The sequence below is a fragment of the Hordeum vulgare genome, chromosome 2H (assembly GCF_904849725.1).
Source record: "Hordeum vulgare subsp. vulgare chromosome 2H, MorexV3_pseudomolecules_assembly, whole genome shotgun sequence".
Classification (NCBI taxonomy): domain Eukaryota; kingdom Viridiplantae; phylum Streptophyta; class Magnoliopsida; order Poales; family Poaceae; genus Hordeum; species Hordeum vulgare.
Window position 1 is genome coordinate 570,428,051 of NC_058519.1, and position 71,602 is coordinate 570,499,652.

General features: G+C 45.3%; 3 protein-coding genes across 5 annotated transcripts; 1 reads left to right on the top strand and 2 right to left on the bottom strand.

Annotated features, from left to right (window-relative positions):
• Window positions 1–20,093: 20,093 nt before the first annotated feature.
• Window positions 20,094–25,934, bottom strand: LOC123427371 (kinesin-like protein KIN-7F). Of its 3 annotated transcripts, none has more exons than XM_045111396.1 (14): window positions 25,633–25,934; window positions 24,757–25,045; window positions 24,121–24,210; window positions 23,931–24,031; window positions 23,731–23,844; window positions 23,565–23,646; window positions 23,414–23,481; window positions 23,252–23,317; window positions 23,038–23,162; window positions 22,601–22,928; window positions 22,141–22,248; window positions 21,198–22,049; window positions 20,771–21,087; window positions 20,094–20,687 (listed from the first exon to the last, which is right to left on the bottom strand). In XM_045111396.1, exons 2-14 carry the CDS (start codon window positions 24,989–24,991, stop codon window positions 20,363–20,365), a joined length of 2,811 nt encoding a protein of 936 aa, XP_044967331.1. In that variant the 5' UTR covers window positions 24,992–25,045; window positions 25,633–25,934; the 3' UTR covers window positions 20,094–20,362. The 3 variants fall into 3 exon arrangements, with proteins under 3 accessions (XP_044967331.1, XP_044967330.1, XP_044967329.1); XM_045111395.1 differs by lacking the exon at window positions 25,633–25,934 and adding an exon at window positions 25,164–25,411; XM_045111394.1 differs by lacking the exon at window positions 25,633–25,934 and adding an exon at window positions 25,128–25,410.
• A 929-nt stretch (window positions 25,935–26,863) lies between these two features.
• On the bottom strand, window positions 26,864–32,274 carry LOC123427370 (BRCT domain-containing protein At4g02110-like). Its single transcript, XM_045111393.1, has 10 exons — window positions 32,128–32,274; window positions 31,947–32,036; window positions 31,757–31,861; window positions 31,534–31,638; window positions 30,966–31,050; window positions 30,424–30,490; window positions 30,290–30,337; window positions 27,981–30,026; window positions 27,625–27,841; window positions 26,864–27,517 (listed from the first exon to the last, which is right to left on the bottom strand). Exons 1-10 carry the CDS (start codon window positions 32,188–32,190, stop codon window positions 27,089–27,091), a joined length of 3,255 nt encoding a protein of 1,084 aa, XP_044967328.1. The 5' UTR covers window positions 32,191–32,274; the 3' UTR covers window positions 26,864–27,088.
• Window positions 32,275–69,145: 36,871 nt separating this feature from the next.
• LOC123430587 (metallothiol transferase FosB-like) lies at window positions 69,146–70,140 on the top strand. The gene is made up of 3 exons (XM_045114444.1): window positions 69,146–69,396; window positions 69,475–69,583; window positions 69,673–70,140. The coding sequence occupies exons 1-3, from the start codon at window positions 69,218–69,220 to the stop codon at window positions 69,892–69,894; spliced, it is 510 nt and encodes a 169-aa protein (XP_044970379.1). The 5' UTR covers window positions 69,146–69,217; the 3' UTR covers window positions 69,895–70,140.
• The last annotated feature ends 1,462 nt before the right edge of the window (window positions 70,141–71,602 follow it).

Here is a 71,602-nt window from a genome sequence, read left to right on the forward strand (position 1 = left end):
TATGGATCAAGACTGGGATTTGTCACTCCGTGTGAACGGAGAGGTATCTCGGGGCCCACTCGGTAATACAACATCACACACAAGCCTTGCAAGCAATGTAACTTAGTGTAAGTTGCGGGATCTTGTATTACGGAACGAGTAAAGAGACTTGCCGATAAACGAGATTGAAATAGGTATACGGATACTGACGATCGAATCTCGGGCAAGTAACATACCGAAGGACAAAGGGAATGACATACGGGATTATATGAATCCTTGGCACTGAGGTTCAAACGATAAGATCTTCGTAGAATATGTAGGATCCAATATGGGCATCCAGGTCCCGCTATTGGATATTGACCGACGAGTCTCTCGGGTCATGTCTACATAGTTCTCGAACCCGCAGGGTCTGCACACTTAAGGTTCGATGTTGTTTTATGCGTATTTGAGTTATATGGTTGGTTACCGAATGTTGTTCGGAGTCCCGGATGAGATCACGGACGTCACGAGGGTTTCCGGAATAGTCCGGAAACGAAGATTGATATATAGGATGACCTCATTTGATTACCGGAAGGTTTTCGGAGTTACCGGGAATGTACCGGGAATGACGAATGGGTTCCGAGAGTTCACCGGGGGGGGCAACCCACCCCGGGGAAGCCCATAGGCCTTGAGGGTGGCACACCAGCCCTTAGTGGGCTGGTGGGACAGCCCAAAAGGGCTCTATGCGCCAAGAAGAGAAAATCAAGAGAAAAGAAAAAAAAGGAGGAGGTGGGAAGGAAGGGGGACTCCCTCCCACCAAACCAAGTCCAACTCGGTTTGGGGGGGAGTCCGCCCCCCTTGGACTCGGCCGACCCCCTTGGGGCAAGGTCCCCTCCCTCCCACCTATATATACGGAGGTTTTAGGGCTGATTTGAGACGACTTTTCCACGGCAGCCCGACCACATACCTCCAGGGTTTTTCCTCTAGATCGCGTTTTTGCGGAGCTCGGGCGGAGCCCTGCTGAGACAAGGTCATCACCAACCTCCAGAGCGCCGTCACGCTGCCGGAGAACTCTTCTACCTCTCCGTCTCTCTTGCTGGATCAAGAAGGCCGAGATCATCATCGAGCTGTACGTGTGCTGAACGCGGAGGTGCCGTCCGTTCGGTACTAGATCGTGGGACTGATCGCGGGATTGTTCGCGGGGCGGATCGAGGGACGTGAGGACGTTCCACTACATCAACCGCGTTCACTAACGCTTCTGCTATACGATTTACAAGGGTACGTAGATCACTCATCCCCTCTCGTAGATGGACATCACCATGATAGGTCTTCGTGCGCGTAGGAAATTTTTTGTTTCCCATGCGACGTTCCCCAACAACTAGTCCGTCTCACGTGATGATCGGACACGGGTTAGTCAACATGGATCATGTATCACTTAGATGACTAGAGGGATGTCGATTTAAGTGGGAGTTCATACTTAATTTGATTAAATGAATTTAATTGTCATGAACTTAGTCTAAAAGTTGTCTTTACAAATATTGTAGATGTCCAACGTCAACCTCAACTTCAACGCATTCCTAGAGAAAAACAAGCTGAAAGATGATGGTAGCAACTATGCGGACTGGGTTCGCAACCTGAAGCTCATCCTTGAAGCAAGTAAAAAGGCTTATGTCCTTAATGCGCCGCTAGGTGACCCTCCCGCTCCCGCAACAGCCCAGGACATTCTAAACGTCTGGCAAGCGCGGAGTGATGACTACTCTCTGGTCAGGTGTGGCATGTTTACCAGTCTAGAAACGGGGCTCCAAAGACGTTTTGAGCAACACGAGGCATATGAGATGTTCCAAGAGCTGAAGCTAGTTTTTCAAGCTCATGCCCGTGTCGAGAGATATGAAGTCTCCGACAAGTTCTTCAGCTGTAAGATGGAGGAGAACAGTTCTGTCAGTGAGCACATACTCAAAATGTCTGGGTTATACGGTCGTCTGACTTCACTTGGAGTCGAACTTCCAGATGATGCTATCATTGACAGAATCCTCCAGTCTCTCCCACCAAGCTACAAAGGCTTTGTGCTTAACTACAACATGCAAGGGATGGAGAAAACCATTCCCGAGTTGTACTCGATGCTCAAGTCTGCAGAAGTAGAAATCAAGAAGGAGCATCAAGTGTTGATGGTCAACAAGACCACTAGTTTCAAGAAAGGCAGGGGTAAGAAGAACTTCAAGAAAGACGGCAAAGCTGTTGCCGTGCCCGGTAAGCCAGATGCCGGGAAGAAGAAAAAGAACGGACCCAAGCCTGAGACTGAGTGCTTCTATTGCAAGGGAAAGGGTCACTGGAAGCGGAACTGCCCCAAATACTTAGCGGACAAGAAGGCCGGCAACGTTAAAGGTATATGTGATATACATGTTATTGATGTGTACCTTACCAGCGCTCGTAGTAGCTCCTGGGTATTTGATACCGGTGCTGTTGCTCACATTTGCAACTCAAAGCAGGAAGTGCAGAATAAGCGGAGACTGGCCAAGGACGAGGTGACGATGCGCGTCGGGAATGGTTCAAAGGTCGATGTGATCGTCGTCGGCACGTACCTCTACATCTACCGTCGGGATTAGTTTTAAACCTTAATAATTGTTATTTAGTACCAGCTTTAAGCATGAACATTGTATCAGGGTCTTGCTTAATGCGTGACGGCTACTCATTTAAGTCAGAGAATAATGGTTGTTCTATTTATATGAGTGATATGTTTTATGGTCATGCTCCACTGGTGAATGGTTTATTCTTGATGAATCTCGATCGTGATGTTACACATATTCATAGCGTGAGTACCAAAAGATGCAAAGTTGATAATGATAGTCCCACATACTTGTGGCACTGCCGCCTTGGTCATATCGACGTTAAACGCATGAAGAAGCTCCATACTGATGGACTATTGGAGTCTCTTGACTTTGAATCATTTGACACATGCGAACCGTGCCTCATGGGCAAGATGACTAAGACTCCATTCTCAGGAATAATGGAGAGAGCAACCGACTTATTGGAAATAATACATACTGATGTGTGTGGTCCAATGAACGTTGAAGCTCGCGGTGGTTATCGTTATGTTCTCACTCTCACCGATGATTTGAGTAGGTATGGGTATATCTACTTGATGAAGCACAAATCTGAGACGTTTGAAAAGTTCAAGGAGTTTCAGAGTGAGGTTGAGAATCAACGTGACAGAAAAATTAAATGTCTACGATCCGATCGTGGAGGAGAATATTTGAGTCACGAGTTTGGCACACACCTAAGGAAGTGTGGAATCGTTTCACAACTGACGCCGCCTGGCACACCGCAGCGCAACGGAGTGTCTGAACGTCGTAATCGCACTTTATTAGATATGGTACGATCTATGATGTCTCTCACCGACTTACCGCTATCATTTTGGGGATACGCATTAGAAACTGCAGCATTCACTTTAAATAGGGCACCGTCTAAATCCGTTGAGACGACACCGTATGAACTATGGTTTGGCAAGAAACCTAAGTTGTCGTTTCTTAAAGTTTGGGGCTGCGATGCTTATGTGAAGAAACTTCAACCAGAAAAGCTCGAACCCAAAGCGGAGAAATGCGTATTCATAGGATACCCTAAGGAAACTATTGGGTATACCTTCTATCTTAGATCCGAAGGTAAAACCTTTGTTGCCAAGAACGGATCCTTTCTAGAGAAAGAGTTTCTCTCGAAAGAAGTAAGTGGGAGGAAGGTAGAACTTCATGAGGTAATTGCACCCCCTCTCGAACAGGAAAGTAGCGCAGCGCGGGAAGTTGTTCCTGTGGCGCCTACACCGACTGAAGAGGAAGTTAATGATGATCATCATGAAGCTTCGGATCAAGTTACTACTGAACCGCGAAGGTCCACAAGGGTACGCTCCGCACCAGAGTGGTACGGCAACCCTGTGATGGAAATCATGTTGTTAGACAATGGTGAACCTTCGAACTATGAAGAAGCGATGGCGGGCCCGGATTCCAACAAATGGCTTGAGGCCATGAAATCCGAGATAGGATCCATGTATGAGAACAAAGTATGGACTTTGGTGGACTTGCCCGATGACCGGTGAGCCATAGAAAATAAATGGATCTTCAAGAAGAAGACTGATGCAAACGGTAATGTAACCGTTTACAAAGCTTGACTTGTCGCAAAGGGTTTTCGACAAATTCAAGGAGTTGACTACGAAGAGACTTTCTCTCCCGTAGCGAAGCTGAAATCAGTCCGAATCATGTTAGCAATTGCCGCCTTTTATGATTATGAAATTTGGCAAATGGACGTCAAAACGGCGTTCCTTAACGGGAACCTTAAGGAAGAGTTGTATATGATGCAACCAGAAGGTTTTGTCGACCCTAAGGGTGCTAACAAAGTATGCAAGCTCCAACGCTCCATCTATGGGCTGGTGCAAGCATCTCGGAGTTGGAACATTCGCTTTAATGACGTGATTAAAGCGTTTGGGTTCATACAGGTTTACGGAGAAGCCTGTCTATACAAGAAAGTGAGTGGGAGCTCTGTAGCTTTCCTCGTACTGTATGTGGATGACATATTATTGATGGGGAATGATATAGAGATGTTGGAGAGCATAAAGGCCTATTTGAACAAGAGTTTTTCAATGAAGGACCTTGGAGAAGTTGCATACATATTAGGCATCAAGATCTATAGAGATAGATCGAGACGCCTCATAGTTCTTTCGCAAAGTACATACCTTGACAAGATATTGAAGAAATTCAATATGGAAAACTCAAAGAAAGGGTTCTTGGCAGTTTTGCAAGGTACGAGATTGAGTAAGACTCAGTCGCCGACCACGGCAGCAGATAGAGAGAAGATGAGTTCTGTCCCCTACGCTTCAGCCGTGGGCTCTCTAATGTATGCCATGCTGTGTACTAGACCTGATATAAACCTTGACATAAGCTTGGTAGGGAGGTACCAAAGTAATCCCGGTACGGAACACTGGACAGCGGTCAAGAATATCCTTAAGTACCTGAAAAGGACTAAGGAAATGTTTCTCATTTATGGAGGTGACGAAGAGCTCGTCGTAAAGGGTTACGTCGACGCTAGCTTCGACACAGATCCGGATGACTCTAAGTCACAAACCGGATACGTATATGTGTTGAATGGTGGGGCAGTGAGCTGGTGCAGCAGCAAGCAAGAAGTCGTGGCAGCATCTACATGTGAAGCGGAGTACATAGCTGCTTCAGAAGCGGCTCATGAAGGAATTTGGATGAAGGAGCTCATCACCGACCTTGGAGTGGTTCCAAGCGCGTCGAGTCCTATGACACTCTTCTGTGATAACACTGGAGCCATTGCCATAGCCAAGGAGCCCAGGTTTCACCAGAAGACGAAGCACATCAAGCGCCGCTACAACTCCATCCAGGACCATGTCCAGAGTGGAGTGATAGATATTTGTAAAGTACACACGGATCTGAATATTGCAGACCCGTTGACTAAACCTCTTCCACGAGCAAAACATGATCAACACCGTAATGCTATGGGTGTTCGATACATCACAATGTAACTAGATTATTGACTCTAGTGCAAGTGGGAGACTGTTGGAAATATGCCCTAGAGGCAATAATAAAATGGTTATTATCATATTTCCTTGTTCATGATAATCGTCTATCGTTCATGCTATAATTGTATTAACAGGAAACAGTAATACATGTGTGAATGAATAGATCACAATGTGTCCCTAGCAAGCCTCTAGTTGGCTAGCTCGTTAGTCAATAGATGATCATGGTTTCCTGATCATGGGCATTAGATGTCATTGATAACGGGATCACATCATTGGGAGAATGATGTGATGGACAGACCCAATCCTAAGCCTAGCACTAGATCGTATTGTTCGTATGCTAATGCTTTTCTAATGTCAAGTATATTTTCCTTCGACCGTGAGATTGTGCAACTCCCGGATACCGTAGGAGTGCTTTGGGTGTATCAAACGTCACAACGTAACTGGGTGACTATAAAGGTGCACTACGGGTACCTCCGAAAGTGTCTGTTGGATTGGTACGAATCGAGATCGGGATTTGTCACTCCGTGTGACGGAGAGGTATCTCTGGGCCCACTCGGTAGAACATCATCATGAGCTCAATGTGACTAAGGAGTTAGTCACACGATGACGTGCTACGGAACGAGTAAAGAGACTTACCGGTAATGAGATTGAACAAGGTATAGGTATACCGACGATCGAATCTCGGGCAAGTTCTATACCGACAGACAAAGGGAATCGTATACGGGATTGATTGAATCCTTGACATCGTGGTTCATCCGATGAGATCATCGTGGAGCTAGTGGGAGCCAGCATGGGTATCCAGACCCCGCTGATGGTTATTGGCCAGAGAGGTGTCTCGGTCATGTCTGCCTGTCTCCCGAACCCGTAGGGTCTACACACTTAAGGTTCGATGACGCTAGGGTTATAGGGAATTGTTGTACGAGGTTACCGAAAGTTGTTCGGAGTCCCGGATGAGATCCCGGACGTCACGAGGAGCTCCGGAATGGTCCGGAGGTAAAGATTGATATATAGGACGGATGGTTTTGGACAACGGAAGTGTTTCGGGCGTCACCAGTAACGTACCGGGACCACCGGGACCACCGGAGTGTTGGAGAACGTCGCATGGGAAACAAAAATTTTCCTACGCGCACGAAGACCTATCATGGTGATGTCCATCTACGAGAGGGGATGAGTGATCTACGTACCCTTGTAGATCGTACAGCAGAAGCGTTAGTGAACGCGGTTGATGTAGTGGAACGTCCTCACGTCCCTCGATCCGCCCCGCGAACAATCCCGCGATCAGTCCCACGATCTAGTACCGAACGGACGGCACCTCCGCGTTCAGCACACGTACAGCTCGACGATGATCTCAGCCTTCTTGATCCAGCAAGAGAGACGGAGAGGTAGAAGAGTTCTCCGGCAGCGTGACGGCGCTCCGGAGGTTGGTGATGACCTTGTCTCAGCAGGGCTCCGCCCGAGCTCCGAAGAAACGCGATCTAGAGGAAAAACCGTGGAGGTATGTGGTCGGGCTGCCGTGGAAAAGTCGTCTCAAATCAGCCCTAAAACCTCCATATATATAGGTGGGAGGGAGGGGACCTTGCCTTGGGGCTCAAGGAGCCCCAAGGGGGTCGGCCGAGTCCAAGCGGGGAGGACTCCCCCCCAAACCGAGTTGGACTTGGTTTGGTGGGAGGGAGTCCCCCTTCCTTCCCACCTCCTCCTTTTTTTTTCCTCTTGATTTTCTTCTTCTTGGCGCATAGAGCCCTTTTGGGCTGTCCCACCAGCCCACTAAGGGCTGGTGTGCCACCCTCAAGGCCTATGGGCTTCCCCGGGGTGGGTTGCCCTCCCCCGGTGAACTCCCGAAACCCATTCGTCATTCCCGATACATTCCCGGTAACTCCGAAAACCTTCCGGTAATCAAATGAGGTCATCCTATATATCAATCTTCATTTCCGGACTATTCTGGAAACCCTCGTGACGTCCGTGATCTCATCCGGGACTCCGAACAACATTCGGTAACCAACCATATAACTCAAATACGCATAAAACAACGTCGAACCTTAAGTGTGCAGACCCTGCGGGTTCGAGAACTATGTAGACATGACCCGAGAGACTCGTCGGTCAATATCCAATAGCGGGACCTGGATGCCCATATTGGATCCTACATATTCTACGAAGATCTTATCGTTTGAACCTCAGTGCCAAGGATTCATATAATCCCGTATGTCATTCCCTTTGTCCTTCGGTATGTTACTTGCCCGAGATTCGATCGTCAGTATCCGCATACCTATTTCAATCTCGTTTACTGGCAAGTCTCTTTACTCGTTCCGTAATACAAGATCCCGCAACTTACACTAAGTTACATTGCTTGCAAGGCTTATGTGTGATGTTGCATTACCGAGTGGGCCCCGAGATACCTCTCCGTCACACGGAGTGACAAATCCTAGTCTCGATCCATACTAACTCAACTAACACCTCCGGAGATACCTGTAGAGCATCTTTATAGTCACCCAGTTACGTTGCAACGTTTGATACACAAAAAGCATTCCTCCGGTGTCAGTGAGTTATATGATCTCATGGTCATAGGAATAAATACTTGACACGCAGAAAACAGTAGCAACAAAATGACACGATCAACATGCTACGTCTATTAGTTTGGGTCTAGTCCATCACGTGATTTCTCCTATATTAGTTTGGGTCTATTAGTTTGAGTCTTCATTCAATACAATTATAGCATGGATAATAAATGATTATCTTGATACAGGAATTATAATAATAACTATATTTATTATTGCCTCTAGGGCATAATTCCAACAGTCTCCCACTTGCACTAGAGTCAATAATCTAGCCCTCACATCACCATGTGAATTACATTGTAATAAATCTAACACCCATACAGTTCTGGTGTTGATCATGTTTTGGCCGTGGAAGAGGTTTAGTCAGCGGGTCCGCTACATTCAGATCCGTGTGCACTTTGCATATATTCACGTCCTCTCCCTCGACGTAGTCGCGGATGAGGTTGAAGCGTCGTTTGATGTGTCTGGTCTTCTTGTGAAACTGTGGTTCCTTTGCTAAGGCAATGGCACCAGTGTTGTCACAGAACAAGGTTATTGGATTCAGTGCGCTTGGCACCACTCCAAGATCCGTCATGAACTGCTTCATCCAGACACCCTCCTTAGCCGCCTCCGAGGCAGCCATGTACTCCGCTTCACATGTAGAATCTGCTATGACGCTTTGCTTGGAACTGCACCAGCTTACTGCACCCCCATTAAGAATAAATACTTATCCGGTTTGCGACTTAGAGTCGTCCGGATCTGTGTCAAAGCTTGCATCGACGTAACCTTTTACGGCGAGCTCTTCGTCACCTCCATACACGAGAAACATCTCCTAGTCCTTTTCAGGTACTTCAGGATATTCTTGACCGCTGTCCAGTGATCCACTCCTGGATTACTCTGGAACCTACCTGCCATGGTTATGGCCAGGCTAACATCCGGTCTAGTGCACAGCATCGCATACATGATAGAACCTATGGCTGAAGCATAGGGGACGGAGCGCATATGCTCTCTATCTTCATCAGTTGCTGGGCACTGAGTCTTACTCAATCTCGTACCTTGTAGAACTGGCAAGAACCCTTTCTTGGACTGTTCCATTTTGAACCTCTTCAAAACTTTATCAAGGTATGTGCTTTGTGAAAGTCCTATCAGGCGTTTTGATCTATCCCTATAGATCTTAATGCCTAGAATGTAAGCAGCTTCTCCTAGGTCCTTCATAGAGAAACTTTTATTCAAGTAATCCTTTATGCTCTCTAAAAACTCTACGTTGTTTCCAATCAGTAATATGTCATCCACATATAATATTAGAAACGCCACAGAGCTCCCACTCACTTTCTTGTAAATACAAGATTCTCCAACCACTTGTATAAACCCAAATGCTTTGATCACCTCATCAAAGCGTTTGTTCCAACTCCGAGATGCTTGCACCAGTCCATAAATGGATCGCTGGAGCTTGCACACCTTGTTAGCATTCTTATGATCGACAAAACCTTCGGGTTGTATCATATACAACTCTTCCTTAAGGAAACCGTTAAGGAACGCCGTTTTGACATCCATGTGCCAGATTTCATAACCGAAAAATGCAGCTATTGCTAACATGATTCTCACGGACTTAAGCATCGCTACGGGTGAGAAAGTCTCATCGTAGTCAACTCCTTGAACTTGTGAAAAACCCTTTGCCACAAGTCGAGCTTTATAAACGGTCACATTACCGTCAGCGTCCGTCTTCCTCTTAAAGATCCATTTGTTCTGAATGGCCTTGCGGCCCTGAGCCAGTACCTCCAAAGTCCACACTTTGTTCTCATACATGGATCCTATCTCGGACTTCATGGCTTCCAGCCATTTGTTGGAATCTAGGCCCACCATTGCTTCTTCATAATTCACAGGTTCATTGTTGTCTAACAACATGATTGATAAGACGGGATTACTGTACCACTCTGGAGCAGCACGTGGTGTCGTCGACCTGCGTGGTTGGACAGAAACTTGAACTGGAGTTTCATGATCATCATCATTAACTTCCTCCTCAACCGGCGTTGCAATGACAGAGGTTTCCCCTTGCCCTGCGCCACCATGCAGAGGGATGAGAGGTTCTACAACCTCGTCAAGTTTTATCTTCCTCCCACTCAATTCTCTCGAGAGAAACTCCTTCTCGAGAAAAGCTCCGTTTTTAGCAACAAACACTTTGCCCTCGGATTTGAGATAGAAGGTGTACCCAACCGTCTCTTTTGGGTAACCTATGAAGACGCACCTTTCCGCTTTGGGTTCCAGCTTTTCAGGCTGAAGCTTTTTGACATAAGCATCACATCCCCAAACTTTAAGAAACGACAACTTTGGCCTTTTGCCATACCACAGTTCGTATGGTGTCGTCTCAACGGATTTTGATGGTGCCCTATTTAAAGTGAATGCAGCTGTTTCTAATGCATAGCCCCAAAATGATAACGGCAAATCAGTAAGAGACATCATAGATCGCACCATCTCTAATAGAGTACGATTACGACGTTCGGACACACCATTACGCAGTGGTGTTCCAGGCGGTGTTAACTGTGAAACAATTCCACATTGTCTTAAGTGAGCACCAAACTCGAAACTCAGATATTCACCGCCACGATCACACCGCAGGAACTTGATCTTCTTATTACGATGATTTTCCACTTCACTCTGAAATTGCTTGAACTTTTCAAATGTTTCAGACTTGTGCTTCATCAAGTAGACATAACCATATCTACTTAAATCGTCAGTGAAGGTGAGAAAATAACGATATCCGCTGCGTGCCTCCACGCTCATCGGACCACACACATCGGTATGTATGATTTCCAACAAGTCACTTGCACGCTCCATTGTTCCTGAGAACGGGGTCTTAGTTATCTTGCCCATGAGGCATGGTTCGCACGTGTCAAGTGAATCAAAGTCAAGTGACTCCAAAAGTCCATCAGCATGGAGTTTCTTCATGCGCTTTACACCAATATGACCTAAGCGTCAGTGCCACAAAAATATGGCGCTATCATTGTTAACTCTAACTTTTTTGGTCTCAATGTTATGTATATGCGTATTGTTATCAAGATTCAATATGAACAATCCTCTCATATTCGGTGCATGACCATAAAAGATGTTACTCATAGAAATAAAACAACCATTATTCTCTGACTTAAAAGAGTAACCATCTCGCAATAAACAAGATCCAGATATAATGTTCATGCTCAACGTAGGCACTAAATAACAATGATTTAAGTTCATCACTAATCCTGACGGTAACTGAAGTGACACTGTGCCGACGGCGATTGCATCAACCTTGGAACCATTTCCTACGCGCATCGTCACTTCATCTTTCTCCAGCCTTCGCCTATTCCGCAGTTCCTGTTTCGAGTTGCAAATATGAGCAACAGAACAGGTATCGAATACCCAGGCACTACTACGAGAGCCGTCTAAGTACACATGAAAAACATGTATATCAAATATACCTGATTTTTCTTTGCCCGCCTTCTTATCTGCCAGATACTTGGGGCAATTGCGCTTCCAGTGACCCATACCCTTGCAATAGTAACACTCCGTTTCCGGCTTAGGTCCAGCTTTGGGTTTCTTCGTCGGATTGGCAACAGGCTTGCCGCTCTTCTTCGAATTTCCCTTCTTGCCTTTGCCGTTTCTCTTGAAACTAGTGGTCTTATTCACCATCAACACTTGATGCTCTTTACGGAGTTCAGACTCTGCGACTTTCAGCATCGCAAACAACTCGCCGGGAGACTTGTTCATCCCTTGCATGTTGTAGTTCAACACAAAGCCTTTATAGCTTGGCGGCAGTGATTGAAGGATTCTGTCAGTGATAGCTTCTTGCGGGAGTTAAATCCCCAGCTCAGCTAGACGGTTTGAGTACCCAGACATTTTGAGCACATGTTCACTAACAGATGAGTTTTCCTCCATCTTGCAAGCATAGAATTTATCGGAGGTCTCATACCTCTCGATTCGGGCGTTCTTCTGAAAGATAAACTCCAACTCCTGGAACATCTCAAATGCTCCATGACGCTCAAAGCGACGTTGAAGTCTCGGTTCTAAGCCATACAAGACTGCACATTGAACTATTGAGTAGTCCTCCTTACGTGCTAACCAAGCGTTCTTAACATCCTGATCAGCCGTAGCGGGTGGTTCATCTCCTAACGCAGCATTAAGGACATAATCCTTCTTCCCAGCTTGTAAGATTAGCTTAAGATTACAAGCCCAGTCTACAAAGTTGCTTCCATCATCTTTCAACTTAGCTTTCTCTAGGAACGTATTAAAATTCAGGATGACTGTCGCGTGAGCCATGATCTACAACACAAATATATTCAAAGTGGACTTAGACTATGTTCAAGATAATTAGAGTTTAACTTAATCAAATTATTCGCTAAACTCCCACTCAAAAAGTACATCTCTCTAGTCATTTGAGTGGTTCATGATCCACTTACACTAGCTCAAGTCCGATCATCACGTGAGTTGAGTATAGTTTCAGTGGTAAGCATCCCTATGCTAATCATATCATCTATATGATTCATGATCGACCTTTCGGTCTCATGTGTTCCGAGGCCATGTCTGCACATGCTAGGCTCGTCAAGCTTAACCCGAGTGTTCCGCGTGCGCAACTGTTTTGCACCCGTTGTATGTGAACGTTGAGTCTATCACACCCGATCATCACGTGGTGTCTCGAAACGACGAACTGTAGCAACGGTGCACAGTCGGGGAGAACACAATTTCGTCTTGAAATTTTAGTGAGAGATCACCTCATAATGCTACCGTCGTTCTAAGCAAAATAAGGTGCATAAAAGGATTAACATTACATGCAATTCATAAGTGACATGATATGGCCATCATCACGTGCTTCTTGATCTCCATCACCAAAGCACCGGCACGATCTTCTTGTCACCGGCGCCACACCATGATCTCCATCAACGTGTTGCCATCGGGGTTGTCGTGCTACTCATGCTATTAATACTAAAGCTACATCCTAGCAAAATAGTAAACGCATCTGCAAGCACACACGTTAGTATAAAGACAACCCTATGGCTCCTGCCGGTTGCCGTACCATCGACGTGCAAGTCGATATTTCTATTACAACATGATCATCTCATATATCCAATATATCACATCACATTATTGGCCATATCACATCACAAGCATACCCTGCAAAAACAAGTTAGACGTCCTCTAATTTTGTTGTTGCATGTTTTACGTGGTGACCATGGGTATCTAGTAGGATCGCATCTTACTTACGCAACCACCACAACGGAGATATATGAGTTGCTATTTAACCTCATCCAAGGACCTCCTCGGTCAAATCTGATTCAACTAAAGTTGGAGAAACCGACACTTTCCAGTCATCTTTGAGCAACGGAGTTACTCGTAACGATGAAACCAGTCTCTCGTAAGCGTACGAGTAATGTCGGTCCAAGCCGCTTCAATCCAACAATACCGCGGAATCAAGAAAAGACTAAGGAGGGCAGCAAAACGCACATCACCGCCCACAAAACTTTTGTGTTCTACTCGAGAAGACATCTACGCATGAACCTAGCTCATGATGCCACTGTTGGAGAACGTCGCATGGGAAACAAAAATTTTCCTACGCGCACGAAGACCTATCATGGTGATGTCCATCTACGAGAGGGGATGAGTGATCTACGTACCCTTGTAGATCGTACAGCAGAAGCGTTAGTGAACGCGGTTGATGTAGTAGAACGTCCTCACGTCCCTCGATCCGCCCCGCGAACAATCCCGCGATCAGTCCCACGATCTAGTACCAAACGGACGACACCTCCGCGTTCAGCACACGTACAGCTCGACGATGATCTCGGCCTTCTTGATCCAGCAAGAGAGACGGAGAGGTAGAAGAGTTCTCCGGCAGCGTGACGGCGCTCCGGAGGTTGGTGATGACCTTGTCTCAGCAGGGCTCCGCCCGAGCTCCGCAGAAACGCGATCTAGAGGAAAAACCGTGGAGGTATGTGGTCGGGCTGCCGTGGAAAAGTCGTCTCAAATCAGCCCTAAAACCTCCGTATATATAGGTGGGAGGGAGGGGACCTTGCCTTGGGGCTCAAGGAGCCCCAAGGGGGTCGGACGAGTCCAAGGGGGGAGGACTCCCCCCCCCCCAAACCGAGTTGGACTTAGTTTGGTGGGAGGGAGTCCCCCTTCCTTCCCACCTCCTCCTTTTTTTTCCTCTTGATTTTCTTCTTCTTGGCGCATAGAGCCCTTTTGGGCTGTCCCACCAGCCCACTAAGGGCTGTTGTGCCACCCTCAAGGCCTATGGGCTTCCCCGGGGTGGGTTGCCCCCCCGGTGAACTCCCGGAACCCATTCGTCATTCCCGATACATTCCCGGTAACTCCGAAATCCTTCCGGTAATCAAATGAGGTCATCCTATATATCAATATTCATTTCCAGACTATTCTGGAAACCCTCGTGACGTCCGTGATCTCATCCGGGACTCCGAACAACATTCGGTAACCAACCATATAACTCAAATACGCATAAAACAACGTCGAACCTTAAGTGTGCAGACCCTGCGGGTTCGAGAACTATGTAGACATGACCCGAGAGACTCCTCGATCAATATCCAACAGCGGGACCTGGATGCCCATATTGGATCCTACATATTCTACGAAGATCTTATCGTTTGAACCTCAGTGCCAAGGATTCATATAATCCCGTATGTCATTCCCTTTGTCCTTCGGTATGTTACTTGCCCGAGATTCGATCGTCAGTATCCGCATACCTATTTCAATCTCGTTTACTGGCAAGTCTCTTTACTCGTTCCATAATACAAGATCCCGCAACTTACACTAAGTTACATTGCTTGCAAGGCTTATGTGTGATGTTGCATTACCGAGTGGGCCCCGAGATACCTCTCCGTCACACTGAGTGACAAATCCCACTCTCGATCCATACTAACTCAACTAACACCTTCGGAGATACCTGTAGAGCATCTTTATAGTCACCCAGTTACGTTGCGACGTTTGATACACACAAAGCATTCCTCCGGTGTCAGTGAGTTATATGATCTCATGGTCATAGTAATAAATACTTGACACGCAGAAAACAGTAGCAACAAAATGACACGATCAACATGCTACGTCTATTAGTTTGGGTCTAGTCCATCACGTGATTCTCCTAATGACGTGATCCAGTTATCAAGCAACAACACCTTGTTCATAATCAGAAGACACTGACTATCTTTGATCAACTGGCTAGCCAACTAGAGGCTTGCTAGGGACGGTGTTTTGTCTATGTATCCACACATGTAAATGAGTCTTCATTCAATACAATTATAGCATGATAATAAACGATTATCTTGATACAGGAATTATAATAATAACTATATTTATTATTACCTCTAGGGCATAATTCCAACACGGAGGTGGTCCCGGGGGACCACCGAAGGGGGGCAACGACCCCGGGAGGCTAGATGGGCTAAGTGGGGAAGGGAACCAGCCCCTAAGTGGGCTGGTGCGCCCCCCACCCAGCCCATGCGCACCAGAGAAAGGGGGAAAGGGGGAACCCTGGCATAGGTGGGCCTAAGGCCCACCAGAGGGGTGCGCCACCCCTCCTCCCTGCCCTGGCCGCCGCCCCCTCTCCCATCTGGGGCTGCCGCACCCCTTGGGGGTGGGAACCCTAAGGGTTGCGCCCCCTCCCTCTCCCCCTATATATAGATGAGGACTCGGGGCTGTTTGAGACACGGTTTCATCTCTCTTTCGGCGCAGCCCTGCTCCTCTCCCTCCTCCTCTGTGCCGGCGCTTGGCGAAGCCCTGCCGGGAGACCTCGTCTCTCCACCGACACCACGCTGTCGTGTTGCTGGACTTCTTTCCCAACCTCTCCCTCCTCCATGCTGGATCAAGGTGCGGGAGACGTCACCGGGCTGCACGTGTGTTGAACGCGGAGGTGCCGTTGTTCGGCACTAGATCGGAATCGCCGCGAGTACGACTCCATCAACCGCGTTCTAGCAACGCTTCCGCTTAGCGATCTTCAAAGGTACGAAGATGCTCTTACCCCTCTCTCGTTGCTGGTCTCTCCATAGAAAGATCTGAACATGCGTAGGAAATTTTTTGAATTTATGCTACGTTACCCAACATCATGTTGATCATATCAACTATATGACTCATGTTCGACCTTGAAGTAGATTAACTTTGTACTCTGTACTACCTCATCAGTAACAACAAGAGCAGGACGTAGGATTTTACCTCCATCAAGAGGGCCCGAACCTGGGTAAAACATCGTCTTCATCGTCTCTTGTTACCCATCGATCCTAGATCCATAGTTCGACCCCCCCTACTCGAGATCGGTCGGTTTTGACACCGACAACAAGCAGTAGATCGAGCATACTTTCATGCCAATGGGCGTTCCCGTTATCTTAGCGATCCCCATATGCAGTTGCAATTTTGATGATTATTGGGCTTGGCATTATGAACGGAACGACTACTTCTCAGTACATTCGTCTTATAGGATGCTGGTGGCGACGAGGAACCGAAGGGAGGCCTGGCTAGAGGGTATCACGGGACCTTCAAGCTCACGTAATGAGGAGATATAATGGAAGCTTCTCTGGAGAACTCAAGTTCCAGCTAAGATAAGAATGTTTTTGTGGTGCCTTGCAAAACAGTTACCCATCGAAGATGTGAGGGCACATCGCAATATGTCCACCACAAGCTCTTGTGGTTTGTGTAGCCCACAAGATTCGTGGCGACACTCGCTTCTCGAGTGTTTATCATCAACATGAGTATGGGCTTTCGAAGAGGGAGATATTGTAGACCAGATGATTACCACAATGGAATCAAATGAAAAACAATGGATTTTTGCACTCATGGCGGGCATGTCTCACCATAAATTTATTTGTATGACGGTTTGCCTTTGGGCTATCTCGAGGCGAGGCGAAAATTCATCCTCGACAACTATTTGTCGGGACGAAGCCGACAATTATATGGGCAACTCAGTTTTGGTGATAGCGGGACTTACGGACGCAGCCACATTGAAAGGAGTTGCATGCAGAGAGGGTATTGCGGTGGTAGAAGATCTCCTAAGAAACTCTCGGTTCAGGGCACCACGTATGGTTGGCAAACCTTCAAGATCCCACTTGTATCCCACTCCATGTGGATTATCTTTCCCTAATAATAAAGCAGCTACTGCTTCTGCCGTACGTCTTTAAAATTTCCCATGAAGTTCGCATAAATTACCCACCAATGCCACTTGTAAGTCAAAAAAAGATTCAGTTTTTGAATTTCAAAAATCGTCGCTTCGTTTTATATTCTCAAAAGACTGATATATTTGAAGACAACCAACATGGGGCCAGCGCGATGGCCAAAGCCTCAACCCTCCACACTAGAGACCAGGGTTCGATCCCTGGTTCTCACCCATTTTTCTCTTTCTTTTTTCTTTTCTTATGCATGGGCCGACCCATGTGTTTATATTTTTTTTTACTTTCTTATTCCTGTTTTGGTTTTTTCACAGGTCAGGGCACCCTGTTTAGTTTTTTATAATTTTTTTATTCCTTTTTGGTTTTTTCTTCTCTAAATTAATCACCCCTTTTCTCTTCCTTTTTTCCTCTCTTATGCATGGGTCGGCCATGTGTCTATATTTTCCTTTACTTTCTTATTCCTGTTTTGGTTTTTTCACAAGTCAGGGCACCCTGTTTAGTATTTTTGTTTACTTTTCTATTCCTGTTTTAGTTTTTTCTTCTCTAAATTAATTCCATATTTCAAAAGAACAAAAAGAAAATTAAAAGTTGCCGGTTTAAAAAAAGTAGGAAAATGATAAACTGTTTGTGTATTTAAAAAATATTCAGAAAGCCATAAAATGTTCATTTGTTCTAAAAGTGCTCATGTATTATAAAAGAAATCACGATTTCAGATAAATTGTCATGAAATAAAAAATGTTCATGATTTTTTTAAAATGATCCGATATTCAAAGCATATTTAGGAATTTTAAAAACATGTCTATCAACTTTTAAAAAATGTTCGCAAAAATTACAACACATCTGTAAATAATGAACAAAACTAACTGTCGCTTACATAAATGTTTTATTAACAAATCTCTAAAGGTCGTTTTATGATTTTATTTAGTCCCTCGCGTTGGGTACAAAAAGGTGTCCTTGTTTTGCAGTTTGCTCAGCCATAAAATAGTTTGTTGTGACGCCTTAACAAATCAGGTCGCAATGAGCATTGTATTTTTAGTTTTTGAAATTACATTTTAAAAGTGCCTTATCTCATCATGTCATCACTCAGATATACTTTGTGAAATAACATTTTAAAAATCCTTATGTCATATTTTTATAGGATTCATACTTCTTTATATCTATCACACCTGCATAACCTGATAGTTTTTCTTCCGTTGCAACGCACGGGCATTTTTGCTATCATCAATAAAGCTTAAGTTTGTCCAAAAAAAACTTCATCACAGTGTTGACAAAAAAAAACTTCATCCTATACAGTACTAATCGTATTCAGAGACAACATTTCGGGAATAGACTCAAGTCAGGCGCGCGTGGGACGAACCGCTCCCGCTAGAGAAAAGGCGATCACCGGGCGATCCAACTGCCCCAGCGACACCGGCTGCCACCGGTCCCTGCCTCCTCCGTTGCCCACTCCGGCGACGTGAGGAGGTGGGGACCACGGCGCTGCGCCGCCGCCTTGTAATTAGGGTTGGCCTAGTGTTTCCTTGGGACGCCGTTGGGGTGGTGGGAGCGGCGTCTGGACAAATAAATCTGCCTCAACTCTATTCCCACACTGGCGGCGACCTTCACGGCGGCGTCTTGGAGTTGATGGCAATGTGTGCTGCTCGGTCCTTCAGATCGGCAGCTTGGTCTTCTCACCGTTCTTCAGACCTGACGAGATCAGTTCTCGGTCTGTCGCTGGCGTTCGTGGTTATTCGCGACGGCGCTGGCGGCCGGGGCGAGGTGGTTCTTCTGGAGCGAGGATGTCGGTCCGAAGGTGGTGGATCTGCCGTTCCTCTCCAACTTTGACGGGAGGCGACAAATCTTGGTCCAAGTCAACACGGGGACGTCCCCCGGTCGACGTGCCACAGCGACATGTGCCTTGTTGCGTGCAGCGGGCCTGTTCATCGACTCACAAAGCCTCGTTGGCGATGGTGCTTTCTCGGACCTTGGGATGGTGGAGGCTCGGCGTCTCTTCCGGCGTTCGCCTCGGCGGCGCTGGAGTTGGGCGACGGCCGTTCGCTACGGTGGTTGCAGGAAACCCTAGGGATCGTTTTGTATTTCTCGATCTTTTTGGTTTTTATCTGCAAATTCAGGATAATCATTTTATCCCGGTTTGTCTTTTAGTTTTCCCGTATGTTGTTTATTGTAACTTGTTTTTCGATTAATGAAACATGTGGTTGCTCACAAAAAAGATCGCATTCAGAGTTTCAGACGGCCTTGTCGACCACTCCGAATCCGTCCAGGAACCGATACCGCACCGAGGAGTATATAGCACCGATCGCATCACCGCAAGTCCACAAACCACTTTGCGAGATCAGATTTGATTCGAGGCCTAGACCCGTTTCGCCGGAGAGCCCGCACGCCGCCGCCGCCGCCGCCGGGCGTTGCCGATCGTATCCATGGGGTTCTTGGACGGCAAGACGAAGCAGACGACGGCGCAGAAGCAGGAGCGGCGCGTGAAGGTGCGGGTGGAGCCCCCGGGGTACAGCTACCACGAGTTCGAGCTGCCGGCGTCGCACCTACGCAGCAGGCACTTCGCGTCGCTCATGGCCAAGGCCAAGAAGGAGCACGGCGTCGAGGGGGAGGTGGTGGTCTCCATGACGTGCGTGCTCGAGGACTTCCTCAAGGCCATGGTGAACACGGCGATCCGCGCGCCGTTTCCGCCGAACCGGTGGCGGGGCGCGCCGCCCTCGCCCTCGCCGGGACGTCGTCGTATCCTCGGCTGGTTCTCAGCTCGGTCACATTGACGTCGCCTCCAGTTTACGTAGCAGCCCTCGTTACTGCATGCCCCGGCATCTTGCCGAGGGTTTGTAATTGATGGGCTCTAGAGATCAGATGTATTGTTCAGAGATAAGTGTAAATGTGTCTCAAACGAAGTGTAAAGACTGATAGCAATCTATGTTGAATGTTTCTTTCAGAAATTGCACGTATGTAAACTTGTTCTGTACTACTATGTCTTTGGAAACAGACGAACACACCTCGTATCAAACTTACAGGATCTTACATGTTTGATCTCCCAGCGCAGTAGACAGGGTTTTCGAACGCACTACAATATCATACAGAGACACATTGAAGGGCCTATAAGCTACAACTAACAACGCTCCTATGATTCTATACCCACCAAGGCGAGGTGAGGCGGGGGGTGGGGGAGGACAAGGGAACAATGAAAACCTTTTGTGTTCATTTGCATCTCATAATCAGTCCAGGGAAGAACGGCCATATCTCCAGCTATTGTGGGATCGTCGGCTGAACTGCTGCGGTGCAAAGCTTAGCCCAAACATCTCCCTCAGCGCCTTTCCTGGCTCTAGGAGGCCGATCAATCGGGCGACAAGGGATGCGCTCTCCCTCACATGCTCGAGGTTTTTGGTTTCAGTCCAAAGGCGACGAGCCACCTGAAGCCTTCTCCTCTTGGAGGACAGCGAAACTCCCCACTTGGTGTACATGCTCTCTCTTTCCTCGATCGAGAGCCGCTTTTGCATTTGCCTGCAGAGCATCTCCCTCTCGCGTTGCAACTTCCTTGCACTAAATATCAGACTAGCTTCCGTCAGGAGGAATTCGAATGACGTAATGCAGAGAAGTGAGAAATGTGATGATCAGTGACTTACCTCGAAACCAGAGAAGTGTTCAGGTTACCAGCTACGACCTTGCTTTCCATACCACCATTGGCATAGGTGTCTTTAAGAAAAGATAGCCTCCTTATCTCCACTTCCATGTAAATGGAGTCGGCTGGATCTCCTTTAAACAACAAGAAAAAGTAGGTTCTATGAACCAGTGAAGCATAGCATGCATGCCAAAGGTCAATGATCTCTTGCTGTTTTCTCTCGAATTCCAGTGGCCATCGCGAAGGTGATTGCAAGGCATCCATGATTGGATCTAGTCCAACGCTCCTGACGGTTCCTTCTGCTATTTCTCCATTAACATACTGAAAAACATTTTAGAAAATGGTATCAAAATCTGCACATCATATTACCCCAATGTACTGTGCTGATAAAATAATAATAACATTGCAAAGACAAGTAAATAGTTCCACACCTGACCACCGAGTTGCTTCTGATACTGAGCCATTTCTTTCAGTTCAGCAACAAATTCACCTATGCCAGTAAATTCCGTGTCACCTGCAATAGAACCGTTTGCCTTGGGTCCACCTCTCGTAGTAGTGATTTCAGAAAGCATTGACCCTGCCCGTGACAGAGTTTCACTCTCTGCATCAAAGTTCAGCGCAGAGCCCCTTCTTTGACCCCCTTCAGGTCTCCCGGGGAAGTCCATGAATCTTCTGCTTGGTGGTGTGCAATCCTCCTTCTCCAGGTCTTCAAGGAGAGTAGAACCCATCAGAGACCTACAGCTCCTGCTTCTGACAATTCCTCTAGAGCTGGACGGGTTTCGTGTTGAAGACCCTAGATCTTCGACAAGATTGGCAAAAGGTTTTCTGACAGTCTCCAGATGTTGCTCCAGGGTGACAGGAGATACATCATCTTGTCCAGAATCATCCTTTCCATGCATACTGGTATCCACATTCGAATCTTGCAAGATATTGCTCCTGATGGCTGACGAGTCCAAACCATGTTTTCCTTCTGTTTCATTGGTCTCTATACACCGTACTTCTTTGCAAACATCATCTGAATCCTCATTCGATATCTGAGAAACATCATTTCTGCTGGTGGTTGGGGGCATCCCACTGAATGGGGGACTGCTGACTGAATAACTCGATGGGGTAGCAAACTGCACATTATTTTCAGACTGTTGAGACCCAACTTCCTTTTGTGCTGCACGGCGGCCTTGGAACCTGAAATTTTGGACATTGTCGACTACTTCTGATGATTCGGTTGTTGATCTCTGATCTTCACATGGCTGGGGCACATCGAAGGTAAAGTTCCTCCCAGAAGCCTACATGTACATAAGAGAGAAAGCAAACACTTTAATGGTTTTGACACAACAGGAAAGACTAGTTAACCAGTATGTATGGAAGTACATATACCAGGGGGCGCTTTGAAACATGGTTATCTCCAACAACCTGGAGCAAATCCTGCAGCCTAGACTGAGCCAAATCACGCTGTACCTTCAACTCCTTAATTTCTTTCTCCATCTGCAAGGAAGGGTCTATTAAACTTCTACACCAGCACAAGAAGAAGGTATATCTGGACATTTTAAGGTAATTGGCATGGTAAAAGATGCATGCAACATACATAGAAACAGTGGTTTACTAGGATATCTAATTCAAGGTTTTGCACCCGGGAGCACATGTTCCCAAGTGAAAAGAAAACCAAAATGTCCATTTTTTTTGAAAAAGTATACACATGCACATGTTCCCTCTCTATATGCGTTATAATTTTCATGGAAAAACAGTAAGCTCTGCGAGTTGTGTTTAAAACTGTGGATCTGTTTCCTATAATGTACAAAAAGAATAAGCCCACACGACTGTCAGAAGTAGCATTTACCTTTCGGATGTGGTTATCTTTTTCCTTCACCAATGCTTCTAGACTGGAATAGGTAGCTGGACATCGCAGTTCACTCTCCAGCCTGGCAAGTTCTCTTTGTAAATGCTTAACTAGGGCTTTATCAGACATGACTACATTAACCTGTGCATTTGTAACTACTTCCTTCGCGCAACTTGCAAATAGCAGGGTATTTCTTGATTGTTCCATGTAGCTTCGGGCTGGGCTCATTGTGCAAATGATTGCTGTCCTTGCGTTACCTCCCAGAGAAGGCTGTAATATGCGTGTGAGCTTTGAATCCCGATATGGTATGTGTCCATTTCTTACCTTGCTGCATACATGAAAACAAGTTAATAATATAAGTAAACAAGACCATTTAACGAAGAGAAAATTAACACTGAAACTCAATACTACAGAAAATATTGAATGAGGGATGCAACCTTAGTTTACGGATGACAGTTCCTAGGGTAAGTAAACTTCTATTAATATGGCAACCTTCCTTCAGCCTAGCACCAGCTGACAGTGCTTGAGATGCACGCTCACTTCCTGCCAAATCAACAAAGTTCTGCACATGACAACAAAAGATGCTGTCACTTCTTCATATGTAAAAAAGTAAATATGACCAAAAAGTAAGTCTCTGTTCTTAGTTCTTACCACACTAGCCGCAAGTGTCGTTGACTTGTCCTTACCCAAGAATTCACGAGCAGAACTCTCGATGGTCTGAAACAATCGATAAACAATTCAGGATTAGTGACCTTATGTAACACAAAATATACTGAAGCCTTATTTTTACATGCAACAAAGTAGTGGACAAACCAATTTAAGGATTTGATGCGATCTGGAGCTGTTTTCGTTTAAGTATGTCTCTCCAGTTCTCCTTTGAGCTGGTACAAGCACACATCGCACAAATAAGATGAGTGCAATCACCACTTATAAATTGATAAACCAAATACAAATAACATCCCACCTTCACACACAGAAATAAGCTCCTTGAGGTGGTTCCAGTCTCTCAGTATCACTTCTTTAAGGTTCTCTACATAAGTCCCCTTCTGTAGAATATACAGTATCAAGCCATTAGTAATGCAGGGGAACAACAGGATTTAGAGAACAAAAACAACTAGGAGTGTCCTGACCTCTGCGTCATCCCAAAGTCTAAGAGAAGTGTTTTCTGAACTAAGAAGATCCCTTACAATTTCGTTATATATTTCTATCGCTGAGAATTTCAACACAAATGCTCTCTCCTCGTGCTGCAAAAGATGTTGAGCGTATTTCAGACCAATGGTTACAGGTTCGGATCAAAACTGTGACCAGATGAAAGAAGGTGTTTAATTACCCGGCCAATGTAATCATAAATATCCGATACTGTGCATTCCGTTATTCCAGTCATGGTGTATGTCTTTCCACTACTTGTTTGACCATATGCAAAAATACTAGCTGTTACAGACAAAAGCAAATCATTCAGTGAGTCCGCGGCTTTGATCTAAACAAATAGGAGAAAAATAGGCAGAATGTCTGCACTTAACAGTTAATGCCACTAACTACAGAGAGGGCAACCTCCTTGGCCCCTTGCTCGTACACTTCTTTGGTATCGCAGTCAGAACGGAACACCCTGTCTGTAGTTGGATAGAGTTTTGTCAAAGTCTCAAAGCAGATACACATAATATCGAAACTGAAAGTGCACAGCCTTATTGTGGAAAAATGAGCTAAACTCCCAGTGATTATATGATGAAACCCGTCACAAACTAAAATTAATCGGTTTGATTTGTACAAAATCTGAACGTTTCAGTTATGGGTGAGTTTTTATAAATGATAAGTAGCTCTCATTAACCTAAAGAATTATTCTCCAAGTAGCTCCTGTCAGAACATGAGCAGCAATCAGCTTAATCAAGGTGTTTCGGTTGCCAGTACTAATGAAAATATATCCATACACAGTGAAAACTTACCTATGGTCTGTAATTGGTGGTCCAGACATGTATCTGACATTCTAATCAGTGTAAACCACTATACAAATGTACAGTTTCTGAAACGCTAGTGAGGTACAGTATAATCATGGGACCTATGAGTAACAGAAACAGCAGAAGTAATGAACTACAAGACAAAGAAAAACATGCGCAGCTTTGATTCGCCAGCAAAAAAGATGAGGGGCACGATGCACCAACCAAAGGAGTATGCAGTCGGAGCCGATGGCCGGTCCGGGAAGGCGCTGCGGGCGATGACGGTGGTGTCGCTGATGCACTCCCACTCCGACGGATCCCCGCGCGCAGTCTCCTTGTCGCTCAGCGGCCTCAGCCTCACCGAAACCAGTATCTTCTCCAGCTTCCCGGCGCCATTGACCACCTCGCCTCCGTCCACATTATCCCACTGCGCCATCTCATCGCCGCCAATCGCCCCCATTTTTCACTCACTCTCTGCTGCTAACTCCCCCTCACTCCCCCTGCCCTACACCATCTGCAACCATGACACCATTAGTATCACACGCGCCAAGAGAAAAAAAAGAACTGGAGCACATGAATGCGAAACAAGCACACACAATCAATGGGGGAGCAGAGGGGAACTCATCAAGAACCTGTCCCGCTCCAGCGAGTTCAGGCGGGGAGCAGCCGGGCAGGAGCATTGAGTGGTTGGTCCAGTAGGTGGAGGAGAATGCAAGCATCCCGTCGTCGCGTGGGTGATTCGGACGGATGGTGGTTAGGGCGTCGCGTAGCACAGTGAAACCGCACTAATAATCAGGCAAAATCCAGCACCGAACCCGCAGCAGCTACTCGCGCCGATGTTGACCCGCCCCGCCCTGCGGTGCGGTGCTTCCCTAGGACGCTCCTCCCGGAGACATATTCTATCGTCCCACCGACGGAGGAACCCACATGGCAATTCGGCTCAACTACCCGGGGGTGCCTCGCTAAGCGAGATCGCGGCGCTGACGGGAGGAAATTAACTAGCAGCGACCTGCCGGCCTGTACTGTATGTACTTAATTCTAAATATGGAATGCTCGGGCGACGGGGACGGGGAAGGAGGTAAATAATGGCGGGGGATTTACCGAGCCTACAGGCAGACCCTCGCCGCCGCGGAAGTGCCCGCGGCGTCCGCCGGCACGGAGCAGGGCCCGACGGCCTCGGCCTCGGCGGCCGCCATGGGCTGGCGTGGTGGCAGTGGCTGCGCTGGGGAGTCCGCCTGTGCTGCGAGGCAGAATCGGAGGCCACGCCCTCCAATGAGGTGGTTTCGCGAGGAGAGAGCGGCGGCAGCGAACTGGACTGGCGGCCACCGCGGAACGGAACGGCAGTGAAGCACGGCACCACCTCCACCACGATCTGGCTGGCCGTTTCGGGGGGGGTATCGTAGACGACGGTTGCTTTCCATTTTGCCCCCTCCCTCCCTCCCTCTTTTGTTTTTCCCTTTCTTTTTTCACACACGGGGATCGACCACCCGAGGAGACCGCCGATTCCCCTGTCCCCACCTCGCCTCCTTTTCGCTGTCTTTTACTTTTTCTTTACATTTTTATTTTTTTACTTTCCCCGGTGCCTCCATTTTTGCACCAAGGCCCTCCGCCTCTTTGGCTCTTTGCGCAGCCTTACAGCCTTTCAAAAGCACTGCTGCCCTGCCGGATTAGATTAGGTGATCTGATCTGACCTTTTATATATATATATATAATGGCACATAGGATGCACGACTGCTACAAAACTCTGGGTAAAAGGGTGAAGATTCATCTTGATGCGACAGGGCAGGGGGCTACAACTCACAATGCCTTGGTGCCAAAGCAATGTCGATTGTTGGGGCTTTTCGGAAAGCTTACTTAACTTTTACTCGATCGGTCGACCGATAGGGGAGTGAGTGTCACTTGTTTAGCCATAGCCATGTAATGTAATGCAATCACTTGTGTCTGCTTCACTCATCCACATGCACTCTTCTCCTGTCTTGCCGACGACCTAGCTTGTGTGCCGGCGACGTCGAACCAAGGTATCAAATCCACTGCTGTGAATCATTTTGCCCCTGGTTGTTTCAGAGGATATATCTGCGTGCGTGTGTGTCCGTTTCCTTCTGTTGGCAAAATGAGTGGTACGTTGAGTGGTTGCGTCCACCTTCTGGCGTGTCAGTCACTGCGCCGCGTAAAGTTGCACTCACCGCTGGCCAAACCACTTTCCGGCTGAGGAGGATGATGCTCCTGTCCCCAGAGGCCGAGACCCGGTCGTCGTGCTGTACTAGTAGCGCTGGGTAACAGTTGGCACCCCTGACCAAAGTTTCAGAAGAAGAAAAATGATAATGTCATTCTCTAACTAGGAAACAGTTGGCAGCACTGATAGATATAAATCCCAAAACGTTCCTAACCCGAAACGGTCAAACAGCTCTCACAAGACCGACCTCTTCGCCATTCCGTTTCGCTCTGCCAGCACCCAAGGTGTCTACCATTTGACGCTACATCAGTCGCATAATTATGAATTATCCCGTCAAAAAAAACATCAGCCGCATAATTATGCACCCCCAGGTACCGTGAGCGATCAGGAGGCCGAGGCGATCTCCGCCGCGTCTCCGGCGGCCACGCACGAGATCGGGCCTTCTGACTCGTGCACCACCACCATCGCGCCGGCGCCGCAGCTCTGCTCGGCGTCGGTGTCGCCTCCCTCCTGCTGATGGGCCGACGACGGCAGCTTCCGCAGGGACTCGTCGGCCAGGTCCTCCATGCCGAAGAGGACGTGCCTGTGCTGCTGCTCCAGGTGGCCGGGCTTGCACACATAGTCCACCAGATAGCTCGGGCTCACGCATGGGATGCCGTGGCTCTTGAACTCCTGCACCCACGCGTCGTTGCTCGGCGTGTCCGCGGCCACCACCGCAAAGCTGATCGTGCCGAGCTTCAGGAACCGCGTGTAGGGCGGGGCGGTCGCCAGGACCGTGCCGTCGCCGGCTCTCACCGCGCGCCTCAGGGTGTCCTGCATGTTGATTTTAAGACAGAGGGGAGCACACGGCTGACAGTTACAGACAGCGGTTACACAAACACGCGGAAAAATAGATATCAAATGTTCTTATTATTACTTACCAGTGATGGAGAAATGCAGTCCCCATATATGATGATCCGCATCCCGTAGAAGGCGCCGTGGCCGGTGCGCTGCTTCAGGTGCCGCCATTTCCTCGGGGCATCCAGGCTTATTGTTTGGCTGTTGTTAAGGCCATCGCCGTGCCACTCAAATGATTCTGCATCCACTAGCTTGCCAGCCTCAGCGCAAGCAAACAAGTACTCAGGCTTCAGTATCCACCTGTTTTTATTTTCCGAAAACCAACAAACATTCATTCAGGTTCGCGTTCCACGTGTGGAAACAACAATGCTAACTGATTCTGGAAGTGAATGGTAAATATTTCTACTAGTCTACTACTGGAGTGGCATGAAAGATTTACCTCCCCGCTGCAGCAGCTGCAAAGAATTTCTCAGTTCTGCGGAGCTCAGGGGTGATAAAATGTGTGGCTTGGAAAAGCCAATGGTGTGAATGGCTGCAAACTCTTCCCTTCAGGCGCAGAAGTATCGACCTGCACTGCTTCCTCAACACGCGATGCCCACTTAAAATAAACCATGTAGGTTCTGGTTCCCAAACGGACGAGAATCCATCATCATTTCCCACTGTCATACTGCGGTCATCAGTCACATATTCCTTGTTCTCTACAGCTATTCTGACACATTCAGAACTCCCACGTTTTTTCCCACGTTTTGATTTAGGAGCGAGACGAGTATTGGCTGGTATGTTTTCCTTGTTGTGGTCAGTTTTCTGCCTCTTTCTGCTTCTAGGTTTAGAGCTTTGCAAATCTTCTGGTGTAACTTCCCAGGCTTCATCAGCATTACGGAGATCCTTGTACACTGTCACCATGCCAGCATTTGTGGAACTCTCTGCAGGCAACTTTGATGCTTCAGATAAGACACTAACTGTTCTGCAAGCCTCACTGCCAGATCTCCCTTCTTGGAAAGAAGATGATCCCCTCCTCTTGGCAACTACCTTGCGTCGGGGCTTCAGGACACTAAGAGGTACGGGGCTACATGTTTCAGGGTTGTCTGCACTTGCACTGCTTGAAACCTTTGAAGTGGAACCTTCTGAATTCACCGCCTCACGAAAACTTAAGTCGAAAGATACTCTTTTCGTTTTACCAGCCGTTGGGCATGCGCTGGTTGTAGGGTTTTCCTCCATATTCATATTAGCAGGCTTCGTCTTGCAAACCACAATCGCATCATTCATCTCACTGTTGGAATTGTGTGGGCTCTTGGCACCTGCATTCCTTGCTCTGCTCGAGATTTCTTCAGGCATGAATGTTGTGCTTTCAGCAGCACTCGGGCTACAGTTCTTTTCAAGATCTGCTTTGACACTGCCATTGGAAAGAACTTTACCATGCTTGGACTTGGAAGCAGCAAAGTCACAGTTACTATGTACTGATACAGCACCTGTTTCATCCTCAGGAGTCCGTGACCTCTTGGCACCAGGATTTCTCACACTAGAAGTTGATACTTTCTGGGGAAGTACTCCATATTCAGCAGGGACTGCAGTAATTGGGATCTCCTTAGGGCCTGCTTGGAAGGTTGCACGAGAAACCAACGAGTCATGCTCTGAGTCTGCAGCTACAACTTCAACTTTGTTAGCTTGTGATGCATGTGCATGGACATCAGGATCAGCAGAAATTGTCACAACATTTATGTTTGGAGTGCTTAGTCTGTCAGCTCTGACATCAAGTGACCTTTTACTGGCATCTTCTACTTCCCTAATCTGCTGTGAAGTCTCCAAGCGTCTTCCTGCAGGAATCACTGAATCTGCATTGCCAGTGAAGACAGTAGAACTGTGGATGGGTGCATGGGCATCAGGATCAGCAGAAATTGTCACAGAATTTGTGTTAGGAGCGCTCGGTATGTCCGCCATGATGTCAAGTGACCTTTCACTTGCATCTTCCACTTCCTTAATCTGTTGCAAAGTTGATACTTCCTGGGGAAATACTCCAAATTCACCAGGGACTGCAGTAACTGGGATCTCCTTAGGGACGGCTTCAAAGGTTTTATGAGAAACCAACTTGTCATGTTCTGAGTCTGCAGCTATAACTTTAACTTTATCAACTTGTGGTGCATGGGCATAGGCATCAGGATCAGCAGAAATTGTCACAACATTTGTGTTTGGAGTGCTCAGTGTGTCAGCTATGACATCAACGGACCATTCACTTGCATCTTTCACTTCTCTAATCTGTTGCGAAGCACCCACGTGTGTTCCTGCAGGAACCTCTGCATTGCCGGAGAGGACAGAAGGACCATGAATTGGTGTGTGACCATACAGATCAGCAGGAGTTCTTGTTGCAATTTCCGTAGCAGGGATGCTTCTGGCAATGCCCCTGCTCTCAGACGAGCCTCTATCAGCACTTTGTGATTCATCTTCGGAATCTTTAGCTTCAGCTTCCATTATCTCCAATTCCCAACCACTGAATATATGAATACACAAAATTAGATTTGATGCATTACATATTACATATTTACATAAACTGTAATGAGCAATCAACCAATCAGATCTGATGCATTACATATTACGTATTTACTTAAACTGTAATGAGCAATCAACCAGGCATCATAAACCTGATACTGGGGTTGACTTGCTCGAGAAAAGGGTATTGAGCTCAAGAGATTGGAACTACACACCCAAAAGCTAAAAAGGTAATATCAAATGCAAGGTGGTAGATAATTATACCTTCTGGTAGTATAATTATCAACAGGAAGAATGTCCCATGCCTTTAAGCTGCAGCAAAAACATATACAACATTTCAGCAAATACAATAGTGAGAAGATGCAATAGCCTTTTAGGTACAGTGGTTAAATACATACCAATCTTCCAACCACTGGTGATTAATAACATTAATCTTCACCATTTTAGCAAGCTCGTACTTCTCACCTGGCACAGTTTGGAAAAAGTAGCGAATGACATCAATGGTATGAAGTAGAAGTGGGACACACTGAATGCAGGAGCAGAAAAGAAAACAGGACCCTAATTTTCACGAGACTGGTGCGGTCAGAGGCATGATATGATATGATATGTGTTATTGAACTCATATCTGAGATAGGCACAAGACTAACCCAAACTAAAGACAAAGGGGAATCAAAATCCTGAACTGTCTGTGCATTTAACTATCAATATCTCAGAAAAATCACTATGTTGACACCTCTATACAGAAATGGAGATAACTGCTAATGTTCCGATTTACACAGCAATTCAAATTTCTGTAACAGAAAATAAAAAAGTTATCAAAATGGAATGCATGCTAATACAACGTTAACAAAAAGATGAACACTAACGATACCACAAGTTCAACCAGTGCAATGCAAATTATTAAGTACTTGTATGCAACACTGTCAAGGAAACAACATGCCTTCGAATTGGTAGCAGATGAGATGGGTGACCCTTTTTGCTGTCAAAGGCTTGGAGAACCGCGCTCCCATCATATTAACCATTTTCTGCATTTGACAGTGAAATGAGCAGTGAAGAGATTTGTGATGAGAAGTTGAGGACAAAATAAAATGAAGTCTTCAGATTGATTGTGAGATAAATATGAACTATATTTGCACAGCAAAGGATTCAAAATGAATTAAACAACTGCTGCATGTGGATCAACTTCCATATCTTACTGATTGAGTCTATGCCACTAGCAGAAACATTAACTTGGAACATGCTTTGTGTTAGTATGATTTAGCAGTACAACTAATCACACAACGAAAGAAGTGGATAAGTGGTTAAATCATAGCTACAAGCTCTCCAAACAAGGGAAAACACTTCAGCACACCTAAAAGTTAACAAAAAACAGTCACAGCAAATGACCCAATCAGAACAAGCCTTGTTCATATTCACTGTGTAGTGTATAGTATAGCTGCATCTAGCAACAACCAGCCTTGGACCTGTACACTAGGAAGCATGATAACTGAACTGATGGTGAGCATTACCACTATGGCTTCACGCCCGTTCTGTCTTTGGTAGCCCGTCAAGCAAATGCAGAGAGATTCAGCACCTGGTATGCCTTCCAGATCTTTCACTGGACTGTACAGCACCTGTGGAATCGCAAACTCGCCAAGCTAATCAGCAGAGGAGTCCTTGTACAGAGTGGGAAAAGCATGACTCGCTAAGCTTGCTGAAAATAAGACAGAGAACTGGTAAACGAGAACCGACATGATCGGCGTCAGCCATGGCTCCGAGATCCAAGCAGTCGTCCACCCACAGCCCAGTCACGACCTTCGTCCCGTGCTTCCGCGCCGCCACGCACACCGGGTCATCCTGCATTCCGAATCGGGTTTGGTTTAAACACAAAACAGTGAAGCACGGAGGAAGGGATTCGAATTCCAAGCCCGGCACAACTCACGTAGACGAGTCCGCTGACGACCAGGTGGGTGCATCCCTCCTGCGCGCCCCCCGCGTCGGCGCCGCCGTGCCGTACCATCTCCGACCGGTACTGCCGAGCCAGCATCCAAGCGCGCGTGACGAGAAGGAGACGGGGCCAAGCCAAATCGATCGAAGTGAATCGGTGAGGGAGGTGGCGAAACCTGCGCGTCGGAGACGGGATCGAAGCCGAGGAGGGCGAAGCGGACGCCGGCGAAGAGGCGCATGGCGGCGAGGGGTTTGGTCGGACCGGATGGAGGGGCTTCCCGGAGCGGTGATTGGGTTTTGGGGAGGGGTGGGGGGAGGGGAGGAATGGGGTGAGGAGGTTCGACTCCACCGCTAAAAATTGCTTGCCTTTGCACCTGTGGAGTGCCTCACTTGGCACTCACGAACGACATTTGAAATTTGAAATTTAAAAACACACGGTGCCCTCGAGAATCGAGATCACGGGCTCAAGGCATTCTTATCTTTATTTGAACAAAATTAAAGAGTGAAAGTGTAGGGTCTTTTCTTTTTCCAAACCTGCTTCCATCCACTTTTGTCCCAAAATAATTGTCCCAACTTTATACTAGCTTTAGTAGAAATATGTACAGTATTAAACTTGAGAGAACTCCCTCTCTGATTTCTTTTAACACATACCACATTGCCTTTAACCCTGAAAAAAAAGGAGACCACATCATCTTTTACATCTCTCAGAACAAGCAAGAAAAAAAGCAAAAAGACGACAATGCATGGCCTAGGGTGTGTTTGGTTGCAGGAACGGTCTGGAATGTCACGGTCGGACCCGTTCTTGGGCCTCATTCTCGCGTTCAGTTCATAGGTGGATCGGAGACGGACTAGTTCCCACAGACCAAATATTTGGCTGACATATGGAATGAGGTGACACCTTCAAATTGAGCGGACGACGGGAAACCGCTTGTTCCCCTCGTTTGCCTCCTCTCGCCCTCGCACTCACCTTCTCTTGCTCTCGCCTCAACCCCTCTCCCTCACGGTTGTCTCTCCACTCTCATCTCTCCCAAGTCCGACGGATGGGCGACAGCAACCAGGCCAGCAAATCCACAATAGGACGGCGGCAACCTGGTCTATGGGACGCGCGACGACCTGATCTCACGAGGGAGGCGACGACCTGAAAGTAATTTCCTTGATTGTTTGTTCGTTGATGATTTTTTACCCGTTTGTGTCCTCTCAATAGGAAAGAATTCATTGCAAACATCCAATTGAAAGTACAATTCAACGTAAATGCTTCTGAAAATTCTAATATCATACTTCTAGAAATATAAAGATTTTATACTTGTTTATTTTGTATATATATGCATTTAAGAGGCAGCCTCATCAATTTTATAAAGATGAGTTGAATTGAATTAATTTCATTCTATCCCTCAAAACAAACACTGAAATGCAATCATTCCGTTCCATCAAATACCCCAATCAAACACGGAACGGAACTGATTCATTCTAGTGGAACGAAACCATGACATTCCATTCTACTTCGTTCTCGAACCAAACACACCCTAAAGGAGCAAAATGGACTATACTCATGTGCTCCAATAGACCACAGGGGGCTATACCAGATATAGCTATCAATGACCCACAAAATCTAATAGAATCCAAATTCATCATCATGAAAGTACAAGGTTTTAACATAGCATCATTACATATTGTTGAGAGCAAAATAACAAATGAAAATCTTCAAACACAACAGGGGCAGGAAACATCTTCCTGAAGACATCATCCAACACAATCTCGTTGGTCCCTAGCCTCCAAAAATGTGCCTCCTTGAAGACTTCACTTGCAATCAGCTTAGCCATTCTTACGCCCCACTTCATTGTTCTTTGTCTTTCTGGGGTTTCTACAAAAATGTTCCAATCATGAAGCAATATAATAATAGTTAACATGAGCACATGTATTAGTCACCTTATTGTTATAAATAATGATACTATTTCCCAATTTTCATATAATCCATAAAATAGCATATATTCCACCAAAACTATTTTTAAAAATGATTAAATCTCAGCAACCAAATGTTGAACAGATCATGAACATTGTCAAGTATATCATGTAAACTAAAAGCGCATTTTATTATATCCCAAAGCATATCTTGCAATAGAACACTACAAGAACAAATGATTCATGGATTCATTTCTTCCACACTATGGGCATGTATTATCACCAATCCATCCTCTTCTAAGAATATTGTTTTTAGTTAAAATATTGTTTCTAAGAAACAGCCAAATACACACTTCGACTCCCGGGGTATCTTAGCTTTCCACAAAATGTATGTGGATATTCTATCCTATTTTCAGTCAAGAACCTATGGTATGATTTGATAGAGCATATACCATTTTTGGTAACTGTCCATATAATGGAATCTTTTGATTTGTCAAAAAAAAACTTCAACACACACTTCTTTAATATGATTTTAGAGTTCTAAGGGAATCAACATACAAAGTTTTGTAAAGTGGACCTGATCAAGCCTTTTACAAAGGGTTTCATTTACATTTTTTATCAAAGCACACATGGTATAATCTAGGGAAATTGGTTTTAAGAGGTTTATCCTCAATCCACCGGTTCTCCAAAATCTCACAATTTCTCCATTCCCAATTATAAATTTACATAAAGAGGAAAAATGAGCTTTGTGTTTTGAAATTTAATTCCAAAACTTGTGTGCTCCGTTCTGATATTTATTTAGGATCTATTTTGAAGTCCTCCCAACTCTCCCAACTCCAAAAATTCAGCTCCTCAACCTAGCTTCTCGCTTCATGTAGCGATTCACGTCTTGACACTCAAAACATCTTCTCCATCACCATCTTGGGCTTCCAGCGGTTTCACCTACTAGTGATCGCCGAAACTTTTGTATTTTCGGTGAGACCGATATATAAATCTTGATGGTACCGATTTTGGCTCACCTAGTCAGTTTCCACAACTCGGTGAGACTGATTCTCTAAACTTGGAAATTCTGATTTTAAGAAGTTGGTTACCCGGGCCGATGGCACTGAGTTCGGTTGCACCGATATGGCACTTGGTGTCATCGAGATGCTAGGGTTTGGCATGGCATCTGTGTGGTGTAAAACTCGGTAGGGCCGACTGGATAAAGTTGGTGGCACCGAATTTTAGACTTTGTGGATTTTGAAAGAATATTTGTGGGAGAATTTCATGAGTTTTTTGGTGGCTATCTCTAAGCACTTGAGAAACCAGATCATCATAGTCACCTCATCCCCTTTTAGTAGTTTTGGCTTTCCTATGGAATCAAATGTGATTTCTCACGAAAAATAAAATGTAGAGTCTTGAAGCTTGAAGATTGGACAATTCTATTCATTTCCTTCCTTGGGGATTCTCCTCGCAATCCTTAGCCAATCCTCTCTGTGGACTATATCTAAAACATACTAGGTAAAAGTATTAGTCCAAGAGACAATATATGTTGTCATGAATTATCAAAACCACCAAGGGAGCATTTGTGCTTTCTCGTTGGCAACCCTTGTAATTTCAGTCAACTCCATGCTTCGGTGGGTTTTTGAAGTTATGATTCCCCAACTTATCAAGCTCATTCAGATTTACACTAGGATCGACCATGGCTTCTTGAAGCTAGCTTCCTGGAGCTAAAATGTCCGGTTTGGCTCCTCACATGGAGGCTATAAAGCGTGGTGTTGTAGGAATTCAGAATATACCCTTAGTATAACATTCTGCCATAAACCCTCGGCGTTGAGAACTTTCCACCACTATTTACGTAGAAGGGTTTTATTCATCAAAGATAAGCTTTGAATTACTAACCTACCCATATCCTTTAGCCTATAAACCTCAAACCATTTTGCTAAATGATTTTTTTTCTTATTCATATCTTACTCCCATAAAAGTCTATCTCTAAATCCATTCTCTTATTAACTCCAATTGGTACACTATAAAAGGCCATTGTCAAATATGGGATCCAGTCAGGGATGACTGTATTAAAGTAATTGTACCCGCACTAGCAAGTAATCTACCTTACCATCTAGATTTCTTCTCCATTTTATCTTTGGGAGGTTCCCAAAAAAATTATGATCCTTTTCTCATCAATAGTTAATCCTAAGTATCTCATAGGGAGAGAGCCTATAGGACAAGCAGTTTTTTTTCCGTAGTTTGGTGCCTTTGTCAATGTCAATGACGTCTCCAAATAGAAACAGTTCACTCTTAGGAAAGTTTGTTTTTCAAACCAGACATTTGTTCAAACAGACAAAGCGCAATTTTCGCTATCATAATCACCTTGTAGAACAAAAATAGTGTCATTAGCATCCTATAACATATTAACCCCGTTACTAATGCTCTCTTCAAGCACACATTTGATTAGACCATTTAGCATAGCCTTGTCCGTGAGAATTCTCAAAGAGTTCGTTGCTAGATTAAAAATCAAGGGAGAAAGGGAATCTCCTTGACGCACTCCTTTATGAGTAGAAAATAAGGGGCAATATTATCATTAAGATTTATACTAAGACCCCCCCCCCTTGATATGCATAACCCAATCAGTCCACTTATCAAGAAAGCTATTGATTTCAATCATTTGTAGAACAAAAGTCCATTTAACCTTATCATATTTTTTTCAAAATGTACTTTAAAAAGCATATCAATTGTTTTTTATGATGAATACTATTTAATGATTCATGCAAAATGAGCACCCTCTTTGTTGCTGTGGGGTGAAGTCTGACAATAAGACACAGGAGGAACGAGGCTTGATCTAAGGCCGCATGGATGGGTTACAAAAGGGTAAAGTTCCTTTGTAGCTCGTCATACATGGAGCCCCTTATCCTCACCCTCCAACATTTGCTTTGAGATCTGTGATCTCCATCTAACTTACTCCAAGAAAATTTCTCTTTTTTTCTTTCTCTCAAACGAAATAACATATGGAGTTCAAACTTTGCAGATCAAACAAACTTTCTAACAAGAATGTGTGAAAGAACTTTCAGATTTCTTGGTTTGGCATAAACATACGAAAAGGAAGTTTTTTTTGATTAATTTTTTTACTTTAAGCATTTAAAATGCATGAAAAAATCTGAAGTTTTTCGCACATTCTTGTTAAAATGTTTTGTTTCCTGCAAAATTTGAAGTTTACATGTTGTTTCGTTTGAGAGAAACAAAAAAGACAAATATGCATGCACGGATCTTGATGCTGAAATGAATGGATTAGATAAGGGGTACCATGGAGGTCGAGCTACAGAAAACCACATTTGTTACAAAAGATGTATACAGGTTCACGCCTCTCATGATGGAGGTAAAGGCTTGCTCTCCATGGAGAATGTTCTTGCATATGAATGTTGAGTTACACAGGTTTTGAACCCGTAACTTAGTGTTATAGGGATGCTTATATAGAGTTTGATGCCCCTTTTATGATACATTAGAGGTGAGTTAAGTCTAATTACACATGCCCACTAATGGTTGTAACGAGTGTCTCAATGTTTGGATGAAACGTCGGGTTTGATAGTTGTGGTAACGTCCCAATTAAAGTCGTTCCGCTAGGAAGTGAACCTAGCTCACTTAACTAGTGGAGTGGATGTACAACCCAACCACCCAAGTTCAAGTCTCCATGGACACGAATTTGGGTTCTAAAAAAAACTCGTTGGGGGTGGGTCCCTTATAGTTTTCCTTACAAAAAATTAAAGTCGTTTCGTTGATATCTCGGTGTCCAAGTGAGGGTGAACCTTTCTCCACTCGGATAGACGGTACCGATGACCGAAAACCTCCCTCAGGTAAGATGGTATATTGGCACTCGGATAAATGGGCTTGGGTCGCCATGGATTTCTATTGGGTTTTAGGTCATCGTGGGCCTGACCAGTGGTAGACAACCTGTTAGAGCATATTTATCCATATGTGGTTTTGGTAATTGATGACAATCCCTATGGACTAATGGCTGCCTTGAGTTATATTCGCAGGATTTGTCCATAGGCACTTCTTGAAGTCCATCTATTGGTTTCAAGGAGTTTATATGATGACCAAGGTGGTATTTAAGGTTTTATCCAAAGATTGGTTATAAAGACACAAGGTTGATCAAGACTAAGTCAAAGAGTGAATCAAGTTGATCAACACACAGAGCGTACAAGATGTACCGAGAGGGATCAAGTGATCCCATGGTATGGTAAGCGTTGTTGATGACGAGTTGATAGATATACTTCTCGCCCCTCGTTGGTTACCACAAGTGGAAGGTGGAGATGTAGTCAGCAGCAGATTTCCCTTACACGGGGACTGTAAGGTTTATCGAACCAGGAGGACTCCGAAGATCAACAAGTAGGTGTCCACTGCTCTGGCGCTAGCAAAAGACGTGGACATGCACACACAACGAATAACTTTGCTCCCAACGAGTACATAGAGGTTGTCAATCTCTCCGGCCTTGTAGTTTGCAAAAGATCAAAACACAAGTGGGAATAGTGATAGTGATTGCAACGAAAAAGTAAATGAAATAAGTAAATGGTGGAGGTGTAAAGAATGGTGGCAATATGGACCTGAGTCACATGATGTTCACTAGTGACGTCTCTCTCCAAAAAGACGATAAACAACTATACATGGGTAAACAAATTTCAGCTGGGCAATTGACAGAATTATAAACGCACCACAATGCTAATTATGCTACTTGAAAGTTAGAGGATCAATAGTAATGGGCAGTATGCCAAGACAAGTAGACCGTTTATTCATCAGCATCTACTTACTAATCATCCACCTTGAGATATCTATCCAGAACATCTCGATGGTATTAAGTTGTGAGCCTCACCAATAGTGTAAACTCAAAGCAACAGACAACTACATTAACGAACTTTGCGTAAAGTAAACAATACTTGCAACCGTCATTACAAGCACCGTTGTTTTCTCCCTGGTGGCAACAACACATCCCCTATTCTCATGTTTCTGTCACTCAAGCTAGATATCAGGGGGCATGAACCCACAGTCATGCATAACACTCCCTCTTGGAGTTACAATCTATTACTCGGCCAAAGCAATAAAGAGCAACGGAGAACATGCATGAATCACTAAAGAACATAATATAAAAGGATAATCAAATATATACTCATCACAATCTGAACATAATCTCATAATCCATCGGATCCCAACAAACAGAGCATAACAATAGGAGGAAAATTACATGGATGTCTTTATCATGTAGGGCAGCTCACAAGGGCTAATCATGGAAGCACAAGATTGGAGAGAAGACATCACATAGCTACTGGTCATGGACTCATGGTCCAAGGAGGACTACTCACGGCACGTCCGGGAAGCGTCCATGGTGGTGGAGAAGCTCCCGGAGGTCAATCCTCCCTCTGGCAGGGTGCCGGGAAGAGGTCTCGTGACGCTCCCGATCTCGGAAGTGTTGTGGCGGCAGAACGATGGAGAAATTCGCGATTCTAGATATTCTTTAAGGGTTTCCGATTGGAGGGGTAAATATAGGCCAAAGGAGGGCGTCAGAGGAGGTGGGCCCCACCCAGGAGACCTGTGGGCACGTCCAGGGGCCAAGCCGCGCTGGGAGGCCACCTGGGCAGGCCCTGGCTCCCCTGTGGCCCACCTTTGGTGCTTTGGAAGCTTCTGTCACGTTGATTTTTATATATTTTTCTCGGGATTTTTGGGACTCGGTAAATTTGGGTAAAAGTCCCTGCAAAAAAGACATCAGCACACAGAAACTGGCACTGGGTGCACTAAGTTAGTAGGTTAGTCCAAATATGTGTAAAAAGGTATGAAAGTGTAGCAAAACATATAACAATGTCACCCAAAAGATCTTGGAACAAGCAGAAATTATAGATACGTTTGGGACGTATCAACATCCCCAAGCTTAATTCCTGCTCGTCCTCGAGTAGGTAAATGATAACACAAAAAAATTCTGTGGTGACATGCTAACACACATATAAGAACTTCAAAGTAAAGTAAGTAAGATATGCAATTCAAGTCAAGACAATAACAAGCAAGAGTCTATATTTAGTATTGAAATTAGCAAAGTAAGAACATAAAGGTGCAAGAGCTCTCGCTGTCCGTGACTCGAATGTCTCCAAATGGTGTTTGCGTGCAAGAAGTGGGAGATGGGTTTAGAGCATAAAAATATATTTTTTAATTGAGAACTCAATCTACTAAAATTTCACACTTGGTCTCCTTCGGAATCTTGTTTTGACTCATCCCCAGACCACTAGTTAGGCACAAGTCAAAATGATCCTCTCTCTTTCGACTTTGAATACTCATGCAATGGATGAGCGCAAGCAAGATATGTTGGCACTTAGGATGGCAAAGACAATAATGACGGGGAAGGAAGACAAAAAGGTGTGAAAGGCTCACATCAATGAGGACAACCATAGGCGAGAGAAATCCAAATGATAGATATGATGTAAGGAGTAGGGATTGCCATGCAACGGATGCGCATATGAGCTAAGGTAAGCTCTCCAATGGAACTAGTGGGGCGCATCCAACTTGCTTGCTCATGAAGACCTAGAGCTCATTTGAGGAGGCTCATCATTGGAATATACAAGCCAAGTTCTATAGTGTAAGGGTCCCCACGTAGTTATGCATGAATGATAATCTCTATGGAGTACAAATATAACAATGGAGTACGAGTGTGGATCTTTCAAAAGGAATAGTAGTGTTGCCCCCTCCTCTCTTTTTTTATTTTTTTGTGTGGCCTATTTGGTTCTTTCTATTTATCTCTCATTTGTCCTCTTTGTGATCATTTCGTTTGTCCTCTTTGGAATCTTTTAATTTGTCCTCTTTGGGGTATTTTCCTCACTTAAGGGCAACACTCTATGTTTTACAAGAATAAAAAGAAGATCATCACACTTTATAAGTAGTACTCACATAAAGACAAATGAAAACTATCATGATGTATGCAAATGTATGCCTCTACTAGTGCAGCAGGATATGCAATGATACTAGCGCGTCATGTAGCAATAATAAGGGCAAGGCCCAACTAGCATACGGCTCCTCGATCAAGCAAAAGCATGTATGACATGAAGATCAAGTCATGAGATGGTGTATGTTGCATGGCAATGTATCTCGGAAAGGATATGGAAATGCCTTAATAGGTAGGTATGGTGGCTGTTTTGAGGAAAGATATAATGAGGCTTATGATGACAGAGCGTATCATGCCAAGGGTTTGGATGCACCGACGAAGTTTGCGCCAACTCTCAAGATGAGAAAGGGCAGTGCACGGTACCGATGAGGCTAGCAAAATATGGATGGTGGAAGTGCCAACAATCGAATACTCGCATTAGTCCCAAGAACTCATACACTTATTATCGGTAACTCTCTATCTAGTCACGAAATTCACAAAGATACAAGTACCCCGAGGAGGAGTGTTTGGGAGTTTGGTTATCCTTGCGCATCCTCGACCCATGGTAACGTGAGGGTACTCTATATATTCCAACCCCTCCAGAGGTTAGCGATCCATCTAGTAGCTAGAGTTCTCAACTAATTTTTTAGTTTTTGAAAAAAACACGGATTTCCCAAAATACGACACCTATCACTAATAGGCTCAAGATCTTGTCACCAGTAGTCCAAACATTACTCAAATCAATACGTCAAAACTATTGCAAGTTACTACTATACTTAAATAGCAACCTCAATTACCTACTCATGCAAGACACACAACTCAGTGCAACAAGCCAACTCTTTAAACAAGATAAGCATGATAACTCAAGAGAGTTCCAAAAGCAACCTAAATAAAAGCTCTTAAAAAGATAAAGCATGAAAAATAAGAGCTAAGCATGACAATAGCTATGAAAAGATAAAGAACACACAAAAAAGATAAGCATGAAAACCTATGTTGTGTTCTAGGGTGGAGTGGAGCGTGTTTCTCTCCCAAACAAGGAAGGCTAGGTTCCGACTTGTTATGAACAGCAAGCAAAACTGAAAAAACTAAAAAGTATAGAGCGGGACGCTCCAAGCATAGCACATCACATATGAAGTGATAAAAATATAGCATGGAGATGGACGAACTGATGATTGCTGATGGAGAAGGGGATGCACGGGGGCATCCCCAAGCTTAGACGCTTGAGTCTCCTTGAATATTTCTTGGGGGTGCATGCCTGGATCTTCTTTCATCATCCTCCATCGCATACTTGAAAACTCCTTTCATACGAAACTCATCATAAGCTGATTAGAGTGGTTAGTGCCCATAATAAAATAATTTACTCCCTACTGGAAATAAATATTTTCGTGAAAAGATACTGTTTCTCATGATTTCCAAAAGATTTTTGCAAAGGAAAAGCAAGCTTAAGATTTGCAAAACGATGAAAACGCAAAACGTGGCAGAATCTGTGAAAAACATAACAACATGTAGTAAATAATTCTTTCGGGGCACTTCTGCAACTCAAATCAAAAAACTCAGAACATATGCCAGAAAGAAAATCATATAGATCATGCTTAAAAAAATTCAGATCAAAAATATGATCTGGTGATTTTTGGAGGATTTTTCGTCAGGCACACAGAATCTGTTTCTGGACAACATGTCCCAACTTTTGAACTTTCTTGCAATCGGAGGCTAAAACTTGGCACAAAGCTTGAAAATAAAGATACAATGATATTGCTACAGTATTAACAAGCATCAAGACAACTAAAACTAAAAGTAAAAAATAAATTGTGTTACCTCCCAACAAGCGCTTTCTTTTATGCCTTTGAGCTATGCATGATGCAAAAAGATCAAGTATTATCAACTCCATAAGAATAACTTGCCCGAATAACGGACTCATAAGGTAAGTTAATCTTCTTTCGAGGGAAGTGTTCCATTCCCTTTTTAAGAGGAAATTGGAATCTAATGGTCCCTTCTTTCATGTCAATGATAGCACCAACGGTGCGGAGAAAAGGACGTCCCAAAATAATTGGACATGAGGGATCACACTCAATGTCCATAGTAAGAAAATCAACAGGCACATAATTATCATTGTCAACAATAAGAACATCATCAATTCTCCCTAAAGGTTTCTTTATGGAAGAATCTGAAAAGGATCGAGATGGACCTAGAGGGGGGGGGGTGAATAGGTACAGTTCCAAATTTTAATTATTACTTAGCAATTTTAGGCAAAGGTGCGGAATATGAGCGTGAGCCTAATAATTGCAATGACAAGGAGTAAGCTATTTAGAGTGAAGTAAGGCAACCGGTAAACAATAATCAAATGCAAGTACGTAATAAGGATTAACACAAGTAGAGAGTTAGGGTTAGGGATAACCGAAACTCCAAGAGAGACGAGAATGTATCCCGATGTACACTTCCTTGGAGGGAAGCTACGTCACCGTTAGAGGGGCGGATGTTACCAAGAAGGCACACCAACGCCACAAAGGCTCACCCTATTCTCCCTTTGAGATAACTCCACGAAGGCGTTTCTCAACCACTAGTGGTAAGCCTTGAGGTGGCTTCCAAACCTTCAAAAACTTTCCGGGGGTAATCACAATGGTTTGATTCCTCTCCGAAGACTCCTACCGCCTAGGAGTCTCCAACCTCCAAGAGTAACAAGATCACGGGGATTGCTCAAAACTTGCTCAAATCACAAATTACTTTGGTGGAGAGGAGAAGAAGGAGACGATCTATCTTTTGATTGGAACAACACTCAAAGGGACTCACAAATGCTCTTGGGATCTAAGATTGGGTGTAGACAAGAGTGAGTGAGGAGAAAGGTGTTCTAGCTGTGTTGGACACCCTCTCACGAAGTGGGAAGGGGGTATATATAGTGGGGAGAGTAAAACAGCCGTTGGGGGCACTTAAGTCTGGTAGTGGTCGGACATCCGGCAGTTTCTCGGATGTCCGGACGCCCACAAGGTGTTGGACATCCGACAGGGGTCGGTCGTCCGAGAGATGTATATATATCTAGAATCATTGTGTAGTTGAACAGGGACCGGACGTCCGGAGGAAGCCGGAAGTCCAAGTTATTCGACTCAAACTTCTCTGGTGCGAGATTCCGGATTTCTGAAGGAGGTCGGACGTCCGGCCCTCGGACGTCCGGAGGGAGCCGGAAGTCCGAGTTGTATGGCTCAAGTTTCTCTGGTGCAGAGTTCCAGATTTCCGAAGTTGGTCAGACGTACGACCCTCGAACGTCCAGAGCAAGCCGAAAATCCGAGTTATATGGCTCAAGTTTCTCTGGTGCAAGGTTCCGGATTTCCGAAGGAGGTCGGATGTCTGAGGCATTGGTTCTGTTTTGAGATAAGAGCAGAGTAGTGAAGATGTGGTATGAGAAGAAAAGTAGAGATGTAGTATGAGCAAATTCATCGCAAAACCTGTGATCCCTTCTTAATAGTGCGGGGTCCCTATACTCAAGAATAGTAAATTTAAAGGATAGTCTACATCATCTTTTCTCAATACCGAGCCTTCTTGACATATAAGTCCCGATCTTCTCAGACCACCTTGGCACATAATTCTCAATCTACTAAAAGTACTTGCCATCCTGAGATACACTCAACAAATAGGATTAGTTTCCTATGTATGTGTTGTCATTAACACCAAAACTCGATTAAGGGCATGACTGCACTTCCAATCTCCCCCTTTTTGGTAGTTGATGACAACATATACATAGGTCTCAAAAGATTTAACATACATTATAGCTTTGGAGAGGTTTAGTACGGAGCTCCCCCTTAGTATGTGCATGGTAAAATATCACAGCTCCCCTTTAATGTGTGTATCAAAAATATCATGTGACTTAGTAAAGATAATGGATCATCATGTAAAGATAACAGATCATCATACGAAGTAGTGGAGCAAAACATAATAGCATACAATGATATCATAGCAATCCATAGCAATCATGACATCCATAGGTAGCCATACATAGTGCATCACAGTCGTTTATCCATTATATTACACAAACATGCAACTTGAGACTAAATCTCCAAAGACTAAAACTAGGATACATTACTCCCCCTTTGGCACCAAGTACCAAAAAGGGAGGCACCAACAGCATCAACCATGCTCAGAGATCATCAGCATCATCATCCTCATCATCCTCATCGTCAGGCAAGCCACTGCCACCAGCCTCGTCAAGAAAATCAGCCCACTCAGGACCAGATGGGAAGCCAAAGTCAGAAGGAGGAGCAGGAGGAAGGGCCTCATCGTCACTCACATCAAGAGCGCCCGAGTCTCTCAGACGATCCTTGAGGGCATTCTTGGAGGAGACGAGGTGAGAAACCACATCATGAGTTTGACCGCACTGGAAAGAGAAGGCCTTCATCATAGCAGAATGTGCCTTGCCAATGAATTTGGCAAAGCGACCAAGAGGAGCTGAGCTGGATGAAGGGATTGCTGTCCGGGCAGCAGTGCGGCGAGTGGAGGTGGATGGTGGGGTTTTCTTGGGAGCACAGTTATCCGCCATGTGAGAGGGAATGACCCACTTGTGATGCGAGTGAGTGGCAGCAACAGTGAATTCAGCAACATGGTTAATAAAAGCCTAGATGAAGGGGGCATGAGGGAAGGCTTGCTTGTATTGAAAACTAGCGAGCCGAATCTCATGCCGTAGAAAGTGAGGCACATTAATTTTGCGCTTGGGGTTCTCGTGCAAATGCGACATGATGTCAATACAGTAGCCACTGCAGGATCCCCTTGTTGGAAATATGCCCTAGAGGCAATAAGAAATTAGTTATTATTATATTTCTTAGTTCATGATAATCGTTTATTATCCATGCTATAATTGTATTGATTGGAAACACAATACTTGTGTGGATACATAGACAAAACACTGTCCCTAGTAAGCCTCTAGTTGACTAGCTCGTTGATCAAAGATGGTCAAGGTTTTCTGGCCATAGGCAAGTGTTGTCACCTGATAACGGGATCACATCATTAGGAGAATCATGTGATGGACTAGACCCAAACTAATAGACGTAGCATGTTGATCGTGTCATTTTGTTGCTACTGTTTTCTGCGTGTCAAGTATTTATTCCTATGACCATGAGATCATATAACTCACTGACACCGGAGGAATGCTTTGTGTGTATCAAACGTCGCAACGTAACTGGGTGACTATAAAGATGCTCTACAGGTATCTCCGGAGGTGTTAGTTGAGTTAGTATGGATCAAGACTGGGATTTGTCACTCCGTGTGAACGGAGAGGTATCTCGGGGCCCACTCGGTAATACAACATCACACACAAGCCTTGCAAGCAATGTAACTTAGTGTAAGTTGCGGGATCTTGTATTACGTAACGAGTAAAGAGACTTGCCGGTAAACGAGATTGAAATAGGTATACGGATACCGACGATCGAATCTCGGGCAAGTAACATACCGAAGGACAAAGGGAATGACATACGGGATTATATGAATCCTTGGCACTGAGGTTCAACCGATAAAGATCTTCGGAATATGTAGGATCCAATATGGGCATCCAGGTCCCGCAATTGGATATTGACCGAGGAGTCCCTCGGGTCATGTCTACATAGTTCTCGAACCCGCAGGGTCTGCACACTTAAGGTTCGACGATGTTTTATGCGTATTTGAGTTATATGGTTGGTTACCGAATGTTGTTCGGAGTCCCGGATGGGATCACAGATGTCACGAGGGTTTTCGGAATGGTCCGGAGACGAAGATCGATATATAGGATGACCTCATTTGGTTACCGGAAAGTTTTCGGGCATTACCGGAAAAGTTTCGGGCTCATTGGTAGTGTACCGAGAGTGCCGGGAGGGGTGACGGGGACCATCGGGAGGGGTGTCACGCCCCAAGGGGTCTCATGGGCTATGGGAAGAGATAAACCAGCCCCTAGTGGGCTGGAATAAGTTCCCACTAAGGCCCATAAGGTTTGAGAAGGAAAAAAACACAAGGTGGAAAAAGTTTCCAAGTGGGAAGGTGGAATCCTACTCCAAGTAGGATTGGAGTAGGACTCCTCCACCTCCAATTTCGGCCAAACCTTTAGGTTTTGAGGCTGCCTCCTCCCCTCCCTCCCACATATATATACGGAGGTTTTAGGGCTGATTTGAGACGACTTTTCCACGGCAGCCCGACCACATACCTCCACGGTTTTTCCTCTAGATCGCGTTTCTGCGGAGCTCGGGCGGAGCCCTGCTGAGACAAGGTCATCACCAACCTCCGGAGCGCCGTCACGCTGCTGGAGAACTCTTCTACCTCTCCGTCTCTCTTGCTGGATCAAGAAGGCCGAGATCATCGTCGAGCTGTACGTGTGCTGAACGCGGAGGTGCCGTCCGTTCGGTACTAGATCGTGGGACTGATCGCGGGACGGTTCGCGGGGCGGATCGAGGGACGTGAGGACGTTCCACTACATCAACCGTGTTCACTAACGCTTCTGCTGTACGGTCTACAAGGGTACGTAGGTCACATATCCCCTCTCGTAGATGGACATCACCATGATAGGTCTTCGTGCGCGTAGGAAATTTTTTGTTTCCCATGCGACGTTCCCCAACAGTGGCATCATGAGCTAGGTTCATGCGTAGATGTCTTCTCGAGTAGAACACAAAAGTTTTTGTGGGCGGTGATGTGCGTTTTTCTGCCCTCCTTAGTCTTTTCTTGATTCCGCGGTATTGTTGGATTGAAGCGGCTTGGACCGACATTACTCGTACGCTTACGAGAGACTGGTTTCATCGCTACGAGTAACTCCGTTGCTGAAAGATGACTGGCAAGTGTCGGTTTCTCCAACTTTAGTTGAATCGGATTTGACCGAGGAGGTCCTTGGATGAGGTTAAATAGCAACTCATATATCTCCGTTGTGGTGTTTGCGCAAGTAAGATGCGATCCTACTAGATACCCATGGTCACCACGTAAAACATGCAACAACAAAATTAGAGGACGTCTAACTTGTTTTTGCAGGGTATGCTTGTGATGTGATATGGCCAACGATGTGATGTGATATATTGGATGTATGATATGATCATGTTGTAATAGATAATATCGACTTGCACGTCGATGGTACGGCAACCGGCAGGAGCCATAGGGTTGTCTTTATACTAACGTTTGTGCTTGCGGATGCGTTTACTATTTTGCTAGGATGTAGCTTTAGTAGTAATAGCATGAGTAGCATGACAACCCCGATGGCGACACGTTGATGGAGATCATGGTGTGGCGCCGGTGACAAGAAGATCATGCCGGTGCTTTGGTGATGGAGATCAAGGAGCACGTGATGATGGCCATATCATGTCACTTATGAATTGCATGTGATGTTAATCCTTTTATGCACCTTATTTTGCTTAGAACGACGGTAGCATTATGAGGTGATCTCTCACTAAAATTTCAAGACGAAATTGTGTTCTCCCCGACTGTGCACCGTTGCTACAGTTCGTCGTTTCGAGACACCACGTGATGATCGGGTGTGATAGACTCAACGTTCACATACAACGGGTGCAAAACAGTTGCGCACGCGGAACACTCGGGTTAAGCTTGACGAGCCTAGCATGTGCAGACATGGCCTCGGAACACATGAGACCGAAAGGTCGATCATGAATCATATAGATGATATGATTAGCATGGGGATGCTTACCACTGAAACTATGCTCAACTCACGTGATGATCGGACTTGAGCTAGTGTAAGTGGATCATGAACCACTCAAATGACTAGAGAGATGCACTTTTTGAGTGGGAGTTTAGCGAGCAATTTGATTAAGTTAAACTCTAATTATCTTGAACATAGTCTAAGTCCACTTTGAATATATTTGTGTTGTAGATCATGGCTCACGCGACAGTCACCCTGAATTTTAATACGTTCCTAGAGAAAGCTAAGTTGAAAGATGATGGAAGCAACTTTGTAGACTGGGCTCGTAATCTTAAGCTAATCTTACAAGCTGGGAAGAAGGATTATGTCCTTAATGCTGCGCTAGGAGATGAACCACCCGCTACGGTTGATCAGGATGTTAAGAACGCTTGGTTAGCACGTAAGGAGGACTACTCAGTAGTTCAATGTGCAGTCTTGTATGGCTTAGAACCGGGACTTCAACATCGCTTTGAGCGTCATGGAGCATTTGAGATGTTCCAGGAGTTGAATTTTATCTTTCAGAAGAACGCCCGGATCGAGAGGTATGAGACCTCCGATAAATTCTATGCTTGCAAGATGGAGGAGAACTCGTTTGTCAGTGAACATGTGCTCAAAATGTCTGGGTACTCAAACCGTCTAGCTGAGCTGGGGATTGAACTCCTGCAAGAAGCTATCACTGACAGAATCCTTCAATCACTGCCGCCAAGCTATAAAGTCTTTGTGTTGAACTACAACATGCAAGGGATGAACAAGTCTCCCGGCGAGTTGTTTGCGATGTTGAAAGTCGCAGAGTCTGAACTCCGTAAAGAGCATCAAGTGTTGATGGTGAATAAGACCACTAGTTTCAAGAGAAACGGCAAAGGCAAAAAGGGTAATTCAAAGAAGAGCGGCAAGCCTGTTGCCAATCCGACGAAGAAATCCAAAGCTGGACCTAAGCCTGAAACAGAGTGTTACTATTGCAAGGGTATGGGTCACTGGAAGCGCAATTGCCCCAAGTATCTGGCTGATAAGAAGGCGGCCAAAGAAAAATCAGGTATATTTGATATACATGTTATTGATGTGTACTTAACCGGCTCTCGTAGTAGTGCGTGGGTATTCGATACCGGTTCTGTTGCTCATATTTGCAACTCGAAACAGGAACTGCGGAATAGACGAAGGTTGGCGAAAGATGAAGTGACGATGCGCGTAGGAAATGGTTCCAAGGTTGATGCAATCGCCGTCGGCACAGTTTCACTTCAGTTACCATCAGAATTAGTTATGAACTTAAACCATTGTTATTTAGTGCCTGCGTTGAGCATGAACATTATATCTGGATCTTGTTTATTGCGAGACAGTTACTCTTTTAAGTCAGAGAATAATGGTTGTTCTATTTCTATGAGTAACATCTTTTATGGTCATGCACCCAATGTGAGAGGATTGTTCATATTGAATCTTGATAGTGATACACACATACATAACATTGAGACCAAAAGAGTTAGAGTTAACAATGATAGCGCCATATTTTTGTGGCACTGCCGCTTAGGTCATATTGGTGTAAAGCGCATGAAGAAACTCCATGCCGATGGACTTTTGGAGTCACTTGACTTTGATTCACTTGACACGTGCGAACCATGCCTCATGGGCAAGATGACTAAAACTCCGTTCTCCGGAACAATGGAGCGTGCAAGTGACTTGTTGGAAATCATACATACCGATGTGTGTGGTCCGATGAGCGTAGAGGCACGCGGCGGATATCGTTATTTTCTCACCTTCACTGACGATTTGAGTAGATATGGTTATGTCTACTTAATGAAGCACAAGTCTGAAACATTTGAAAAGTTCAAGCAATTTCAGAGTGAAGTTGAAAATCATCGTAACAAGAAGATCAAGTTCCTACGGTCTGATCGTGGGGGTGAATATCTGAGTTTCGAGTTTGGAGCTCACTTAAGACAATGTGGAATTGTTTCACAGTTGACACCGCCTGGAACACCACAGCGTAATGGTGTGTCCGAACGTCGTAATCGTACTGTATTAGAGATGGTGCGATCTATGATGTCTCTTACCGATTTGCCATTATCATTTTGGGGTTATGCATTAGAAACAACTGCATTCACTTTAAATAGGGCACCATCAAAATCCGTTGAGACGACACCATACGAACTGTGGTATGGCAAAAGGCCAAAGTTGTCGTTTCTTAAAGTTTGGGGATGTGATGCTTATGTCAAAAAGCTTCAGCCTGAAAAGCTGGAACCCAAAGCGGAAAAGTGTATCTTCATAGGTTACCCAAAAGAGACAGTTGGGTACACCTTCTATCTCAAATCCGAGGGCGAAGTGTTTGTTGCTAAGAACGGAGCTTTTTTCGAGAAGGAGTTTCTCTCGAGAGAATTGAGTGGGAGGAAGATAGAACTTGACGAGGTTGTCGAACCTCTCATCCCTCTAGATGGTGGCGCAGGGCAAGGGGAAACTTCTATCGTTGCGACGCCGGTTGAGGAGGAAGTTAATGATGATGATCATGAAACCCCGGTTCAAGTTTCTGTCGAACCACGTAGGTCGACGAGACCACGTGCTGCTCCAGAGTGGTACGGTAATCCCGTCTTATCAATCATGTTGTTAGACAACAATGAACCTGCAAACTATGAAGAAGCAATGGTGGGCCCATATTCCAACAAATGGCTAGAAGCCATGAAGTCCGAGATAGGATCCATGTATGAGAACAAAGTGTGGACTTTGGAAGTACTGCCTGAGGGCCGCAAGGCTATTCAGAACAAATGGATCTTTAAGAGGAAGACGGACGCTGACGGCAATGTGACCGTTTATAAAGCTCGACTTGTGGCAAAGGGTTTTTCACAAGTTCAAGGAGTTGACTACGATGAGACATTCTCACCCGTAGCGATGCTTAAGTCCATCAGAATCATGTTAGCAATAGCTGCATTTTTCGATTATGAAATCTGGCAGATGGATGTCAAAACGACGTTCCTTGACGGTTTCCTTAAGGAAGAGTTGTATATGATGCAACCCGAAGGTTTTTTCGATCCTAAGAATGCTAACAAGGTGTGCAAGCTCCAGCGATCCATTTATGGACTGGTGCAAGCATCTCGGAGTTGGAACAAACGCTTTGATGAGGTGATCAAAGCATTTGGGTTTATACAAGTGGTTGGAGAATCTTGTATTTACAAGAAAGTGAGTGGGAGCTCTGTGGCGTTTCTAATATTATATGTGGATGACATATTGCTCATTGGAAACAACATAGAGTTTTTGGAGAGCATAAAGGATTACTTGAATAAAAGTTTCTCTATGAAGGACCTAGGAGAAGCTGCTTACATTCTAGGCATTAAGATCTATAGGGATAGATCAAAACTCCTGATAGGACTTTCGCAAAGCACATACCTTGATAAAGTTTTGAAGAGGTTCAAAATGGAACAGTCCAAGAAAGGGTTCTTGCCAGTTTTACAAGGTACGAGATTGAGTAAGACTCAGTGCCCAGCAACTGATGAGGATAGAGAGCATATGCGCTCCGTCCCCTATGCTTCAGCCATAGGTTCTATCATGTATGCAATGATGTGCACTAGACTGGACGTTAGCCTGGCCATAAGTATGGCAGGTAGGTTCCAGAGTAATCCAGGAGTGGATCACTAGACGGCGGTCAAGAATATCCTGAAGTACCTGAAGAGGACTAAGGAGATGTTTCTCGTGTATGGAGGTGACGAAGAGCTCGCCGTAAAAGGTTACATCGATGCAAGATTTGACACAGATCCGGACGACTCTAAGTCGCAAACCAGATACATATTTATTCTTAATGGGGGTGCGGTAAGCTGGTGCAGTTCCAAGCAGAGCGTCGTAGCAGATTCTACATGTGAAGCGGAGTTCATGGCTTCCTCGGAGGCGGCTAAGGAGGGTGTCTGGATGAAGCAGTTCATGACAGATCTTGGAGTGGTGCCAAGCGAACTGAATCCAATAACCTTGTTCTGTGACAACACGGGTGCCATTTCCCTAGCAAAGGAACCACGGTTTCACAAGAAGTCCAGACACATCAAACGACGCTTCAACCTCATCCGCGACTACGTCGATGGGGAGGACGTAAATATATGCAAAGTGCACACGGATCTGAATGTAGCAGACCCGCTGACTAAACCTCTTCCACGGGCAAAGCATGATCAACACCAGAACTGTATGGGTGTTAGATTTATTACAATGTAATTCGCATGATGATGTGAGGGCTAGATTATTGACTCTAGTGCAAGTGGGAGACTGTTGGAATTATGCCCTCGAGGCAATAATAAATAGAGTTATTATTATAATTCCTGTATCAAGATAATCGTTTATTATCCATGCTATAATTGTATTGAATAAAGACTTATATACATGTGTGGATACATAGACAAAACACTGTCCCTAGCAAGCCTCTAGTTGGCTAGCCAGTTGATCAAAGATAGTCAGTGTCTTCTGATTATGAACAAGGTGTTGTTGCTTGATAACTGGATCACGTCATTAGTAGAATCACGTGATGGACTAGACCCAAACTAATAGACGTAGCATGTTGATCGTGTCATTTTATTGCTACTGTTTTCTGCGTGTCAAGTATTTCTTCCTATGACCATGAGATCATATAACTCACTGACACCGGAGGAATACTTTGTGTGTATCAAACGTCGCAACGTAACTGGGTGACTATAAAGATGCTCTACAGGTATCTCCGAAGGTGTTCGTTGAGTTAGTATAAATCAAGACTGGGATTTGTCACTCCGTGTGACGGAGAGGTATCTCGGGGCCCACTCGGTAATACAACATCATACACAAGCCTTGCAAGCAGTGTGACTTAGGGTAAGTTGCGGATCTTGTATTACGGAACGAGTAAAGAGACTTGCCGGTAAACGAGATTGAAATAGGTATACGGATACTGACGATCGAATCTCGGGCAAGTAACATACCGAAGGACAAAGGGAATGACATACGGGATTATATGAATCCTTGGCACTGAGGTTCAAACGATAAGATCTTCGTAGAATATGTAGGATCCAATATGGGCATCCAGGTCCCGCTATTGGATATTGATCGAGGAGTCTCTCGGGTCATGTCTACATAGTTCTCGAACCCGCAGGGTCTGCACACTTAAGGTTCGACGTTGTTTTATGCGTATTTGAGTTATATGGTTGGTTACCGAATGTTGTTCGGAGTCCCGGATGAGATCACGGATGTCACGAGGGTTTCCGGAATGGTCCGAAAACGAAGATTGATATATAGGATGACCTCATTTGATTACCGGAAGGTTTTCGGAGTTACCGGGAATGTACCGGGAATGACGAATGGGTTCCGGGAGTTCACCGGGGCGGGGGCAACCCACCCCGGGGAAGCCCATAGGCCTTGGGGGTGGCGCATGGGCTGGTGGGACAGCCCAAGAAGGCCCTATGCGCCATAGGAAGAAAATCAAAGAGAAAAAAAAGAGGAGGTGGGAAAAGGGGGAAGGACTCCTCCTTCCAAACCTAGTTGGACTCGGTTTGGAAGGGGAGATCTCCCCCCTTGACTCGGCCGAAGCCCTTAGGGGTCCTTGGACCCCAAGGCAAGGCTCCCCCTCTTCCCCCTATATATACGGAGGTTTTAGGGCTGATTTGAGACACTTTGCCACGGCAGCCCGACCACATATCTCCACGGTTTTACCCCTAGATCGCGTTTCTGCGGAGCTCGGGCGGAGCCCTGCTGAGACGAGATCATCACCAACCTCCGGAGCGCCGTCACGCTGCCGGAGAACTCTTCTACCTCTCCGTCTCTCTTGCTGGATCAAGAAGGCCGAGATCATCGTCGAGCTGTACGTGTGTTGAACGTGGAGGTGCCGTCCGTTCGGCACTAGATCGTGGGACTGATCGCGGGACGGTTCGCGGGGCGGATCGAGGGACGTGAGGACATTCCACTACATCAACTGCGTTCACTAACGCTTCTGCTGTACGGTCTACAAGGGTACGTAGATCACATATCCCCTCTCGTAGATGGACATCACCATGATAGGTCTTCGTGCGCGTAGGAAATTTTTTGTTTCCCATGCAACGTTCCCCAACATATACCTCTTCTTGTAGAGGACCATTAAGAAAAGCACTTTTCACATCCATTTGATGCAAAGTAAAACCATTGAAAGCAGCATAGGCCAATAGAATGCGAATGGATTCAAGACGAGCAACAGGGGCGAAAGTCTCACCAAAGTCCAAACGTTCAACTTGGGAGTACCCCTATGCTACTAACCTTGCCTTGTTGCGTAGGACAGTCCCATTCTCATCTTCCTTGTTATTGAAAATCCATTTAGTTCCAATGACATTGTGTTCCTTAGTTGGTCGTTCTACAAATGACCATACTTCGTTGCGTGTGAAACTGTTTAACTCTTCTTGCATAGCAAGGAGCCAGTCATTGTCACACAATGCATCCTGAACCCTGTGTGGCACAGTACCAGAGACAAACGAAAAGTGAGCACAAAAGTTTCTTAATTGTTTACGAGTCACTCTACCTTCCGATACGCTGGTGAAGATTTGACCAATATCAACACGAGCGACCACACGTGGCGTGATGGAGGTCAGGGTTTCACGAGGTTCGACTTTGTTTCCATCATCAACGTCCTCAACATATGGATCATTAACGTGCGATGGAAGATATTCCTCTTCGCGTTGCACCTGTTGAGGTTCATCATCAAGCATATCCATACTTTGATCTAGCTCTGGAAGATCAACTTGTTCTTGAGTGTGATCAGGGTGAGAGACATGTTCTCCCACTTGATCCTCAACAACTGGCATGATATGTGTGCTAGTATCTTGTGGGGGTACGGGCAGTGAACTTTCTTGAGGATGAGAAATACTCTCATCATCTTCATCATCATCGTGGGGTCTTTGTTCCATGCGAAGAAGTGCACCTACACCCATGTTCAAGATATCTTGCGAGGAATCTTCTTCACCTGCATCACTTAGATCAACTTGCTCCCCATGTGAGCGGTTAAATTCATCAAACGTCATGTCACAGGTTTCTATAACACATCCAGTGGATTTGTTGTAGACTCTGTAGGCGTGAGAGTTTGATCCATAGCCAATAAAAATCCCTTCAGTTGTTTTGGATTGAAATTTTCCTAACCGTTCCCGTTTGTTGAGGATGAAACACTTGCATCCAAATACACGAAAGTACTTAACATTGGGCTTGTTCCCGGTTAGGAGCTCATATGGAGTCTTCTCCAATATTGATCGAAGGAAGAGCCGGTTGGATGCATGACATGCTGTGTTGACAGCCTCAGCCCAAAAACTATGTGGTGACCTGTATTCGTCTAACATGGACCTTGCCATTTCCACAAGTGTCCGGTTCTTCCGCTCTGCTACACCATTTTGCTGAGGGGTGTAAGGTGCGGAGTACTGATGTTCAATTCCCTCATCACTAAGAAATTCTTCTAGGGTGTAATTCTTGAACTCGGAGCCATTATGACTTCTTATTGCCTTGATGTCCTTGTCAAACTTCCGCTGGACTTGTTTGGCAAAATCAATGAAGGTGATCTTTGGCTCGTCCTTGGACTTGAGAAAGAATACCCATGTGTATCTTGAGTAATCATCAACAATTACTAGCCCATACTTTTTCCCACCAAGACTTGCCCATGAAGGACGCCCAAACAGATCCACATGAAGGAGCTCTAACGGCCTTGAAGTGGATACAATGTTCTTGGGTGGATGTTTTGATTGATGTTGCTTCCCAGCTATGCATGCACTGCACACACGATCTTTCTTAAAAGATACATTGGTTAGTCCAAGGATGTGATTGCCGTTTAAGAGATTTTGAAGATTTCTCATGCCGACATGGGCGAGCCGGCGATGCCACAGCCATCCCATGTCAGCCTTGGCCATTAGACAAGTTGTATGGAAGGTGCTCTCTTTCGAGAAATCAACCGTGTAAAGGTTGCCATCCAACTCTCCAACAAAGGCCACTTCGAGAGTGTCTCTCTTGAAGACTTTCACATCCGTTAGTCTGAATAGTGTGTCATAACCAACGGAAGCCAATTGGCGAACTGAAAGTAAATGATATTGAAGAGATTGGACAAGCATGACATTTGCAAGAGACATGTCATTAGTGATTGCCACCTTGCCCAACCCAATTACCTGCCCTTTCGACCCTCCACCAAATACAATGCTCATGTATGGTCGAATGGCTTGCATGAAGTCATAGAGCAAGTTACTATCTCCGGTCATATGATTGGTGCATCCACTGTCGATCACCCATTTGACTCCTCCAGAGAAAACAGCCTGTAACAAATTAAGACTTGGTTTGAGGTGCCCATTTTGTCATGGGGCCTCTCACATTAGTTACAAGAGTCTTAGGGACCCAAATAGCATAAAACCGGAATGCATTACGGGGACCAACGAATTTAGCATAAACCTCTCCTTCCTTTGATTTGTGAAGTACATAGGATGGAGGCATGAATTCAGTTGTCTTGTTGAGAGTGGGCAAACCCCTAGTGGCCGACCCACTCACGACCTTACCTTTCTCCTTGTGTCCCTCTCGTACAAATATTTCTTTAAGCGGAGTGGTACACTTGAGAGGAGATGCACTTTTCTTGGCGGTGCTTGGATTGAACCCAAGCCCTTCCTTGGCAAAGCCTCCATTGTGTTGGCTTAAGATCTCATTGAGAGTTTTTTGTCCTTGTGCACATGTCATGAGACCTCTATCTAGCTGTGCCTTTAGCGAACAGTTTTCCTCAAGGATAGATGACAGTTCACTACTAGATTTAATAGTGCAGGTACCAACATTAATAATAGGTGAGGAGCAAGCCTTAGCTAGAGTGTCAAGATAGGTAACCTTGGGTGCCTCAAAGCTCTTTGTAAGAACAATGAGTTTCTCTTCCTTGTCCTTTAGAGACAAGGATAGGCGCTCACAGTCCTTAGAAAGAGAAGCATGAGAGTTCACTAGTCGGTTTTTATCATTTAATAACTCTTTGCACATAGATTCAGCCTTTTTCAAGGAGGCAAGATCGTTAGCATGTTTATCAAGGTTTTCACCAACTTTTGAGCATAACGCATCATTTTGTGCTTCCTCATACATGACTTTCTGCTCAAGGATTTCATTTCTTTCCTTCTCCTCAGTGACGAGGGTTTTGAGTTCCTTGATGGTATTGGTGTGCTTACTCACCATTTCCATAAGTATGCGAAACATAGTGAGCTTCTTTCCTTTAAGAGAGCACATAAATTTGTTTATTTTGGCAAACATAGGATGATCTAAGTCATTATCCTCATAGTGATCTTCCGCATCAAGGTACTCATTAGGTGAGGTAGAAGCTAGACTGAAAGAGTTTAACCGTGGAGTTACCTTAACCTTATCATGGGAGCTTTGGTCTTCCTCATCTCCTATGGCAGTCTTTGCCATCAAACACTTGTGGGCGTTGCCCTTGTAGTCTTTCATATAGTTGTAGTGAACAACATCACCGCTTTTGTTGACTAGCCTCAAGGTGTTTTGTGTATCCTGAGCTACTCCGGCAACCCCACCAACGTCTTCTGGATCTGATTCTTCTTGTGCAACCATTGCTCTTCCATCTATTCTCTTGAGCTTGGAGTTCATAGGGTTTGGCAATTTATTCTTTACAAAGGTCTTCGGAAACCTTGGTTTATCTTCTCTCTTCTCATAAGGGCAGTCATTGGAGAAGTGGTTGGTTTCCTCACAGTTATAGCATTTCCTTACTTTATTCTTTGGGAATCTTCCCTTGAATTTTCCAGCACTGAACTTCTTTACAAAGAGAGCAATGTCCTCATAAGATGGGCTTTCATCAGAGTCAACATCATCACCATCTTCGCAGTCATCATCACCCTCTTCTTCCTCACTTTCTTCTTCGTCACATTCATGCTTGGCTTTCAAAGCAAGATTGATCTTTGACGTTGACGTGCCATGCATGGCAAGGTGCTTTGTTGCATTTTCCTTTGACTCTTCAAATAGTTGGAAAGTGGATATGATGTCATCTGGAGTCATTTCTTTGAACCCATGGTGCTGCCTCATGTCCCATACCATTTGATGGTGGTATGGAGCAAGAGCATGAAGTAACTTGTCCACGAGAAATCTCTTGGTCAGATTGAAACCATCTTGCGTCTTGTCACAGTCACAGGACTCAATGTCTGCGGCAAGAGTCATGAGCCGTTCTAGCAGTTGCTTGGGGAGATTCGCCCCTTTCCATACAGAAATTCTGCAATTGCCCCTTGGCAATTTCATATTGAGCAAGCCGAAGAGTGGAGGTACCGGTCTTGGTCCTTATAATGCTATCCCGCGGTTCCTTGGCACTTGTGATGTGAATGTAAGGTCTCCGTTGCTTGTCATTCATTCCTTTTCTTATGCACATGATCGCAGTGTCGTTGAGATGCTTGTCATAAGTTTCTCTAGGAGTGAGGCACCTTGGATCTACAGGATTGTAGCCATGCTCGAGGATGTCCAACATCTCATCATTGGCGTACCTAAGATGATCATGCATACCAACTCTCCACAAAGCAAAATCGGAATTGTCATCAAGCAAAGGAGGTTTTCCTCCAGGATTGTACTTAGGTTTCTCAACTTGAGATCTAGCATAAAGCCATGAACACTGGTTTGGTTATTGCCTGGAGGTTGTTGGCCAAATGAAGAACAATGCGCATTTTGCCCTGAGGCCCTCGGGGACGTGGTTGTCCCCGTGGTTAATGATGCCAGTCTTAGTTGGACCAAGGCCTCAAGAGAAGCATCATGCTCCTCTTTTTGCTTGGCAAGGGCCCGTTCCAGGTCCTCAGAGGTGAAGGACCTAACTTCCGTGGAAGTCCCGTCCCTCTCCACTGGAGCTACAGTAGTGGGAATCCCGTCCATCTCGCTCTAGGGCGGTTAAGCCACAAGAATAGAGCACGAGGCTCTGATACCAATTGAAAAGGATCGAGATGGACCTAGAGGGGGGGTGAATAGGTACAGTTCCAAATTTTAATAATTACTTAGCAATTTTAGGCAAAGGTGCGGAATATGAGCGTGAGCCTAATAATTGCAATGACAAGGAGTAAGCTATTTAGAGTGAAGTAAGGCAACCGGTAAACAATAATAAAATGCAAGTACGTAATAAGGATTAACACAAGTAGAGAGTTAGGGTTAGGGATAACCGAAACTCCAAGAGAGACGAGGATGTATCCCGATGTTCACTTCCTTGGAGAGAAGCTACGGCACCGTTAGAGGGGCGGATGTTACCACGAAGGCACACCAACGCCACGAAGGCTCACCCTATTCTCCCTTTGAGATAACTCCACGAAGGCGTTTCTCAACCACTAGTGGTAAGCCTTGAGGTGGCTTCCAAACCTTCACAAACTTTCCAGGGGTAATCACAATGGTTTGATTCCTCTTCGAATACTCCTACCGCCTAGGAGTCTCCAACCTCCAAGAGTAACAAGATCATGGGGATTGCTCGAAACTTGCTCAAATCACAAATCATTTTAGTGGAGAGGAGAAGAAGGAGACGATCTATGTTTTGATTGGAACAACACTCAAAGGGACTCACAAATGCTCTTGGGATCTAAGATTGGGTGTAGACAAGAGTGAGTGAGGAGAAAGGTGTTCTAGCTGTGTTGGACACCCTCTCACGAAGTGGGAAGGGGGTATATATAGTGGGGAGAGTAAAACAGTCGTTGGGGGCACTTAAGTCAGGCAGTTGTCGGACATCCGGCAGTTTCTCGAATGTACGGACGTCCGATAGGGGTCGGTCGTCTGAGAGATGTATATATATCTAGAATCATTGTGTAGTTGAACATGGACCGAACGTCCGAAGGAAGCCAGAAGTCTGAGTTATTAGACTCAAACTTCTCTGGTGCGAGATTACAGATTTCTGAAGGAGGTCGGACGTCCGGCCCTCGGACGCCCGAAGGGAGCCGGAAGTCTGAGTTATATGGCTCAAGTTTCTCTGGTGCAGAGTTCCGGATTTCCGAAGTTGGTCGGACGTCCGGAGGAAGCCGGAAATCCAAGTTATATGGCTCAAGTTTCTTTGGTGCAAGGTTCCGGGTTTCCGAAGGAGGTCAGACGTCCGGCCCTCGGACGTCCGGAGGAGGCTGGATGTCCGAGGCATTGGTTCTGTTTTGAGATAAGAGCAGAGTAGTGAAGATGTGGTATGAGCAGAAAAGTAGAGATGTAGTATGAGCAAATTCATCGCAAAACCTGTGATGCCCTCTTAATAGTGCGGGATCCCTATACTCAAGAATAGTAAATTTAAAGGATAGTCTACATCATCTTTTCTCAATCCCGAGCCTTCTTGACATATAAGTCCCGATCTTCTTAGACCACCTTGGCACATAATTCTCAATCTACTAAAAGTACTTGCCATCCTGAGATACACTCAACAAATAGGATAGTTTCCTATGTATGTGTTGTCATTAACACCAAAACTCGATTAAGGGCATGACTGCACTTTCAGAATCAACAAGAAAAACACCAAAAGAACATTGATCAAAAAGTTTCAAATCAAGCATATCATAAATCCTTTGGGGCATAACGGAGGCACTAGCTCCAACATCACATAAAGCAAAGCAATAGATATTATTCAATTTAATCTTGACCATAGGATCCCAACCATCTTCTAGTTTTCTAGGAATAGAAGTATCTAGCTTGAGCTTCTCCTCCCTATCTTTGATAAGAGCATCGGTAATATGCTCGGTGAAGGCAATACTGAGTGTACTAGTGTGGGGGCCTTTAGCCATTCTTTGCAAAAAAGTGATCACTTCGGAAAGACTACAATTATCAAAATCAAGATTACTACCATTAAACATTGGTAGTAATGTCATCTAAGCTCATTCTTTTGGTAGTCTCTAAGTTCAAAGGACCTTATTGTCCTATAGTTGAGGTATTAGCATCACCATTAATAGGTCCATTGGGACTAGGGGTGTGATGGGTGCTAAAAGTTTTTGAGATCCTCAACAACTTGTATAGTAGCAAGGGTAGTGTGTGTAGAAAGGCTCTCGATCCTATATTCCTCTTCTTTTTCTCTAGCCCATCTATCCTTAAGTTTGGCTAGCATTCTTATGTTCTCATTAATTTGGACTTGGATAGCATTCATGGGTGTGGTGTTCCTTTCCTCAAGGGGGAGGTTCTAATTTTAAGCATCTCTACATCATGAGCTATGTTGTCTACCTTCAAAGAGAGACTATCTAATTTTTCTAATTTCTCTTCTACACTCTTGTTGAAGGCTTTTTGAGAAGTGATAAAGTCTTTAAGCATGCTCTCTAATTCATATGTGGGGTTTTTGGTGCTAGGATAAGTGTTGTTGTTCCCATAGTTGTTGAATGGGAACGGTCTAGGATTGCTACCAAAATTACTCCTATAAGCATTATTATTAAAGTTGTTTCTAGAGATAAAATTAACATCAACTTGCTCTCTTTCTTGAGCAACCAAAGAATTTAAAGGAACATCATGAGGATCAATAGGAGCTTGCTTAGTGAGTAAAGTCATGATCATGTCAACCTTATCATTAAGGGAGGAGATCTCCTCAACAGAGTTTACCTTCCTACCTGTTGGAGCTCTCTTGGTGTGCCATTGAGAATAATTTTTCATCATCTCATCCAATAGTTTCATGGCAGCACCAAGTGTAGTTGACATAAAGGTTCCTCCCGCTACCGAGTCTAACAGATTCCGCGAGGTAAAGTTCAATCATGCATAGAAAGTTTGGATAACCATCCGAGTAGTCAAACCATGTGTAGGGCAATTCTTAACAAGAGATTTCATACGTCCCCAAGCTTGGGAAACGTGTTCATTATCCAGCTGCCTAAAATTCATAATGTTACTTCTTAACTGGATAATCTTAGCAGGCGGGTAATACTTCCCAATGAAAGCATCTATGCATTTATCCCAAGAATCTATGCTATTCCCAGGCAAAGATTGAAGCCACACTTTAGCTCCTCCTCTCAAGGAGAAAGGAAAAAAGCTTAAGTTTAACAATATCATCATCTACTTCTTTATATTTTGGCATATCACAAAACTCAACAAAATTATTCAAGTGCAAAGCAGCAGCATCTCCAGCACCGGAGAATTGATCTTTCATAACAAGGTTCAGTAAAGCAGGTTTAATCTCATAGGAGGTAGCCCCAGTGGCGGGAGCAGCAATAGGAGTGCAGATAAAGTCAGTTTTGTTGTGACTAGTGAAGTCACACAACTTGGTGTTTTCAGTGGAAACCATAGCAGCAGCAACAAGCAAGAACAAAGCAACTAATTTTTTGTGTTTTTTTGGGTATAAGACTCTAAAGCAAAAACTAGAAAGCAAACTAACAAGACTAAAAAGCAAAGGTAAAAGATAGTGTGCAACTCCCATATCTTGAAGACTGGAGTCCCTGACAACGTCGCCAGAAATTTGCTTGATGACGAGTTTATATATATACTTATCGCCCCTTGTTGGTTACCCCAAGTGGAAGGTGGAGATGTAGTCAGCAACAAATTTCCCTTACACGGGGACTGTAAGGTTTATCGAACCAGGAGGACTCCGAGGATCAACAAGTAGGAGTCCGCTGCTCTGGCGCTAGCAGAAGACGTGGACCTACACACACAACAAATAACTTTGCTCCCAACGAGTACAGAGAGTGTTTTTCAATATCTCCGGCCTTGTAGTTTGCAAAGGATCAAAACACAAGCGGTAATAGTGATAGTGATTGCAATGGAAAAGTAAATGAAAGCAGTAAATGGTGGAGGTGTAAACAATGGTGGTAATATGGACCCGAGTCACATGATGTTTACTAGTGATGTCTCTCTACCAAAAGATGATAAACAACTATGCATGGGTAAACAAATTACAGCTCGGTAATTGACAGAATTATAAACGCACCGCAATGCTAATTATGCTACTTGAAAGTTAGAGGCTCAATAGTAATGGGCAGTACGCCAAGACAAGTAGACCGTTTATTCATCAACATCTACTTACTAATCATCCACCTTGAGATATCTATCCAGAACATCTCACTGGTATTAAGTTGCGAGCCCCACCCAAAGTGTAAACTCAAAGCAACGGACAACTGCATTAACGAACTTTGCGTAAGGTAAAAAATACTTGCAACTGTGGTCATAAGCACCGTTGTTTTCTCCCTGGTGGCAACAACACATCCCCTAGTCTCATGTTTCTGTCACTCAAGCTAGACATCAGGGGGCATGAACCCACAATCATGCATAACGCTCCCTCTTGGAGTTACAATCTACTACTCGGCCAAAGCAATAAAGAGCAACGGAGAACATGCATGAATCACTAAAGAACATAATATAAAAGGATAATCAAATATATAACTCATCACAATCTGAACATAATCTCATAATCCATCGGATCCTAGCAAACCGAGCATAGCAATAGCAAGAAAATTACATAGATGCCTTGATCATGTAGGGCAACTCACAAGGGCTAATCATTGAAGCACAAGATTGGAGAGAAGACATCACATAGCTACTGGTCATGGACTCATGGTCCAAGGAGGACTACTCACGGCACGTCCGGGAAGCGTCCATGTGGGTGGAGAAGATCCCGGAGGCCAATCCTCCCTCTAGCAGGGTGTCGGGAAGAGGCCTCCTGACGCCCCCAATCTCGGAAGCGTTGCGGCGGCGGAACGATGGAGAAATTCGCGATTCTGGGTATTCTTTAAGGGTTTCCGATCGGAGGGGTAAATATAGGCCAAAGGAGGGTGTTAGAGGAGGTGGGCCCCACCCAGGCGACCTGTGGGCGCGACCAGGGGCCAGGCTGCGCAGGGAGGCCGCCTGGGCAGGCCCTGGCTCCCCTGTGGCCCACCTTTGGTGCTCTAGAAGCTTCCGTCACGCTGATTTTTATACATTTTTCTCAGGATTTTTGGGACTCGGTAAATTTGGGTAAAAGTCCCTGCAAAAAATACATCAACACACAGAAACTGGCACTGGGTGCACTGAGTTAGTAGGTTAGTCCAAATATGTGTAAAAAGGTATGAAAATGTAGCAAAACATATAACAATGTCACCCAAAAGATCATGGAACAAGCAGAACTTATAGATACGTTTGGGACGTATGAGTTGTGCATTACACCTTGTGTACTAACCCATGGTCTTCGTGAGAGTTCTATGTGGTGTTAGGTGTGTTTCCATGGGCTTGCGTCAAGAGGAAGATCTCATAAGACCCATGAAGGATGACATCAAGTGGTGATTGTCATCGAGATTGCGGTGTGCAAATTCAAGTGGAGCATCATGAAGATATCATGCTTGAAGCTTGTCGTCCATTGTGATTGCAATGGACTTGTGAAGATGTGATGAAGAGTGGCTCACCCATGGTGAGTTTGGGGGGAGAAATCAACTAGTCTTCATCAAGCCAACACAATCAAGGAAGTTGGTCCATCTTGAGGAAGTCAAGATCGTCATCATCTAGCTCAAGTGGACTATGATCAAGGTATAGGTTTTCCCTTGATATGTTTTCTATTTTAGGATAGATCGTCATACTGTCAAGGAGGGCTATCAAGTGAGTAACTTGATCGTATTGTTCGTTGAGAGCTCAAACCATTGCATTCTTGGCATCATCATCTTTCTTGGTTCTTGGTTGGCTTTTCTATATGTGGGCTCTTGAGTTTATGGTCATCTTCATGACAAGTTAGAGTTCATCGAAAATGGAGTTCATGTGCATCTTCTATGATGTTCTCGATGTTGGAGTTTTTGCCGGTTCTTCATTCATAGAGGTTTCACATCTCTATATCATTGGAATTTTCATAATTGCATGTTCTTAAGATAACCAACAAGCTTGAGTTTTCTCAATTCAGACCTCGTATTCGAAAGTTATGCTAGTTCTTGGCAGGTTTTCTCTCTCAAGCGAACGTACCGCTGGGCAGAGCAGTAGTACCGCTCTAGCGGTACTGCCCCCTCCATTGTCGGCCTCTCTCCTGCTTATAATTTCTCTCTGGCTTCATCCATGCGTTTTTTCACTCTGAGTGGAAGCATCGCTTGGGGGGGGGGAGCGGTAGTACCACTCCACCGGTACTGCCACCGTCCCCTTCTATCCCTACTTTCGCTTGTTTTTTTCTATCTCGCTTCCGATGAGTCGTTGCCCGTTTTAAGCGGAAGTACCGCTTGGGTTGGAGCGGTAGTACCGCTCAGCCCAGCGGTAGTGCCGCGTGTGCACGACCAGTGCACATAACAATTGGATTTGGGGAGCACTATAAAAGGAGGTCTTCTTCCCCATTGCTCCCAACTCTTGAGCTCGTATTTGCGCCCCATTGTTGACCTTCTTCGAGCTTGCTAACTCTCAATCCCTGCAATGATTCTTTCTAGTTCTTGAGGGAAAATAGAGAGGAGATATAGATCCACATTTCCACCAATCACTTTCTCCTCTATGTGAGGGGAACCCCTTGGATCTAGATCTTGGAGTTCTTCGTGCTCTTCTTTGTTCTCCCTCTCCTTTTCTTCCATAGCATTAGTTGTTGTGGAGGGATTTGGGAGAGAATGACTTGGGCACTCCGTGTGCCCTTGCCATTGCTTTTGGTGCATAGGTTTGAGTTCTCCATGGCGATACGTGGAAGTGAAGTTTGAGAAGCTTATTACTCTTGGGTGCTTAGTACCTTAGAGCTTGTTCTTCTTGGGTGCTTTGGCGTCCTAGAAGCTTGGTGGTGCATCAGAGCTCAATCATTGTGGTGTAAAGCTCTCGACAAGCATTGGGGTCTCCAATTAGGTCGTGGAGATCGCCCCGAGCAATTTGTACGGGTTCGATGACCGCCCCAAGGGTTACCATTTGTACGGGTTCGGTGACTGCCCTCAAGGGTCCCTTAGTGGAATCACGATATCTTGCATTGTGCGAGGGCGTGACGAGATTACGGTGGCCTTAATGGCTTCTTGGGGATCATTGCGCCTCCACACCGCTCCAAACGGAGATTAACATTTGCAAGGGGTGTGAACTTCAAGATACATCATTGGCTCCGTGTGCCTCGGTTTTCTCTCACTCGAGCCCTTTACTTTTGCACTTTACTTTGTGATAGCTATAATGTTTCTTGTTATATATCTTGCTATCACTTAGATGTTCATCTTGCTTAGCATAAGTTGTTGGTGCATATAAGTGAGCCTAGTTGTTTTAGGTTTTGTGCTTGACTAATTAAATGTTAGTTTTATTCCGCATTATTTTAAAGCGCCTATTCACCCCCCTCTAGGTGACATCCACGTCCTTTCACAACCCCATCATTAGACTCGAGTGTGTCTTGATTTTGATAATTGAGCCTTACAATCCGTCATCTGACTGAATGTTCGTGAGAAATTTGACTACCAAGTGTTTTAAATAACTTTAGCGGGTCATGGATTTGCTCAAAAGATAACCTCGATAGATTCTAAAGAGCTAAACTTTCATTGTCTGACTTGGAAGGAATGTAGTCTTTGTTAGGGAAGGTTTGGTGATATCAATCATCCTTCCGAAGAGACCGACTAGTGATCCGATTGAGGATGTATCATAAAATTCGAGTGGTGAACACGATGCTTGGGTTGACTCTCTCAGAGAGATGCCAATTGTTATCCCGGAGGAACATCAACCTTCTGCCTGCTCTGGATCCAAATTTGTAATTTCAATATTTTGAATCCTAGAAGAAGGATCGAACAATGCCATGACAAATATCAAATTAACCCTTTTGCTTGAATGTTCCCAAGTGATATGTCATTCTAGTAGAAAGGATCACTCGCTCATGTTCTCGCAAAATTGATCTCTAGCGTGTGAGTGATCACACAATTTTCCTCCACATTTATTGTGCAAGAATCTTGGCATGCAGTTCTCTAGTGAGGATAATTGTCATGCAACTCAATTGTTTCATACCCCGGCCTCTGTAAGTGGAGAGGAAACCTTTTGAGTGAGTGAGCAAGATTTTCCACGAGATCATAGGGATTTGACAAGACGTCTTTGCAAGGAAACACCTTTATTCTGGCACTTTGCCCACTAAAACAAACGTAGTGGGAGGTGGGGACGACGCCTTAAATTTTGAGCGTCACTTATGCTACTTACCGACACCATGGCTTGACGAACACGTGTATTATTCATGTGATAAACGTGTGGTTTTGCGACGGATGTTGCTCCATACTCTAGCGTCCCTATCCTAATTTAAAACTTCCCTTTTTGATCGAACCCTTGAAGTTCAGAATGTGCTCCCCTCCCTGTTCATTTCCTCCTGGATGCTCATGATGATCATCATCTCGACATCTTCATCTAAATCCGACAAATTGAAGAACTCCTTTTGAATTAATTCATCAAGCTCCATGTTTTTATAATGAATCTATCGTTTTGTCTATAAAAGAACCCCAAAAAACTTCTCAAACAATTTGTCAAACATATAGAGGTCAAGGTGTAGCTCGAAAATTGCCGAGCGTACCGCGGCAGCATCCAGGGTGGTATGATGGCACGGGAAGACTTTTGTGACACTGTTGGCGATGCTGAGGGGTTGGAACTGCAGAACTAGGGGAGAGCCAGGGCAGATGAGAGCGTGATCCGAGAAGGTCGGGGAGGAGGGATTTGGTTGAATTTGTGATGGGTTATGCCTGTTGGATCCGACGTAACGAACGCGTCCGTGCTCCGTATCCATGCCAGACATGAGTTAAATATGGAAGGTGCTGATCAACATAGTCGTATATAACCGGTTTGAGAAGTCCAGTTAAGTCATGATTTTGTGGGGCTGCTATGAATCAGCCGGGTGATTTTTTAGAGAAATCATCCGCCTATTCAGCCCTTGAATCAGCGTGCTGATGGCCATTGGATCATAGCAGCTCCATGGCAGCAGCGAGCGCGACAGCTTCAACACATCGCCATTGAAGCCCCGCGCGAAGCTCCAACGTAGCATCCAGGGCGTCCAACGAGCCCCATTGCAGCTCTGGTAGAGCTTCAATGCAGCACCGACGTTCCGGCGAAGCTCCATTGCAACTCCGACCAAGCCTCAGTGCAGCCCTGGCGGAGCTCCAACGCAGCGCCGACGTCTCCGGTGAAGCTCCATCGTAACTCCGGTCGAGTTTCATTGCAGCTCTGACGAAGCTCCAACTCAACGTCGACGGCTACTCCAAGTGAGCTCCATTGCAGTCCCGACGGAGCTCCAACGCAGCGCCGGCGGGCTCCGGCTTCATGGGTCGAGTGCAGCTTGCTGCACTGCAGATCCGCCGGTGGTTGGTTGGCTCCTGCAGCGGTGGCTGCCATCGGTGACGACGGGCCGGTGACCGGTGAAGGCTTTCTGTTGCTGCGTCGGTGAAAGGAGATGGGGATTTCCACAAGTAGATAAGATTTCAGCGATGAGTGGTGAGAGACGAGAAAAATGATGGACACGCGAAGAGATAAGGCGTGCGCGTTGTTGGGTCCATGCATGACACGCGTCGTGAGGACGAGGCGATTTATGTGTCCATATTATCATCCAGCTGAAAATAAACGATTTCCATGATTTTATGAACAATCACCGTCTGAACCATCTGTTTAAAAGAGCGTTTGAGGAGCCCCAATGTTTGAGGAGGCCGGTTGTACATGCTGACACGAGAGGCTTTCTAGGAGAGGATCCGAAAATCCGCTTCCCGTGCCTGCCTGACTGTAAACCAGCAGTATCAGCTGCGTATTATATTCATTTTGTCAATTTCGTGGATCTGATGTCTGTAAACCTGCACGAGAAGGTGACGTGCGTGCGTGTAAGATGCCCAGAATGGCAACAGGTTGTTGGATACCGAGCAAGGAGATCGAGATCGATCCTCGTGGCGCCCAAGTCTCCTCCCCAAAATGATCCCGAATCAGCGTTTGCTTCAAGACACACACTTTCTCATGTATGCGTGTACTATATCCTAAACAAAATGTGGTACTGTATGTATGTGTGTATAAATAACGGAGAGATGCCATCTCCTGTCTATTCACCAGGACCGCAATCGAATCCGCTGAAATTCTTCGTCAGCATACCCAGGATCCAAATACAATCATCCCCAGCTCCTACATGGGCCTCCCCGCTCAGGAGCAGCAGCAGCCTGAGCCTGAACCCGCCCTGCCGCTCGTCCGCCTGAACCACGTCGCCTTCTCGTGCGCGTCCGTCGAGGACTCCATCGACTTCTACCGACGCGTGCTCGGCTTCCAGCTGATCCAACGCCCGGCGTCCCTGGACTTCGGGGGAGCATGGTGAGCACGCACAAGTTCAAATGCTTCTTGCCGCGTCGTATAAATGTATTTGCTGATGTGCAATGTTGCTCGTCGCAGGATGCATAGATACGGCATGGGCATACATCTCCTGCAGCGGGGCGCCGGTTGCGACGCGCCTCCGATGTCGCCGGCGATCAACCCGAAGGGCAACCACATATCGTTCCAGGTCAGTGCAGGTCAAGCACGGAGAGAGTTGCGGGCACCCTCGTCGTTGATTAACCCTCTGATCGGCCGTGCGCGATTTGGAAATGGCAGTGCTCGGACATGGCGCTGACGAAGGCGAGGCTGCGCGACATGAACCTGGAGGTGGTCACCGCGAGGGTGTGGGACGGCGAGACGACGGTGGAGCAGCTCTTCTTCCACGACCCGGACGGGAACGTGATCGAGATCTGCAACTGCGAAGACCTTCCCGTGGTGCCCCTTGCTCCACCTGCTCGCCTTGCCAAACCGACGGTGCAGATGAACGTGCATCCCTAGCTCCCGCGCTAGTACTTCGTAGGGATGGTCTTGCAAGAAATGTGGGGAAATTGCTGTTGCAGACAAGGCGGCAAGCATGATTTGATCCGTTTCGATTTGTATGGCGTAGCAAATGAAAATGTATGTATACGTGATGACCTTCATTTGCACATTGATTCTTGGCCGGGGAGTGCTATCAGGTGCTCCCACGCCTTAAATGATCTCATGCTTTAATCTTCTGAGAAATAAATTTGAATATTCCCAAAATGTATGTATACGTGATAACCTTCATTTGCACATTGATTTTTGGGGGAATGTAAACACATGTCTTATGAACATGCACAATTGTTTTGAAATGCTAAAATATGTTGTGTGGAAGATGGTAGCATCAGCATGAGACATTTCATGAGAGCATTTGAGAGACGGGAGCACTCGCTATGAAGTTGTGTTGCCCTCTGGGTAAGGTTAGAGCATCTATAACCCCTTAACTCCTCTTCCCCCCTTCCAATATGTTTAGGTGGACAACCCGATGAGTTGCCGGTTGCGAAAATGCCACCAATCCCCCCGCCCCTCAAACCGGTTCATACACTCGAGTTGTTCGGCACCCCTCAAACCCAGTACATATGTGAGGAGGATATGGGGAGGCCTGTGTATCAGTGCCTTCGCCCTCATCCATCGTTCCCATCTGCGCAGCTGCCTGCGTCCGAGCAGACATAGATGTCATCTCCGAGTACCCCCGCCCCCTCTCGCCGGCATATATTTGATGGGGTCTCGTCCATGGGGGTGAGTTGCAAGGCGGAGAACATCGCCCGAAGGGAGTGGAGGATGAATCAATGCAAACGAGAAGCTACGACGATGTATGTTGTTGACAAGGAGGTGGTCGACGTCGACATGGACACGCCCACTACAGTCGCGATCGAGTTTGTGTTCTTTGCGTCATTGAGAAGTAAGGTGCCATCCGCCTCGGTTACTACCGACTACGTTTAGCCGGATGATTCTTGGGGGATTTCGGATGGGTGGACGTAACAGGAGGCGTCGGAGATGGTGTATAACTTGTCGCAACTCCAACAGACGCAATTAGCTCCACAAACCATTGACTTCGGGTCTGTCCAGGTCTTGTTCGATGAAATGGCAAAGCAGGACACGATACAATTTTTCCCTTCTTTGCATTTATTCGTGTGTTTGTTTTGTATGCCATTTAATCAATTTAGGGATGCATATGCCATTGAAATCAGTTTAGCGATTCATATGCCATTCAATCTTTTTGTTGCATACATCATTAGTGGTCATGATCATTCCAGGAGGCTATCATGACAGCCATCACCAATGATGGTAAGAGCCTATGCATTACGACTTGACGGATACCAACTCTCCTATATATGATGTTGGGCAAACATCAGGCACTCCTAACAAAAAAAGATACTCCAGAGAAGAGGTACGCCATTCTTATTCAAGGAGAATGTTTTGTTGTGTGAAGTTTGGTTGGTAACGAGCACTGACCCTATATGTGAAATCGAGTAGAAGGACGATAAGTAGTGGTAAAAGATCGACAAGCATTACCATGTACACAAGGAATATGTGGAGCCGAATCTTATCCATAGCACCCCCAATGAGGACTCTCCCCAACATAGATGGTCTATCATCCAAGAGAGTGTGATCAAGTTTTTTTGCCGCTATTCTTCTGTTTATGGATGGAACTCAAATGGTGTTGGAATAAAGAGTCATGTAG

Excerpts from the sequence above, each read along its gene's own strand:
- LOC123427371 (XM_045111396.1), bottom strand. The coding sequence starts at position 24,991 with ATGGGGGCGATTGGCGGCGATGAGATGGCGCAGTGGGATAATGTGGAC. Across the intron at positions 23,647-23,730 it reads GACTTTGGGATGACGCAGAG|AAGGGGACTTATGTAGAGAA; the intron begins GTCAGGACACTC and ends TATATTCTACAG. Across the intron at positions 22,929-23,037 it reads ACTGTCATCCGTAAACTAAG|CAAGGTAAGAAATGGACACA; the intron begins GTTGCATCCCTC and ends TCATGTATGCAG.
- LOC123427370 (XM_045111393.1), bottom strand. The coding sequence starts at position 32,190 with ATGCGCCTCTTCGCCGGCGTCCGCTTCGCCCTCCTCGGCTTCGATCCC. Across the intron at positions 32,037-32,127 it reads ATCCCGTCTCCGACGCGCAG|TACCGGTCGGAGATGGTACG; the intron begins GTTTCGCCACCT and ends CTGGCTCGGCAG. Across the intron at positions 31,862-31,946 it reads TCGTCAGCGGACTCGTCTAC|GATGACCCGGTGTGCGTGGC; the intron begins GTGAGTTGTGCC and ends TTCGGAATGCAG.
- LOC123430587 (XM_045114444.1), top strand. The coding sequence starts at position 69,218 with ATGGGCCTCCCCGCTCAGGAGCAGCAGCAGCCTGAGCCTGAACCCGCC. Across the intron at positions 69,397-69,474 it reads CTGGACTTCGGGGGAGCATG|GATGCATAGATACGGCATGG; the intron begins GTGAGCACGCAC and ends TGCTCGTCGCAG. Across the intron at positions 69,584-69,672 it reads GCAACCACATATCGTTCCAG|TGCTCGGACATGGCGCTGAC; the intron begins GTCAGTGCAGGT and ends TGGAAATGGCAG.